Source organism: Nicotiana tabacum, chromosome 4 (assembly GCF_000715075.1).
Source record: "Nicotiana tabacum cultivar K326 chromosome 4, ASM71507v2, whole genome shotgun sequence".
Classification (NCBI taxonomy): domain Eukaryota; kingdom Viridiplantae; phylum Streptophyta; class Magnoliopsida; order Solanales; family Solanaceae; genus Nicotiana; species Nicotiana tabacum.
The window spans coordinates 8,054,107-8,126,195 of record NC_134083.1 but is presented as its reverse complement, the minus strand read 5'-3'; the positions used below and the strand labels follow the sequence as shown (position 1 = coordinate 8,126,195).

At 37.1% G+C, this 72,089-nt stretch overlaps 4 protein-coding genes and 1 long non-coding RNA gene across 5 annotated transcripts; all 5 read right to left on the bottom strand.

Moving 5' to 3' along the window:
* Nucleotides 1-26,293: 26,293 nt before the first annotated feature.
* Nucleotides 26,294-31,895, bottom strand: LOC107792808 (ruBisCO large subunit-binding protein subunit beta, chloroplastic). Its single transcript, XM_016615044.2, has 15 exons — nt 31,711-31,895; nt 30,154-30,400; nt 29,929-30,054; nt 29,511-29,648; nt 29,325-29,420; nt 28,955-29,197; nt 28,615-28,849; nt 28,361-28,530; nt 28,199-28,276; nt 28,028-28,099; nt 27,821-27,925; nt 27,614-27,706; nt 27,432-27,524; nt 26,814-26,937; nt 26,294-26,728 (listed from the first exon to the last, which is right to left on the bottom strand). The coding sequence occupies exons 2-15, from the start codon at nt 30,382-30,384 to the stop codon at nt 26,715-26,717; spliced, it is 1,818 nt and encodes a 605-aa protein (XP_016470530.1). The 5' UTR covers nt 30,385-30,400; nt 31,711-31,895; the 3' UTR covers nt 26,294-26,714.
* A 464-nt stretch (nt 31,896-32,359) lies between these two features.
* LOC107792804 (early nodulin-like protein 7) lies at nt 32,360-33,953 on the bottom strand. The gene is made up of 2 exons (XM_016615039.2): nt 33,624-33,953; nt 32,360-32,892 (listed from the first exon to the last, which is right to left on the bottom strand). Exons 1-2 carry the CDS (start codon nt 33,820-33,822, stop codon nt 32,552-32,554), a joined length of 540 nt encoding a protein of 179 aa, XP_016470525.1. The 5' UTR covers nt 33,823-33,953; the 3' UTR covers nt 32,360-32,551.
* A 1,035-nt stretch (nt 33,954-34,988) lies between these two features.
* On the bottom strand, nt 34,989-39,382 carry LOC107792807 (nuclear pore complex protein NUP35-like). Its single transcript, XM_016615043.2, has 4 exons — nt 39,087-39,382; nt 38,240-38,840; nt 36,778-36,889; nt 34,989-35,645 (listed from the first exon to the last, which is right to left on the bottom strand). The coding sequence occupies exons 2-4, from the start codon at nt 38,824-38,826 to the stop codon at nt 35,337-35,339; spliced, it is 1,008 nt and encodes a 335-aa protein (XP_016470529.1). The 5' UTR covers nt 38,827-38,840; nt 39,087-39,382; the 3' UTR covers nt 34,989-35,336.
* A 1,071-nt stretch (nt 39,383-40,453) lies between these two features.
* On the bottom strand, nt 40,454-41,813 carry LOC107792803 (uncharacterized). The gene is made up of 3 exons (XR_012708339.1): nt 41,581-41,813; nt 41,408-41,470; nt 40,454-40,953 (listed from the first exon to the last, which is right to left on the bottom strand). It is a non-coding gene; the product is annotated as an uncharacterized LOC107792803 (long non-coding RNA).
* A 23,796-nt stretch (nt 41,814-65,609) lies between these two features.
* On the bottom strand, nt 65,610-67,391 carry LOC107792806 (GATA transcription factor 9-like). Its single transcript, XM_016615041.2, has 2 exons — nt 66,924-67,391; nt 65,610-66,589 (listed from the first exon to the last, which is right to left on the bottom strand). The coding sequence occupies exons 1-2, from the start codon at nt 67,233-67,235 to the stop codon at nt 65,855-65,857; spliced, it is 1,047 nt and encodes a 348-aa protein (XP_016470527.1). The 5' UTR covers nt 67,236-67,391; the 3' UTR covers nt 65,610-65,854.
* Nucleotides 67,392-72,089: the final 4,698 nt, after the last annotated feature.

Here is a 72,089-nt window from a genome sequence, read left to right as displayed (position 1 = left end):
AAATATGGCAGATATAAATGCTACTAAGCGCATGTTGGCTAGCAAATTCGATATGAAAGACTTAGGAGTTGCTGATGTGATCTTAGGAATCAGAATTCACAAGACTCCATAAGGTCTAGCATTATCACAGTCTCACTACATTGAAAAGGTACTTGACAAGTTCAAGTATTTGGATTTCAAAAGTGCCAAGACTCCAATTGACGTGAGTTATGCACTTCAAAAGAATGAAGGTGAAAGTGACTCACAATTGGATTATGCAAGAGTATTGGAAAGTTTGATGTATATCATGAATTGTACACGACCAGATATAGCATGTGCTATTAGTAAATTGAGTCGGTTTACAAGTAATTCCAATCACATACATTGGATGGCAATGAAACGAGTTTTGGGGTATCTCAAAAATACCCAAAATTACGCTTTACATTATAACAAATATCCCTCCGTGATCGAGGGATATAGTGATGCAAATTGGATCACTGGATCATCTGAAGTTAAATTCACGAGTGGATATGTTTTCATAATTGGGGGTGGAGTAGTGTCTTGGAAATCATCCAAACAAACGTGAATCGCCCGTTCTACAATGGAATCTGAATTCATAGCTTTAGATAAGGCTGGTGAAGAAGCTGAATGGCTCCGGAATTTCTTGGAAGATATTCCATTTTGGCCCAAACCTTTGGCACCTATTTGTATACATTGTGATAGTCAAGCGGCAATAGGCAGGGCAGGGAGCGTTATGTATAACGGAAAATCTTGTCATATATGACGGAGACACAATACTATTAGATAACTACTCTCTAGTAGTGTTATCACAATTGACTACATAAAGTCAAGAGATAACGTGTCGGATCCACTTACAAAAGACCTATCAAGAGAGGCAGTTGAAAGATCATCAAAGGAAATGGGGTTAAGGTCTAGGACAAGTCATGATGACGGTAACTCTATCTAGCAGACTGGAGATCCCACGAGCTAGGTTCAAAGAGATCAAAAAAAGTTATGAATAACGGTTCAACATTGTCAAATAACTCAACCCATTCTCGTGATGAAGACAATGTTCAGAAATCGAGGTAAAGCATTAAGGCTTTTTGATGAGTCAACAAAGCTTAAAGGTTTTTTAATGATTTGCTAAGTCTGGCAGGATATGACCAGATAGTGTGTCTATAGGATTACATATTTAGAAATCACCTATGTGAGTGTGAAGTGTAAGCCGCTTCAAGGGGAATGAAAGTAAAGGCCCATTCTCTAAGCACTCATGAAACCAGGCGGTGTTCATGGCTGAAACGAACACAACCGTGAGAACCATAGATGGTTAAGGATTGATTGTGTGACTTATGTTGTCTAGGTATACAATAAAGCTCGATGGTTCAAAGATATCAAATCTACCGATTGACCGAGTATATCCGATATAAGTTCACTACGAAAAGTTCGAAGGGAAACCTACTTATCCAGATGCAATTAATTCTTGCATGTAAAATACACACGCGTCCGTGCATTCCTTTATTTTATAGCCATTCCCCATTCATGTGGGGGATTGTTAGAATTTTAAGCTTTTGTAGCTTAAAGAGCGTGAATGAGAAATGGAGGAAAAATAAAATATTTGAGTTTCCCTTGAGAAAGGGACATTGTCTCATATCGGAGGAAGAAAAGGCTTTTGATGGGTATATATATAATTGCTCTTCTTCTAGCTCTTAAAGAGTTGAGAAAAAGGCAAGTTTCGCGTCGTCGTCGTCGTCGTCGCTCGCTCGGCTCGGCTTCGGATTCGGATTCGGTCAAAGATCGATTGATTAATATTTTTGGACAAAATTCTCGGTCAGGCCCGTTTTCTTTCCCGGATTATTTTAAATGTATTTTTCCCGTAATATTTCAAACACCCCTTTTCCAACAGTCATGGCTGTTTCTGAAAGGTTGCAAACCTTTTCAGAAACAATGCCAGCAACTCTATAAATAGAGTTTGAATCCCAGAATCTTTCCTTACAAAATTTTCTGAGCTTCTTCTTCTTCTTCTTCTGCACAATATTTTCTAGTGTGTTTTACGACCATTGAGTGGTTCGCAGTTCATCAGAGTTTTTGGTACCAATACACTAGTGAGTTAAATCGTTCTATCCTGGGAAGATATATTCCAGCACCTTGGGTACTTGAGGGGAATAATTTCCTTAAGGACACACTGTGTATTCAGTGGGCTCGATTTATTCCTATACTGTTTTTTTTTCAGAATTTATTTCGTTAAACAAGTATTATTAACTTTCTATTTTGTTTTTCAGAAAATTTAATTGTTTATTATATCAATACAGAATTATAACAAATGTTCCATCTGAAATTTAGCTTTGGAATAAAATAGGCCATAACAAAGAAGATAGATAGTGAAAAAATAAAATAGAGAGCGTAATATTTTAGGTTTTTTTGAAATCAGTAGTTGTCAAATCTATTGACATATAAATTGACGAACCTTTCATGCAAGTTTTTCGATTTACCAATCTGTAACACACTCTTAAATTTTCATGCAAGTTTTTTGAGTTCCTTGTGTGGGATCTGCTTTCTTTGGGTTTTTGTGGGGATTCAACTACTTCTTAGGCTTAAAGTTTTGATTTATTGGGTTAGATTGGCAAATTAGAATTTAATGACTTGATATTTTATTGATTCAATATATAGAGAGAGGATGATACACGATAGTCTTGCTGACCTAATTACGAAGGCATGAACATTATAGAAGTTGTAAATCAATCAGAACAATAATCTTTTCTGGAATATTAAAAGACATATATAATATCAATCTACTTATATTTGGAGTAAATTTCATGGGTAGTTATTTAATTTTGTGTTCATTACCCAAAAGTCATTTTTCTTTCTTTTATTACGTAAAAGTCATTCAACTTTGTGTTCATTACCCAAAAGTCACTTATCTTTTTTTGTTACACAAATTTTTTTATTTTTTTTTTCAAAATAAAAATTTTATTCAACCAATTGTATATATGTACATCCGCTAGTTCTGTTTGGACTCTAGGACTAGCCACCTCTATTCCTACCTATCTAAGAGCATTCACTGTTTGTATTTACAAACATACCAACTACTCTTAGCTAGGATAATTGTTTAACCTTTCTAATATCTTCCTCCATTTCTTGTAATTCTGCCCTTTGATGTGTAGTTGGAGAACAATTTCTCTAAGTCTACAGTGACTTTCATGCCTTTCATTCTGGAATCTTCTAGCATTCCGTTCACTCCATATGTGATAAACACTTACAGCAAACAAAATAATTTGGTTCCTCTTGAAATTAATACTGACTCAGCTAAAATCATACAAATGCTAATAACAGGTAACCTCACGATCCTATAATTGGTGAATGCAGGTCCTTAATACGCAGGATGGGCAGGGTCGTGGTGAAGCATACTTACCGGGAGCAGAATAGGGTGGCAGATGCTTTGGCCAAGGAAGCAACAAAAGCAGTCTTTTTGAATAGATATAGCATATTAGCAGTTCCTCTGATATTTGCCAATGATGTATTTTGGGCAGACATCCTAGGAACTGATTTGGTTAGATTTTTTGTGGGTTGTAATATGGAAACAATTCTCCAAAACATTGTTGCAGTAGGGGTCCTACAGTACCCAAACAATGACTTAACTATGTAATTTTTGCTAGCTATATAAATATTCTTTCAACCAAAAAACAAAAAATTATTTTGACTAGATTTTATAAATCTTTCACCTGAAAAGTCTATTATACCCTCGACATTATAAATTCTCTCATTTATGTAATATCTTCTATATTATATGCTATATAATATACTTTTACCCAGCTATTTTACTTATAATTAAAATAACTTAATATTATTTTATTTATTATTTTTATAATATATTCGTACATTTAATTTTTACTTAATATTAATTTTCAAGATATATAAGTAACATTATTAAATTTATTAGTAACATTAACGTAAACAGATCTCAAGTCTACGTTCTTAATCATGCTTAAAGAAATATGTTTAATGAAAATTAAATAACCAAATCTCATTGATTTATCAGCCAAGTCATACACATTAATTTAATAAATAAATACTCACATTTATTAAAATGACACATCAGATTAATATTTTCAAATAAATAATATTAACAAATAAAACTTTAAAAAACTTAATATTAAATACAAATATCTTTAAAACTTTTTTAAAAAATTTTATTGACTATAAAAACCTATATTTTTTAAACAAATATTTTTTTTATTTTAAATCAATATTAAAAAATAAATATTTTTTTATCATTTTTATATTTAAAATATGTTCATGTTTGAATATGATTAAACAAATTGAGTGCCATAAAAGAACTAAATGTATGAATATATTATAAAAATAATAAATAAAATAATTTAAATTATTTTAATTATAAGTAAAATACCTAGGTAAGAATATATTATACTCTATATAATGTAGAAGGTATTGTATAAATGAGAGGATTTATAATGTCAAGGACATAATAGACTTTTCAAGTAAAAGTATTATAAAATCTTGTCAAGGTGACTTTTGTGATAAATAGAGCAAAATAAAATAATTTTTGTATGACAAAAGAAAGAAAAGTAATTTTTGGATAATGAACACAAAGTTAAATGATTTTTACGTAACAAAAAGAAGAAAAATGACTTTTGCGTAATGAACACAAAATTGAATGACCACCCATGAAATTTACTCCTTATATTTGATAGAGACGAAATATTCTTCAAATAGATGTGACCCGATCGGCTTCTGCAGATTTGCTTCATTTGTTAATGCACATATTTTTGTCAGAAATAAAGAGCTCTTCCAGAATGAGTTAATTCTTTAGATTCTGGCATATTCGATATGCATATTTCCTTTGTCATAGAAATTTCTTTTATATACATTCATTTTTGGCATACTAATAAATAATTTCCTAAATTCACTAATATGCTAACAAATTTGGTTATACTAATATTTAAGTGTGTTAGATTCTCTATTTGTTCTTTTTTTTTCATTTTTTATCCATTCTTTTCCTCATCCTTTTTTAGTTTAGTATTATAATAATTGATTAAATAAAATGGTCAGAATTAAACAACCAACCATTTTTGTTTCATTAGTAAAACCACAGAAACAGTCGTTTTCATTTTGCAATTTATTTGAAAGTTTAAAAGTCTATTATATTAAAGAACTGGTAAATTTGTCCGCGCTCCGCGCAGTTATAAAAGGAAAAAAGTTGCAATATGATTCTTTTTGTAAATTTAATTAGGTAGGGTAGAATAGATTATTTTTCTCATATGTATATGCAAGCATTTATAAATATCATATCCAATTAGCTCTAAAACTCTCCATATCATCAATTTCAAGGCTAATTTTGTTTAAATCCTAAAAAATGATTATTGTCTGTAGTTGATTAAAAACTTCACTAATTCCTAAAACCAACTATACATTCAGACTTGGAATATGGCAGTTAATAGAAACCATCCACCACCAAGAATATCTTCTTCTTTAGACTATAAAAAAAAAAACAGTCAAGATTAATTTCATTAAACCCTCAAATAAAAAAATGACATTCATCATGTCAATGAAGATTGACATTATAGTTTTGACCCAATTAACTCCTACAACATGATGAACTTATGCTCGTATAGGCTTTGGTAAGTAGTTTTTCACCCCTTACCAAATCTAATTGTGTGATCATCCAAAATATCATCTTTAAATTTAATGATTAATTATGTGATCTAAGCACTATTTACCATTACTCGACTTGAGTGTGCAGTCCGTAAAAAAAAATCGGAAAAGTTTTCAGGTGAAAAATGGATTAAAATGTGAATTAGAGCTTTAAAACTCAACTGAGTTGACTTTGGTCAACATTTTGAGCAAACAGACTCGGATCAGTATTTTAAAAATTTTGATAGGTCTATATCGTGATTTGGGACTTAGGTGTATGCCCGGAATCAAATTCCGAGGTCCCTAGCCCGAGATATGGAATTTTGATGAAAAATTAAAAGTTTAAGTTCAAATAGTGACCGGATGTCAAATTATGTGCAAATGATCCCGGAATAGAATTTTGAAGATTACAACAGTTCCGTATGGTGATTTTGGACTTAGGAGCGTGATCGGAATTTTATTTGGAAGTCCGTAGTAGAATTAGGCTTGAAATGCCGAAAGTTGAATTTTTGGGGTTGACTTTGTGATATCGGGGTCGAAATCCGATTCTGAAAATTTTCATAGCTCAGTTATGTCATTTATGACTTGTGTGCAAAATTTGAAGTCATTCCGAATTGATTTTATGTGTTTCGACACAAGATATAGAATTTGAAAGTTCAAAGTTCATTGATTTTGATTTGAGGTGTGATTCGTCGTTTTGATATTGTTTGATGTAGTTTGAAGCCTCGACTAAGTTCGTATGGTATTTTGGGATATATTGGAATAATTGGTTAAGGTCCCGAGGGTCTCGGGTGGATTTCGGAAGGTAAACGGAATGGATTTCGGACAAAGTGCTGGAAATTTCTGTTTGCAACAGAAATTTCTGTTGCAGAAATTCCGTGCGTGGAGCCAAGTTTGGAAGCTTATATCTCACAATGCATAAAGAATCAGAAAATGTGCAAAACATGAAAGTTGTAGTTGTTGGATTATAGGTTCCAGAAAGTTAAACTATGCATTATTTGGATATTTGTACAGAAAGTTATGATGGATTGAATGAAGGCTGGTAGAGCAGTTTCACCAGAAATTTCGCCAGAAATTCTGATGCATGCAGCCGACTTTAGGAGCCTATATCTCGCAATACATAAGGAATCAGAATAATTGCAAAACATAAAAATTGTAGTCGGTGGATTCTAGTTTCCAGAAAGGTAAACCATTTATCATTTGGACATTTATACATAAAGTTATGATCAATTGAAGTAAGACTGGTAGAGCTATTTCTGGTGGACTTTTAGTGACGAAAAATGGACTTTTAGTGACGGATTGGCAGAAACTTAAGGACCAAAAATTGTTATTTCATTCATTTCTTTTTGGATTTTTGGAGCACGGTTCTTGGGCGATTTTTAGGCGATTTTCACGGGGAAAACATTGGGGTAAGTATTCCTTATCCTATATTAATTATATTTCATGATTCCATACTCATTTACATCATGAATCCGTGAATTTATAGATGAAAAATCAAGATTTTTGCAAAATCTTCCAAAAACGAAAATTTAAGATTTGGAGGTCGAGTTGTTATCGGATTTTGGTAAAATTGGTATGGGTGGACTCGTAATTGAATGGGTTGTCGGATTTTATAAGTTTCACCGGATTCCGAGATGTGGGCCCCACGGGCAAATTTTGAGCTAATTTCGAATTTTAATGAAAATATAATATTTTCTTATGAAAGTGATTACTATAATTTTTGTTGACTGTATCGAATTAATTATGACTAGATACGAGTCGATCGGAGTCGGAAATTCGAGGAAAAAGCATAATACTTGGTTAAATTGGAGCAAGTCGAGGTAAGTGACTCGTCTAACCTTGCGTGGGAAAAAGTTTTCCTAGGATTGGTATTGATGTGATTATTGAAATGTGTTGAAAGTCGTGTGCACGAGGTGGCGAGTGTGTACACGGGTTAAATTGCGAAAGATTATATTTTTAAATTGTGTAGATCACTGTTGCGCATTTATTAAATTATTTTATCTTATTATATTCTTCATCATTGATGTGAGATATATACTTTAAATTTGTTTGATCTTTTCTTACTAATTGTTTTACCTGTTTAGTTGAAACTTGGTTTCTTTTATTCTGTGCATTATTTGAAGGTTGATTTTCTTTAAATTAAATATTATTAATATGAAGTATTTGACATTTTTAAACTTGATATTGAAGCAACGTAGTAAAGATTTTGAAATATTATTTTCCTAAATTATTTACTCCTGAATATTTTTATACTCATTGTGAGGGAGCCGTGAGCTCTTTATTGTGGAAGAATATTATTGATGAATTATTTTGACATGAGCTGTGAGCTCTTTATTGTGGAAAACTATTATTAATGATTTATTTTAGCATGAGCCGTGAGCTCTTTATTGTGGACAACTATCATTGATGATTTATTTTGGCATGAGCCGTGAGCTCTTTATTGTGGCAAACTATTATTGATGATTTATTTTGGCATGAGCCGTGAGCTCTTTATTGTGGAAAAATATTGTTGTTGAATTATTTTGGCAAGTTAAATTATTTGAGCACTTGAGGTGCAAATTGTGATATATTATGATATTGATACGCATGCGGTGGTATAAGGTCTGGGTGTTGAAACGCATGCGGTGAGATAAGGGTGGCTTGATACGCGTGGCTAGTAGAGAAACTACTAGAAGTCATGCGGTGTGATAAGGGTGGCTAAAACGCGGGATGCTATTTCGAAAAAAATATTTTCTTTAAATAAATTGTGAAGGCTCCCGCGGTGATATAAGGAAATGAGATATTGTGAATTTATTTATGATTTGGGACTACGAGGCGGTACCTCGGGAGTGCCCTTGTTGATATTGATTTATGGCTGTAGTTGCCTTTGATTATTATTGTGATTTTCATAAAGTTGAAGGAAATTCTGTTTTGATTTCCACGAGATATTATTTGCAATTATTTGGTGTCATTAAATATGACATACTATTTGATTCATTTTCAATGTCATTTTATTTTATTACATTGATAAACATTTTACCATGTCATTATTATATTCCAGTAGGGCCTCACCTGACCTCGTCACTACTCTACCGAGGTTAGGCTTGGCACTTACTGGGTACCGCTGTGGTGTACTCATACTATGCTTCTGCACATCTTTTTGTGCAGATCCAGGTACATTTTACCAGCCTAGACGTCATTGAGTTACCTGCGCACGGAGACTTCGAGGTATATCTGCCAGCGTCCACAGACTCCGGAGTCCCCTTCTATTATTTTATGTTGCTTCCTTATATTTTATCTAGACCTTGACATATAGAGATATTGAGAATAAATTCTTAGAAGCTTGTGACTTATTTCTACCGGATTTTGGGAGTTGAAATTGTTTGATTTGTAGTTTAATTATTTCAGATATTTATTATTATTCCGCATTGATAGGCTTACCTAGTCTTAGAGACTAGGTGCCATCACGACATCCTACGGAGGGAATTTGGGGTCGTGACAAGTTGGTATCAGAGCACTAGGTTCATAGGTGTTATGAGTCACAAGCAGGTTTAGTAGAGTCTTGCGGATCGGTACGGAGACGTCTGTACTTATCTTCGGGAGGCTATGGAACTGTTAGGAAAATATTCACTTCCTTGATTCCTTATCGTGCGGCATTGATTTAGCGTGAAACATATATCTCATATTCCTTTGTATCCACTCGTATATGACATTGCGCACTCAATATCAGTTGTGCGTCGACGGTTCGTGATGCCACAGATGGACTACGAGGGAGCCAGAGATGCTCAAACATTGCCTTAACGTGTGGTTCCGACTGAAGATGTGGGCGTATTGAGAGATCACCTAGTGAATCATGTGCGGGGTGCAACGGACATTGGCGTCTGGTTGATTTATACGAGTTGTGAAGGTTATTATTGTGGATCATCGGACGTTGTGGCCTATGACTTCACGCCGTCCACTACCAATGGGTGGATTGCGGGGTCATGTATTATATCAGTTTTGGCCTAAAATGTATATATGTGGTACTGAAAGGTTCCCTAAAATTTACATATGTTTAAAACCTGAGATTTTGTAGAGGATAAAGTTGGGACTTGCGGTATGTCCGCCTTCTTAATAATCCTATACTTCAATACCATTATAGAAAGAACTCTAAATTTATAGAAGGTCTACTCAGCGTGGACGTCACTGTTGCGGATTTTGGGGTGCTTCGGAGTAAGTACACTTGTTGACTAGAGTCTGGACTATGTGGTTCGTGACAAGATTTGTCTGTATGGAGCTCTACTTTTGTGATCGTTGTGTATAAATAGGGGTAAGGATTACCCCAAAGAAGAGTCGAAGAGTATGTTAAGCAATTGGTCAGCTCAACAGTGTTGAGTCAGCATAACAAAAGAAGAAATTTACCTTGGGAGATATAATTCTCCACCGGTGTTCGTGGTAAGCCTATGAAGAGGGCAGACCAGCCAATGCAACACCGCCCACTTGGATTAGTTCTCAGAAATGCTTTTGAAAGAGTTTGTTTCCCGGACTCTCCGTAATGCGTGGCGTATAGGGTTTGAACGGTTGTGTCATGTCACCATTGACGATGTTAGAATATGCCATCAAATTTAATAAGTTAGCCCGTCATACTCTTACTTCGCTTCCTACAGCCAGAGGGCGAGTCAACAGACTCATTAAAGAACTCAATTATGATCGTAAAATTTTGTACGACTCGGGAGCTACAAGTTAATACTTCATTTCTGCTAGTTGTACAAATTGCCAAGATATTAGAACGTGTTCGGGGTAAGGAAAAAGGAAACTGAGGAGACCAAGACGTCTCGAGGTTCTAGGGATTCAGTAGATTTTACTCTACAAGTATAAATCATTATGGCGGGGGCTCAGGCAGTCATCCAGCCCAGTCTGCACATCGGATTACTCGGGGTGCTCCAGTAAGTTCTTTTAATGTACCACCGACATGAGTTCCTACAATGGTTATTCTAGTTATCTGCACAGACTCAATATGAGCAGCCTAACCCGCAAAAGGGTTGTTATGAATACGGTGATACTAGGCTCATCATGAGAAAAATTGTCAAAAACTTGGGAGAGACTTATTTCATCAAAGCACTCAGGCTACTTGTTCCATTGCAGTTACTACACCACCCACACGACCAGTTAGGGGTGGAGGACAGACGGGTAAAAAGCGTCCTAGAGGTGTAGATCCAGCCGTTGATATATTTATTTTACGGTATGGCAGAGGTCGCTACATCAGATGGTGTCGTTACAGGTACGACCTCGATTTAATATAAAGGAATAATTTCCTTAAGTTGATTCAGTTCTCAATATCGAAACGAGTCTTCCTATTATGCTCCACTTATGAGTGAGCTTCATAATTCTATAATTTACTTATGTGTTTACCCCTGTTGGGAGATTTTATGAAGATAACTATGCCTATCATTTCGTGTTGGTCACTAATAAGAGCTGCGAGGCTAAATGTGGCTTTCTATTACTCATTTCGGTAAATTTTGATGTAAATTCCGAAAAATTAATTACAAATTATGAATTATATGCCCTACCGGTGTGGGGTTCATTATGTGTTGTGATTTGGTGTAACCGAAATTATTTAAAAGGGGGAAATGGAAATTTTCAATTGGCACGATGTGCATATTACTTGTGATTCAGAACTGAGGACGAGATCCTCACATTTTTATGTAAATTGATATGTTTAAACCGAGCTACGAGCTGCGGTGGAAGTTATATAAGGACGAGATCCTTGTGAGGAAAATTCTTGTGTTTAAGTTCTCCCTTGTGAAATTAAATTTTTACTTTAGTACTAATAGGGAGGCATGCCTGTTAGGCTTATTTGAAAATTCTTATATGAAATTCTCTGTGCATAGTTGCCAATTTTGTGTTGTAATTATTGAGTTTTAACCTACGAGGTAGGTTCCCGCCTAGGTGACGTTAAATGTGACTCGTTAATTCGAGTAAATAATTATGAAGTCTTCATGCCTCGCATCTAGTTATCAGTATTGTGAAGGTTTGCAACGAGATTTTTGTTAACATGAGGTTAAATGAAGATTCTGTAATTGATTATGAACAACTATTAAGACCAAATTGATCCAAGAGGGTGACTTATTTACAGGGTCAGACGAGTGTGAGTTAAGCTTTCAGAAGCTCAAGATCACTTTGACTCCGACACACGCGTTGGTATTAGTTACATATTCAAGGTCTTATACTGTGTATTGTGATGCGTCGCATATTGGTCTCGGCGCGATGTTGATGCAAGACGGTAGGGTGATTGCCTACGCGTCCAGACAGTTAAAAGTGCATGAGAAGAATTATCATGTACATGGCGTGGAGTTAGCAACTATTGTTCATGCCTTAAAAATTTGGCGGCATTATTTGTACGGTGTCCATTGTGAGGTCTACACCGATCACCGAAGTCTATAACATTTATTTAAACATAATGATCTTAATTTGCGGCAGCAGAGGTGGTTGGAGTTGCTTAAGGATTATGATATCACCATTCTCTATCATCCTGGGAAGGCCAATGTGGTGGTCGATGCCTTGAGTCGTAAGGCGAAGAGTTTAGGCAGCTTAGCATATTTACCGGTAGCAGAGAGGCCTTTGGCCTTGGATGTTCAGGCCTTGGCCAACCAGTTTGTCAGTTTGGATGTTTTCAAGCCGAGTCGAGTTTTGGCTTGTGTGGTTTCTCAGTCTTCTCTTTATGATCGTATCAGGGAACGTCAGTATGATGACCCCCATCTGCTTGTTCTTAAGGATACAGTTCAGCACGGTGATGCCAAGGAAGTCACTATTGGAGAAGACAATGTACTACAGATGCAGGGCAGGCTATGTGTGCCTAATGTGGACGGCTTGCGTGAGTTGATTCTCCAGGAGGCTCACAGTTCGTGGTACTCCATTCATACAGGTGCTGCGAAGATGTATCAAGACTTGAGACAACACTATTGGTGGAGGCGGATGAAGAAGGAGATAGTGGGGTATGTATCTCGGTGTTTAAATTGTCAACAGGTAAAATATGAGCATCAACGGCCGGGTGGATTACTTCAGAAGTTAGAGATTCCAGAATGGAAATGGGAGTGGATCACTATGGATTTCATTGTTGGGCTCCCACGGACTCAGCGGAAGTTGGATGCAGTTTGGGTGATTGTGGATAGGCTGACCAAATCAGCTCATTTCATTCCTGTGATTACTACTTACTCTTCAGAGCAGCTGGCTCAGGTATATATTCGCGAGATTGTCAGACTTCACGGTGTACCAATATCTATCATCTCTGACCGGGGTACACAGTTTACCTCACGGTTTTGGAGGGCAGTACAGCGTGAGTTGGGTACTCGGGTAGAGTTGAGTACAATATTTCACCCTCAGACGGACGGGCAGTCCGAACGCACTATTCAGATACTGGAGGATATGCTTCGTGCGTGTGTGATAGATTTTGGGGGTGCTTGGGATCAGTTCTTACCACTTGCGGAGTTTGCTTACAACAACAGTTACCAGTCAAGCATCCAGATGGCTCCGTATGAGGCCTTGTATGGTAGGCGGTGCCGGTCTCCAGTGGGTTGGTTCGAACCAGGCGAGGCTAGACTTTTGGGTACAGACTTGGTTCAGGATGCCTTGGAAAAGGTTAAGTTGATTCAGGATCGACTTCGTACAGCCCAATCTAGACAGAAGAGTTATGCGGATCGGAAGGTTCGTGATGTTGCATTCATGGTTGGTGAGCGGGTATTGCTACGGGTTTCGCCTATGAAGGGTGTGATGAGGTTCGGGAAGAAGGGCAAGTTGAGCCCTAGGTATATTGGGCCTTTTGAGATTCTTGAGAGAGTTGGAGAGGTGGCTTACAAACTTGCACTGCCACCTAGTCTCCTTGCCGGTCATCCGGTATTCCATGTTTCCATGCTTCGAAAATATTACGGCGATCCGTCTCATGTGCTAGACTTCAGTTCGGTTCAGTTGGACAAGAATATATCTTATGTTAAGGAACCAATGGCTATTTTGTATAGGCATGTTCGAAGCTGAGGTCAAAGAATATTGTTTTCGGGAAGGTTCAATGGAGGGGTCATCCGGTCGAGGAGGCGACTTGGGAGACCCAGCATGATATGCGCATCTGTTATCCACACTTATTCACCAGCTTAGGTACTTTTTCTAACTCCGTTCGAGGACGAACGTTTGTTTTAGAGGTGGAGAATGTGATGACCCAAAATGTCATCTTTAAATTTAATGATTAATTATGTGATCTAAGCACTATTTACCATTACTCGACTTGAGTGTGCAGTCTGTAAAAAAAATCGGAAAAGTTTTCAGGTGAAAAATGGATTAAAATGTGAATTAGAGCTTTAAAACTCAACTGAGTTGACTTTGGTCAACATTTTGAGCAAACAGACTCGGATCAGTATTTTGAAAACTTTAGTAGGTCTGTATTGTGATTTGGGACTTAGGTGTATGCCCGAAATCAAATTCCGAGGTCCCTAGCCCGAGATATGGAATTTTGATGAAAAATTAAAAGTTTAAGTTCAAATAGTGACCGGATGTCAAATTATGTGCAAACGACCCCGGAATAGAATTTTGAAGATTACAACAGCTCCGTATGGTGATTTTGGACTTAGGAGCGTGATCGGAATTTTATTTGGAAGTCCGTAGTAGAATTAGGCTTGAAATGTCGAAAGTTGAATTTTTGGGGCTGACTTTTTGATATCGGGGTCGAAATCTGATTCTGAAAATTTTCATAGCTTAGTTATATCATTTATGACTTGTGTGCAAAATTTGAAGTCATTCCGAATTGATTTGATGTGTTTCGACACAAGATATAAAATTTGAAAGTTCAAAGTTCATTGATTTTGATTTGAGGTGTGATTCGTCGTTTTGATATTGTTTGATGTAGTTTGAAACCTCGACTAAGTTCGTATGGTATTTTGGGACATGTTGGAATAATTGGTTAAGGTCCCGAGGGTCTCGGGTGGATTTCGGAAGCTAAACGGAAAATTTCTGTTTGGAGCAGAAATTTCTGTTGCAGAAATTCTGTGCGTGGAGCCAAGTTTGGAAGCTTATACCTCGCAATGCGTAAGGAATCAGAAAATGTGCAAAACATAAAAGTTGTAGTCGTTGGATTATAGGTTCCAGAAAGTTAAACTATGCATTATTTGGACATATGTACAGAAAGTTATGATGGATTGAATGAAGGCTGGTAGAGCAGTTTTGCCAGAAATTTCGCCAGAAATTCTGATGCATGCAGCCGACTTTGGGAGCCTATATCTCGCAATGCATAAGGAATCAGAATAATTGCAAAACATGAAAGTTGTAGTCAGTGGATTCTAGTTTCCAGAAAGGTAAACCATTTATCATTTGGACATTTGTACATAAAGTTATGGTCAATTGAAATAAGACTGATAGAGCTATTTCTGGTGGACTTTTAGTGACGAAAAATGGACTTTTAGTGACGGATTGGCAGAAACTTAAGGACCAAAAATGGTTATTTCATTCATTTCGTTTTGAATTTTTGGAGCACGGTTCTTGGGCGATTTTTGGGCGATTTTCACTGAAAAACATTGGGGTAAGTGTTCCTTATCCTATATTGATTATATTTCATGATTTCATACTCATTTACATCATGAATCCGTGAATTTATGGATGAAAAATCAAGATTTTTGTAAAATCTTCCAAAAACGAAAATTTAAGATTTGGAGGTCGAGTTGTTATCGGATTTTGGTAAAATTGGTATGGGTGGACTCGTAATTGAATGGGTTGTCGGATTTTATAAGTTTCGCCGGATTCCGAGATGTGGGCCCCACGGGCAAATTTTGAGCTAATTTCGGATTTTAATGAAAATATAATATTTTCTTATGAAAGTGATTACTATAATTTTTGTTGACTGTATCGAATTAATTATGACTAGATACGAGTCGATCGGAGTCGGAAATTCGAGGAAAAAGCATAATACTTGGTTAAATTGGAGCAAGTCGAGGTAAGTGACTCGTTTAACCTTGTGTGGGGAAAATTTTCCCTAGGATTGGTATTGATGTGATTATTGAAATGTGTTGAAAGTCGTGTGCACGAGGTGGCGAGTGTGTACACAGGTTAAATTGCGAAAGATTATATTTTTAAATTGTATAGATCACTGTTGCGCATTTATTAAATTATTTTATCTTGTTATATTCTTCATCATTGATGTGAGATATATACTTCAAATTTGTTTGATCTTTTCTTACTAATTGTTTTACCTATTTAGTTGAAACTTGGTTTCTTTTATTCTGTGCATTATTTGAAGGTTGATTTTCTTTAAATTAAATATTATTAATATGAAGTATTTGACATTTTTAAACTTGATATTGAAGCAACGTAGTAAAGATTTTGAAATATTATTTTCCTAAATTATTTACTCCTGAATATTTTTATACTCATTGTGAGGGAGCCGTGAGCTCTTTATTGTGGAAGAATATTATTGATGAATTATTTTGACATGAGCTGTGAGCTCTTTATTGTGGAAAACTATTATTGATGATTTATTTTGGCATGAGCCGTGAGCTCTTTATTGTGGACAACTATTATTGATGATTTATTTTGGCATGAGCCGTGAGCTCTTTATTGTGGCAAACTATTATTGATGATTTATTTTGGCATGAGCCGTGAGCTCTTTATTGTGAAAAAATATTGTTGTTGAATTATTTTGGCAAGTTAAATTATTTGAGCACTTGAAGTGCAAATTGTGATATATTATGATATTGATACGCATGCGGTGGTATAAGGTCTGGGTGTTGAAATGCATGCGGTGAGATAAGGGTGGCTTGATACGCGTGGCTAGTAGGGGAACTACTAGAAGTCATGCGGTGTGATAAGGGTGGCTAAAACGCGGGATGCTATTTCGGAAAAAATGTTTTCTTTAAATAAATTGTGAAGGCTCCCGCGGTGATATAAGAAAATGAGATATTGTGAATTTATTTATGATTTGGGACTACGAGGCGGTACCTCGGGAGTGCCCTTGTTGATATTGATTTATGGTTGTAGTTGTCTTTGATTATTATTGTGATTTTCATAAAGTTGAAGGAAATTCTGTTTTGATTTCCACGAGATATTATTTGCAATTATTTGGTGTCATTAAATGTGACATACTATTTGATTCATTTTCAATGTTATTTTATTTTACTACATTGATAAACATTTTACCATGCCATTATTATATTCCAGTAGGGCCTCACCTGACCTCGTCACTACTCTACCGAGGTTAGGCTTGGCACTTACTGGGTACCGCTGTGGTGTACTCATACTATGCTTCTGCACATCTTTTTGTGCAGATCCAGGTACATTTTACCAGCCTAGACGTCATTGAGTTACCTGCGCACGGAGACTTCGAGGTATATCTGCCAGCGTCCGCAGACTCCGGAGTCCCCTTCTATCATTTTATGTTGCTTCCTTATATTTTATCTAGACCTTGACATATAGAGACATTGAGAATAAATTCTTAGAAACTTGTGACTTATTTCTACCGGGTTTTGGGAGTTGAAATTGTTTGAATTGTAGTTTAATTATTTCAGATATTTATTATTATTCCGCATTAATAGGCTTACCTAGTCTTAGAGACTAGGTGTCATCACGATATCCTACGAAGGGAATTTGGGGTCGTGACAAATTGTTGCTTTCAAAATTCATTTGTCTTGTGTAACATCATACACAATTTTGTATGTATAACTCAACCGAACTTTAGTATTACAAAAGGTAGCACAACTTTTAGTTTTTATGTACCTTTATAATTTTTTTGTATTTGTATTTTCTAATCCTTTTCGCACTTCCTTATATTAGATAACTAATCCCGATCCAATAAAATATGTCATGACATCTTTACTAATTCGTTATTATGCACTACGAGTAAACAAAATATATTAGAATCAATAGTCAATGCCAAGAATATAACTTTTTCTTTTTTTGGTGAGTAGAAACTTTTATTAATTACCAAGTAAAATTTTAACAAAAGCAACGTGAAAATAACTTAAGTAAGCATAATAAGGTTCTTTCGTGTTTAATGCTAAAAATTAATTTATCTAAGCATAGACAATTACCTTTTGTATATGAGTTCCAGACAAGCTTGGTGTTTCATAAACATTCTTATATAAATGTTTTTTTTTTCTTTGTTTCTTTTTAATTCATTAACTCACCCATGATGGATGAGCTTAAACTAAATGTTCATTCGGAAAGCCTTTGAAAGCGAATAATATTATTTATCCATTTTTTTACGAAAATAAATTGTTTGACCAAATATATCATTTTCATCACTTATCGTGAATCAGATTTTTGAGATATTTTCATATTTAAAATAGTTGCAGTAGTAGGTAGCTAAGAATAACACGTTCAATTTGAATCCTGAAAAAAATAGTAATTAAGATTCTCAATCCATAAAACTATATCAATGGTGGAATTCAGACATGTCACTTTCTTGAAACATGAAAAAATATATATACTATCATATATGCATGATTGAAATATGTGTAAAAAACAGGGGAAAAAAAGTTTAATTCAATAGCAATAAAAATACTAGGTAACATCGCATAAATACTCATTGATAAAAGTTTCGAGAAGGTCACGCATGGAGCAGAAAATGCAAAATCTAGCAAATAAGAACAAAAAGGAAGTCAGTGTGCAGCCAAAAAAATTCATAAGAGGGTCTTCATGAGTTTACCGGTTGACTCAACAGTTATTCTTTGATTTTACAGCTTTGCTGACAAAATAATAACATGGAAGATGCTGCTACTATGATAATCTCATGGATTTGTTGTTTGGCTTTTAGGCTGGTGAATTGTGATACATATAAGCATAGATAGAGGAATACATATAATCATGCCATTAACTTGCACATTAAATTTTTGGAGGTTATGAATGTAAAAGGCATAAAAGCGTAAGAATATTAAATGTCTTTTCCTATTAAATGAAGCCACTTCATTAATACAAATAATGAATTGGAAAACTGATTGACTTCATTTTCTTAAATGTCTTTTCCTATTAATTGAGCAATCAATCTAGACAATGAAGTGGCTTCATTTTGCATCAAATATTTGAGGGGAATATAAGAGAAAAATGCCAAAAATTTGACGAAAAAGATAAATACCAATACTGGCCAAAGAGAGGTGCCACCTCACTTTTCTATTTCCCTCTTTATTTCTATTATATAGAAAAGACTTGTTGGTCGACCAAGGACATAAATGCCAATTTACTTTTTCATTTAATTTTTTATGTATAAACCCGATGGCTTTGCCCCAAATTGAATTGCCACGTACCCCTCCTCTATTTTGCTTTCTTTGTGACTCAAAAATCTTCTGCAGCTTTTCTGTTCATCGTATCTGGGTTTGTTATTTATCATTTAATTTCAATTTGATAGTGTTTTAGACATTTAATCTATTAACTAATGTAATTTTACTTCCGTTTCTCTATTCTGGGCGACACATGTTCATCTTAGTGGGACAACTGGCTTCATACAACTCTTTTCTTTTTCTTTCTCCGTCTGTGTTCTTCTATTCCCTCTTTTGCGCCCTCTCACTCTATTCCTATATTTGTATGTTTCTTTCTTGAATCTCAAATTCTAGCTTCTTCGTTCTTCCTATGGTGTTCATCTTTCAAATTGTAAGCTCTTTATTTTGATGGTTTTTTTCTGCAATTCATTTTTTGCTAACCGGATGTTTACATTGTATTTGACTAGATGTTTACATTGGATTTTCTACATACATGCAGATATTTCTTTCGTCGATTTTATATTATATTTTCACTCTCAGATTGATTTTTCCCCTTTTGAGTAATACTCACAAATGTATTAATAGGTATTTGGATGCTTTTTCTTTTTTTTACTGCGTAGGTTCGTGTTGAAATATATACAATTCAATTATGTGGTCTTTTTGGTTCTATTTATGTTGTCTTTTGAGGTTTATTGTTCTCTTTGTATTTGACTAAACAAAGTAAGTATATTTTCTGCTTTAGCGTTATAAAAAAAATTGGAACTACTTTTCCTTAATGATGTGGTCTTCAAAATATATATTTTTAAACTCCTTCAAATTGCTATTCATATAAGGGGAGAGATGCATTAGGTAATGCGTGTATGCTTTTGGGTTTTATTCTCTTTTAAATTAGATTTAGTTATAAGCGTTTGTTTTTTTAAACATCCAAATTCACTATAGGATCATGCATTATACATCGAAAATGGTAGAATGTATTTTCAATACCATCTCATGCTTTTGATGTCAGATAGTTGGCAACAAGATATATATTATCTTGGCATCTTTAGACTGTGTCTCCTAATACAGAGTATTTATTTGTAGTGTCTGCTGATTTCTGTTCTGTGTTTCATTTTATGTGAGAATGAGAATGTAACATTGCCTCGCAGTCAAATTAACGATTGATTAATCTGTTTTTCTGCTCAAACACTGCACGTATGGATAGTCCTCCACATACCTACGAGGTAGCAATATAATGCTCTATTACATGCAGCATTTGCTACCAGATTTCTCTTAGTAGTTGTTTCAATTTCCTCTCTCCCTATCTGCATTCTTCCTGTGTTTCTCCATATCCTTGCCCCTTATTTTGCACTATCCTTTATGTACTTTCTGTTTAATAAGAACACTCGAGAGGACATTGAACGTTGTAGAGTTGTTTTTATCCATAGAATAAAGTAGAGGTTTGGTGAATATTGACAGAGAATGTGAATTGCAAGAAAGTTGGATGAAAGTCAGACTCTAGAAGAAGCTTATTGGACTTTTTGAAGAAGTTGGGGACCCTCCGTTCTCTGCGATACAAAGGTTGCCGCTGTAATATTCTTTATTAGGTATGTGGTCTCTTTTTGTCCAGTACAAGGTACTTTTTTCCGTGTTCCTGTAGTCATTTTTTCTCATCTTATTTCTCATTCTTGAGGAAGCATATTTTTAAGATACGAAGTTGAAGCATGGAGACATTCTAAAAGATGACATGATAACTTAATCTAAAGATAGCTAATAAGGTGGAAACCCAAAAAATAAAATATTGAACATTCCATATAGATGTTGCTTCCCAATGCTTACTTTGCTTATTTGAATTTTCATTGTTGCACTTTTGTGTATTTTCTAATGTGTAGCCATTTTAGCATTTTCTGCACGAACTTGTGGAATTATTTAAACATTTTAACATTATTGAACTACCTTACCAGCTGTGAAATAATGACCTTAACTTTAGGAAAGACCAAATAAGATTTGTTATTTGAGGAAAAAGACTAAGTAGTAGAATTGGCAGCACTGACCAATGAATCAAAACGAGGGATATGTTAGAGATATAACATAGCCTCCCGCATAAATGACATTCATGTATTTATCAAGATACTAAGCACACAATAATATTAAGTTCTATTTATTATGCTTAAGGCGGGTATTGCTATTCTAACTACCTCGATACAAAGCTGATAAACAATTTAGGATCCTCCCTCCCCCTCCCCCTCCCCCAAAGGTAAAATCAACCAATGTGAGGTGCTCAAATGTGGTTGATAGTGTCTTATAGCTCTTGGTGGTTTACCTTTAGGACAAAAAAACATAAAATCTTAAAATAGATTCAGTGTGTAGGAAGTTGAGCGGTGAATTGATCGTTGATTAGGTAGAATTTTAGATGTTTGGAGTATTATATGAGGAGTAGAAAATGGTTGCATGTTGTGGATTTGTTTATGTTGTTTCTTGAATATACTAATAAAAGAAAAGAAACAAATGCTCTGCTATAATTAGTATCATGATGAATTATTTCTTTGTTTCTTTTGAATTGGAAATGAAAAAGAGAAGTGGGTGAAGTAGTTTGGTTGGTATTAGTGTATCAGGTAATTGAATATATAAAATGATTGCTTTTTCTTAATTGAAATGTCATTTGAGCAATTTTGAACAAATCAAGTGGGTAATCATTATTAGACCTCTGGTTGTTCTTGTTAGAAGTGGGGTTCATGCTAAGCTAACAATTCAAGGTATGTATTGTAGTATTAAGTTTCATGGTTATTAGCTTCAGGAAAGATGCAAAAGATTAATTAACAAGAATTCCAAGTGCACTACTTAAGGAACTTCTTATCAATTTTTCCCTACTTATGCCTCTGTAGTTTGTGAACTGAAATTTTCTTATATTAATTGTATGGTTTTATTTCTTACTTGCTATTGCAGCAGAGCTATGGTGTGGAATGTGGTCTTTCTATCACATGTCATTACTTAGCAATATTTAATATGAACATCTTTTTACTAAGAAATCAAATTTGGAATCTGCTAACCCGGGTCTCTTTGTTAGGGACACAACAATGATGTTGAGATTGTAGCGGTAGCAGAAGGTTTTGGTTGTGTGATGACCCAAAAGGTCATCTTATGATTTAGAACTCGAATCTGTACTCTTAAACCTTAAAAATTTCATTTTTACCCTCCTCGATTTGAGTGCACAGTCCGGGTAGATTTCCGAAAAGCTTTTATGTTGAAAACTAATGAAAATAAAAAATTTTGCCTTAAAAGTTGATTTTAGTTGAATTCGGTCAAAAGTTTTGGTAAACAGGCCCAGATCCATATTTTAACGGTCCCGGTAGGTCCGTATCGAATTATGGGACCTGGGCGTATGCCCGGAATCGAATTCGGAGGTCCCTAGCTTGAGTTATGAATTTTTGATGAAAATTAAAATTATGAAAATTAATTGTTTTTAAGAATTGATTGATATTTGGTATTGTTAGTGCCGGGTTCGTATTCTGGTTCCGAAGCCCGGTACAGGTTCATTATGATATTTAGGACTTGTCTGTGCAATTTGGTGAGAAACGGAGTTGGTTTGACATGATTCGGACGTCCAGTTGAGAAAATAGAAATTTTAAAGTGTTCTTGAGAATTTCATTCGATTTGGTGCTAAATTCGGTGTTTTAGGTGTTATTTTGGCGATTTGATCGCACGAGCAAGTTTGTATGATATTTAGACTTGTGTGCATGTTTGGTTTGGAGCCCCGAGGGGTCGGGTGAGTTTCGGATAGGCCACGGGATGTTTTGGACTTTGAAAATCTGGTTTTTCTGCAGAGTCTGTGTTCTGGCATGTCCTTCTTCGCGTTCGCGAAGGTACTCTTGCGAACGCGAAAAGTAAACTGGGCAGCTGAGGATTTCTTCTTCGCGAACGCAAAGCGATGGGGGCGTTACCCTTCGCGAACACGACAATCCCATCGCGAACGCATAGCGTTAGGCACTGGGGAGGGGTAGACAACTTTTTCTTCATCGCGAACGCGAACAATGACTCGCGAACGCGAAGACCAGGGAAGGGTAGCCTATGCGAACGCAATCACTGTCTCGCGAACGCGAAGGCTTGGCAGCCCATACACTTCGCGAATACGACAGTGCTCTCGCGAACGCGATGAACACTGCCGCCCAGTATTTAACAGAACCCAAAAACGGGATTTTAGCCAAAAACTCATTTTTCTCAAAAACCAAACGATGAGAGGCGATTTTTCAAGAGACATTTCTTTCCCAAATTGTAGGTAAGTGATTCTAAATCATTTTCTTTCAATTACCCATTGCATTTCTAGAATTTTCAACCTAAAATCTAGTGTTTTCATAGTAGAATTAGGGGTTAGGGTAGAAACTAGGGATTTCGGGAATTTGGGGATTTAGACCTCAATTTGAGGTCGGATTCCAAAACTAATTACATATTCAAGCTCGGGGGTGAATGGATAAAAGAATTTTGGTGCGAACCTCGGGTTTTGACCAAGCTGGCCCAGGGTCAATTTTTCGACTTTTTGGAGAAAAATTTGAAAAATTTAATTTATGCAATATAATTGATTCCTTTAGCAATATTTGATATTATTGAGTCATTTTTGAATAGATATGAGTAGTTTGGAGGTGAATTCCAAAGAAAAAGTTGTGATTGAGAATTAAGTGGCCTTCAGTGCAGTGTAAGTGTCGTGTCTAACCCTGATTTGAGGGAATTAGGAACCTTAGATTACTTGCTAAGTGAAATCCATGTGAGCGGCGTATATGTGAGGTGACGAGTACTTATGTGCCGCCAAATTTATCTGTTTTTTCATGTTTCTCTGTTTTTCTTACATTGTCTTTTCGTATGTCAAATTGCTATGTGTTATGCTAGTATTGTTCAATTTATCGTTCTTATCATATTTACGGATTTTCTAGTGATAATTGAGTTTTTATTTCAAAGTTGAGATTGATATTATGGAATCAAATATTAAAGTAAGGTTTGTACTTGTTATTCTATCTCCCTGTTATTATTTATGCATTGCATTATGGTAAGGGAGAGTGTTAATGCACGAAGGGTGATGCTGTGCCATATTGTGAGTGTTAATGCACGAAGGGTGATGTCGTGCCATATTGTGAGTGTTAATGCACGAAGGGTGATGCCGTGCCATATTGTGAGTGTTAATGCACGAAGGGTGATGTCGTGCCATATTGTGAGTGTTAATGCACGAAGGGTGATGCCGTGCCATATTGTGAGTGTTAATGCACGAAGGGTGATGTCGTGCCATATTGTGAGTGTTAATGCACGAAGGGTGATGCCGTGCCATATTGTGAGTGTTAATGCACGAAGGGTGATGTCGTGCCATATTGTGAGTGTTAATGCACGAAGGGTGATGCCGTGCCATATTGTGAGTGTTAATGCACGAAGGGTGATGTCGTGCCATATTGTGAGTGTTAATGCACGAAGGGTGATGCCGTGCCATGATATGAGAGTAAAAGCACGAAGGGTGATGCCGTGCCGTTTCTATTAATTTTATGGTGAGATTGAGAGTAAAAGCACGAAGGGTGATGCCGTACATTTTTCCTTATTGTATTCACTATTCCTGTTGATTCATGGTATATTGACTGCTCCGGTGATCATTCTGTTGTAGTTATTTATCTTGTATTCCCCTCAGTATGTTTCTCCTCCCGACATTTCCTGTTTAGTTCTTCATTTCTGTGTTAAATTGTACATGTTGATTTGTAGGTGCCTTGCCTTAGCCTCGTCACTACTTCGTCGAGGTTAGACTCAACACTTACCAGTTCATGGGTCGGTTGTACTGATGCTGCACTCTGCACTTTCTGTGCAGATTTTGATACTGGCTCAGGTTGATCGAGATTTGCTACTGGTCCGCTGTCCGGAGATTCAAGGTAGATCTGTCGGCGTTCACAGACCTTGAAGTCCCCGTCTATCTTTTATGTCCTATTGTTTTCTTTCATTCGGACAGTTGTAATTCTTTCAGACTATTACTTATAGTAAATTCTAGAATGCTCGTGAATTGTGACACCAGATGCGGATGGTAGTAATTAATATAGTTTTACGATATTCCGCACTTATTATATTTCATCTTAGTTAGTTATTGTTATTTACTGAATGGAAATAAGGAATTGGTTGAACGATTTTCTAACGTTGGCTTGCCTAGCAAGTGAAATGTTAGGCGTCATCACGGTCCTGTCGGTGGGAAATTTCGGATCGTGACAGATTCTCTGGGATACAACAATGATGTTGAGATTGTAGCGGTAGCAGAAGGTTTTTGTCTTGAGGATGAAGTATTCACATTTGAGATGAGAAATTATCACCGGCTATATTATTATTTCTGTTGGTAGTTCATTTTGCGGGACAAAATAGTTATGAGTGAATTGTGTTAGATGCGGAGAATTTACATGAAAAGCTTGTAACATAGAACATGCTTGCCAATTATAGTTTTAACATATGATTTCTTCGGGTGCCAATAGTTTTATAGCAGACTACCAAAAAAGAATTACAGTAAAGGGAACACATCTTATCTTGCCATTATGTAGATTGTATATATGTAGAAGATTACTCTCATGTCTTTTTGCGAGCACACAACACCCACTGAAAAGATGTTTTGTCAAAATTTTGTACAACTTGGATAACTTTTTTCCTAAATGTATGTGCTATAGTATCAAGCAATTAGTGTGCAATGTTATTTATATTTGAATTGTTACTATGTATATCTTTCAGTCTCTTCTTTTGTCGTTCTGCAAATTCGTATGTCCGGTATCAATACAAAAGTTATCAAGATTAATTAATTCTTTTATTTAAACAATCAAAATAAGTATTAGTATTCCAGCTATTATAATATTGGGCCCGCATCGTGGGCCATAATCCACCTAGTATATATATAGATAGATAGATATTTGCCTTGTATTAAAGCACCCAAAAAATACAACCCAAGAAGGTTCTACTAAGCAAATAAATTTTCAAGTTTACAATTTTTCTCTCTGATCCAATATTTTGACACAATGTAAAAGACTGGAACTGGAGTATAAAGCATCTCAATTACGCAGTCTTACTATATGACACGTAACATATTCCTCATAAATAGTTCTATTGTTCTGATGTTTATGGATGTCCGAAGGATATGAAACAAAGCTTGTTGGAGAGTTTGCATTTGATTTTGCAGAAGAAGCCGACTACAAATTTTTAGTGTAATATTTTGATGATAGGGTGAGATCAATAGATTATGATGAAGCTGAAGAGAAATAGGAGAAAAGGGATTAGAGGATACATTTTTTTTTTCCTTATTCAAATTTATATACACTGATTTAAAGAGTTGTCTCATTTAAACTGAGATGCCGCACATATTGTTCCTAAAAAAATTGTGTTGGATATTATAACATTAATATTTTTTATATTAAATCTTTTTTATGACTGCGCAAAGGGCGGGCAAGTAAACTAGTCAAAATATAAGCGTGAAAACTCTGTTGTTCTTCAGGAGACGAGAACTCCAAAAATCAATAACAAGAAATTTTTTATTCTTATTTATCAGTTTTTGCCTTGCCCATCAAATACTTGAACATTCCCAATTATAGATCAAGTCTCCTTTCCACCAGAGGGCCAATACAACATTAAAATCAAAATTTCACTTGGATTTTGCCATTTCTAGAACTGAAAAAACAATAACCTACACCTTATGGACTCACTTTTGTCAAAGCCTATCCTGATAAAAATCCAAGTATGAAGAACAAGAAAACCTTACGTAGTGGAAAGGAGGAACATGAGACCCCATTTAGCTGGAAAAAAGAGCTCATCAATTAATCACCTCTACGTGCTATTCCTACTCAAGAGAGTCAAGACATACTATTCAGAGTGTAGTCGCACAGTGCTGGACTTTGGCATACCCGTTCTCAGCATGTCCTAGCCTCCTTCAAATGCTTAGTATCCATAACCTATTTAATATCAAAATAAAAGAATTGATTAGTTCAAAAAGCTCATTCAGGTGCATTTTAGATGCATCTCACTGATTATAAGCACCTGAATTGTCCATTGGGTTTCCAGCAACCACAGGTTCAGGCTCCTTGTTCTCAGTAACTACAGCATCTGATGTCAAAAAGGTCCTTGCTACAGAAGCTGCATGCTCCAAGCAACATCTTACCACCTAATTCCAAAAAATGAGGAAATAAGTAGATATTTGAATTCCGAGAAAATCAAAAAGCAGATATATACTGAGGAGGAAACGTGGCCGTGACTGCCCCTCTATCAACACTCATTACTCCTTTGTAAGTCCAAAATGTAAGGAATTAAAAAACGAAACTTTCTCTCATTCAGACAGGTTTTTACAGAAACACATTGTTAATACGAGAAAGATTCCATAAGTATTTGCGAACAGAAAAAAATAAAAGAGAGGAGAAAATCAGATATGTATAGTTTGAACGTGACAGATATTGCTTTTGACTACAAGGAGGGCCATCATTTAAGTTCATCAAGTAGACACCATAAGAAGTAACATTGGATAAGTAATTCATGGGGGTTAAATTTCTGCACTCCTTGTACATATAGTTGAAATTATCTACATGTCTCTCAGTATGTTGTTTCTCTTTAGGATAGGTTTCACGATATTGTGCTAGAATAAAAAGAGTTTGAGATAGTTACTTTTGTAGGATCAATTATACCAGCAGCCATTAAATCTTCATATTTTCCAGTGGCCGCATTATAACCATACTTCGGATTGTCATCGGACAACACCTGAAGAAAGATCATAAAACCAGTCAACGAATCATTGATACTCTCCTACAATGTGACACAAACAGTCAACCTATTTCAACCTTATTTACCTTCTCAATCACAACACTTCCATTGACACCAGCATTCTTGGCTATTAACTTCATGGGGTACCTCAAAGCTCTCTTGACAATATCAGCTCCAATCTGGAGTGTTTATGAAAACTGAATTAGTGTCATCTGCCTACAGAAGCCTTAACATGAACAGACAAAGCTTATGGTACACGGGATCTTCCTCAACGAATTAAGAAGTTGCATTACCTTTTGTTCATCATCATCAAGAGTTCCTTTAATGTCTTCAACTTTGGTAGCAAGCCGCAACAAGGTGCATCCACCGCCGACAACAATGCCTTCCTCAACGGCTGCCTTTAGTTACCAAAGAGAAATATCATTACCCCAGTAAGATTATACTTGTTGAGAGTCTCAAATTAATAGAGATGCCATAACTGCATCGCCACTAAAACAAACCTTTGTCGCATTGAGAGCATCCTCTACTCTCAATTTCTTTTCTTTGAGTTCCGTTTCAGTTTGTGCACCAACCTGGAATTAAGAACCCCAGAGCAGAGCAAGAACAATTATACTAGGCATATGACACCCAAAAAGACAAAATCAACCTAAATAACTGAATCATCAAGTAACCTGAATTACGGCAACGCCCCCTGATAGTTTTGCAATTCTCTCATTCAGTTTTTCCTTCTCGTAATCCTGTTCAGTTGCCTGCATGACAATCCAATATGGTAGAATTGTGAGTAGTGCAACCTATTGATCCACATCCGAAATATCTATAAAACAAAGTTGCACCTCAACAATTCTTTTAATTTGTGCAATTCTTTTGTTTACTGCTTCCTGGGTACTACCATCACCAACAATTGTTGTTGAATCCTTTGACAACACCACCTTTCCAGCATGCCCTAAGACCTCGCTTCCAGCCCTGTCCAGGGATAAACCAACCTCCTCTCTGATGACAGTACCTGAGTGCACATTGCAAAAAAAACATACTTGACAAGTAAACACAACTTTCATTGAACACTACAATCACTTAATTGTCGACAGACCTCCAGTAAGGATAGCAATGTCGTCAAGATATTGGCTTTTTCGCTCCCCAAAACCAGGGGCTTTGAGTGCAGCAATTTTCAGTGCTCCTCTAAGTTTGTTCACAACCAGAGTGGCTAGAGCTTCCTGCTCAATGTCTTCAGCGATTATCAATATTGGGTATCCACCCCTGATTGCTTCTTCCAAAACATTAACCAAGTCCCTTGCATTTGTTATCTTCTTGTCTACCAGAAGCAGCTGAAAATTTTAAAAAAATTATTTATCCGTAACCCATTCTTTAGCATATCCAGGAAATAGTATTCGAAGATAACATGCAAAAAGAAATGTCATGGTTAATCATACCTTGCAGTTTTCATATTCAGCTACCATCTTCTCATTGTCTGTAACAAAGTATGGGGAGATATAGCCACGGTCAAATTGCATGCCTTCCACAACATACAAGCTGTTCTCAGAACCTCTCCCTTCCTCAAGAGTCACTACACCTTTCCTACCCACTTTACCCATTGCTTCTGCTATCATATTTCCAACTTCATAGTTGTTTCCTGCACTAACTGCAGCTACATCCGCTAGTTCACTGTCCTCAACCTAAACAATTATCAAGAAGGAATAAGAGCACAACTTTAGAAAGAATAGTTGTTTCAAAACCAAGTTTAGTGAAGCAGTTGTACTCAAGTCATCAATGAACTTTAACATAGATTTGCATAATTTTCACCTCTTTAGACATCTTTTTCAGCTCAGCGACCAAGGCTTTAGTGGTCCTCTCAATTCCCCTGGTAATCTGAATAGGGTTTGCACCAGCTGCGACCACCTGAATAACCAGCATTAAGGAAGCTACATCAATCATAACACCATCATATCCTCGAAATAGCTTGCAAAATGAAAGCAACTTCTTACAAACCTTAACACCTTCAGCTATGAGCCCCTGTGCCAAAACAACAGATGTAGTTGTGCCATCCCCAGCCAAGTCATTTGTCTTTGAAGCAGCTTGTCTCACCAAACTTGCACCAATATTCTCAACAGGGTCTTCCAGTTCAACCTGTAGAGCAATCCAGAATATACATAACAACACATTTATTCCCACATAGTTAAACCACAGTAACTGGGCTGCATACTGCACCTCAAGTGTAATGAAATAAAATAACGGAGTACAAAATCTTTTTAAAATGGTTTTATGAGTAATATGCAGAAAAAGCACAAAGCAAGAGCAATTTCAGCATTTATCGCGGTAAATACATCATAAGGTCACAACACATGCACATCTTTTGACAGTTGAATACCAGAAGAACACAATCAGATAGGGTGTTTGGGAGGTTTACCTCTCTAGCTACAGTAACACCATCATTTACAATTTTGGGAGAGCCATACTTGCTCTCAAGAACTACATTTCTTCCTTTTGGACCAAGAGTAACACCTACTAAATTTGCAAGCTTGTCAACACCTGCCTGAATTGGAAGGCCACGGAATAACAAGAATTAATGGGGTAGACAAGAGGATGGGTGTCCATCCAAGATAAATGAGTTAAAATTTCCTATCAAGCTTACTTGCAGCTTCCTAATGGCATCACCGTCCTGATTGAAGTGTAACTTCTTGGTCGCAGCCTGAATCTTGAAATCATATCTTTTCTTTAAAACTGTATTCTTTTTCCTGCCCCCTAATGAACTCGAAGAAATCGCAGTGAATGAGGATAAAGTTTCAGAAGAATTTATGAGTTTCTTATCCACTGCTTGGCTGGTAGAGGCAATCGAACAAACTGAAGTGAAGGTCGCAGCCATACTCAAGAGAAAAGGTCTGCAGCATAGGACACCATTGCCAAACAAAAGGTATTAAAAACAGTCCATTATGTAGAAAAGAATACACACGCACAGTGAGTAAAATTAAAGATATGAATGCTGAAACGCAAGCACAGAATTAGGATGCAAGTACTATCGATGTTGTGACTTCATATACCGGTGGGTCATATTTCGCATGCTTAACAACTGGGAATTGGTTGAAAGAAGTTCATAGAATATGGAAGCATAAAGAGATCTAATCATACATGCAAACTCAAAAATCTAAAGAAAGTAAACACTTCAATCTATACTCTTTTGGAGAACTTTTTGTAGCAGGGGCGGAGCAAGCTCTTCCATTATGGGTTTGGCCGAACTCGGTAGCTTTGGTCCAAACGTTGTATTTGTCTTAAGAAATTTATTGAATCTGTACAAATTCTTAATTTAGAATCCAATAACTTAAAATAACTAGAATCCCCAACCGAAGAGATAGCTCCATCCCTTTTTGGTAGAAAGAGAAGTTCAAGAAAAACTTGTGCAGCAAAACTTTAAAGGACTATAGCATAAGCCCATAATCTTTAAGAAAATTACCAAAAGACAAATTCAACAAATGATGTGCTTATGCCTCATCCATCTGGATGGTCAATCCAAGAGCAATATTTTCTAGGTAACACATAAAATAATCATTACATGTTCTATCAAGTGTTCTACTTCAAGGAGACAGCAAATATATATAAGGAGAGCTAACGAACAAAAGTCACAGACATTTTAAATCCTCCCTGTTATCAGACAGTCTTTCTGTTCCTCGCACCTATTATTAAAAGGATTACACACTAGAAAAAGAATTGCCAATCTGTACTTTTCCAGTATTAGTTTATGAAGTGCTTTGTGATTGCGTCATTGCGAGTTGGAACCATGCTAAAACAATTGCCTTATCTTAAAGGATATATTATTGAGTATTAAACTGAAACAAGCCCAATAAAGGGGAATGGATACTAGTTGGTATTGAGGCGTGTTGTTGTTTAAACTCCATGGAATTACTAGTAAAAAGAGCCGAATTAATTTGGAAACTGCAATGCAACTAGCTTCAAAGTTTAAACAAACGAATTGTGTCTAAATATCAGAAAGCGTGAACTTTAGTTTTATGATATTAGCAACAGTAAAGCCACAGAGATTAAGTTCCAAAATAAGAAAACTTTAGCCAATAGAGGATAAAGCTATTCAGTTGCAGACTCACAGTTTCAAACAGACAGGAATGCATTATTCAAAGTCAGATAAAATCACAGATTAGGATTACAAAAAGGTAACAGAATGAAGACTGAGGAAGAGTACCTGAGCTAGCTCGTAAAATTGGTGAATGTGGAAATGAAAGACTAGGGTTTTCTAGAGCAGTGAAATGGAGAAGATAAGGCTTCGTCCACTGGAAGCTCCACGTGAGAAGGAATTTTCTAGAAGCCCAATAATTTTGGCAGAAGCAGGGGTTGGTGATATACGGCGAATTTTAAGTTTAAAAAGAAACTTCCTGAAAGTTGCATCTAAGAACCTTGTAGTTATCGAGCTTTGCACATTGCCCCTTGTATTTCTTTAAATCTTTCCCACCCGTTTACAATCTAACTCAACTCGAGAATATTTAGCCGAATGGACCCCGTAAGTTCTGAATTAAGGAAATGACACTCATTTTCTTTTTTCTTTATGTTTTCTCGTAAGTTTGAAATTAAAAAAAATGACCTCATCGACTAAGAAGTAGGTTGATTAGCAATTTCTTGATCGATTATCAATCACGGGTTAATAAATTTTTTTATGAAAGTTGATTAGCCACCCTGAGTTAACGGACGACTAAAGAAAGTGATTGATTATCTAATGATAGGGTGATTAATGACCAAAATCAATACCTAAAATTAGATAATCTTGATCCTCTCGTGAATCTTGATTATTTCGCCCTAGGTAGCTCAATAAAATATAAATCATGTAAGTGCAATTTAGAACCGAAAGAAAAATTACTAAATAAATAAAAATTTCCATCAAGTACGAGGGATGTACACAATAAATTAAAATGAGCCATAAATCTAGAATGAAAAGTGGAACAACAGAATCTAGAACCTAAAGCACCAGAATGCTTGAAATAATTAGCTAAACAACCTAAATATTCTTAGTAGAATGTTAGAGTAAATCACTAAACAAAGACAATAACAGCAACCATAAGCGGCACTGAGATGAATATCAGCGGAACTGAAGAAACAAGTGCTGAGCTTGAAAGTGGCGATGGCGATGGCGCCAGTGAAATTGGTTGTGGTGGAGATTGGGAGATGGGGTATAGTGGGAGAACTTCAATGGCTAAACGCTGGCCATTTTTGCAATGCTCAGGATCACCGCTCACGAAGTAAAAGGGACCAGCCCTGTCGAGATTTACTGTGGTGTTGCCGTCCTTAGCGCCCGAAGTTGGATGAGTCCTATTGCAATGATAAAATTCCCATTTGTCGACTACGACAACCGAGTCATTCTTGTACTCAAAACCTGCATATAAATAAAACTACGTTACGCATTTAACCTTCATTTATCCAAAGGGAAATATACGATCGTAGGTACTAAAGGTACGTACTTGTGCGGAATCTTCAAAATATACTACTAAGTATAATTAGAAATTATTCGCAGTAAATAATATTTATGTATACATACAGATTAGTTTTTAGCACTAACAAATTGTACTTTTGAAATTTTAAGTTCAGAAATTTATAACCGTTGAAATTTCAATATTTTTTCGCACATATATGAATGTCCCAAGTCAAAAATACTAGATTCAATTAAACACATTAAATGCCCCGTTTGTTCATTAAAACAAAATTCCTTTTTAAAAAAAGAAATCTTCAAAATTGTATTTTTTTCATGAAATTTTGTAAGTTTTTGGAAATTTTTCGACAGAAAAAACTTTTTTCCTCGCTCACACGGCTGCAATAGTTTTTTAAGTGAAATGCATGTCCAAACATAATTTCAAATTACTAAATATGATTGCATTACTTTGCTTCGCCTCAGCGTACATGTAGGCAAAAGCCTTCATCTAACTTAAGTTAAACATGACTCATGATCGCATTGCTACATATTTTAAAGTTGTAGCAGTATAGAACATAAGTAAAATGGAATTAACCATGAATGAGAAATCAAAGAATTACTAGGCATGCATTTTACGCATAGGTAAGTATACACTGACGGAATAACAACTAGTAATTAATATAAGTTGATTGACTTACGGAGTGAATCGCCGACGTGAAATTTCTTCTTTGAAGCCCAGTGATGATAGAGATCTGTTTCATTAACACTTGGCTGACGCCAACCCACAGCATCACCAACTTTGAATTCCTCGCCGGAGGCAGCAACAACGGAAGATATTGTAAGGCTGATGAAAAGAGCAGTGACGAAACAGATAGTAGTAGACTTGATCGAAGCCATGTTTGTCCTCCTAATTGTTAACGAATTATGATGTTGCTAATGCTTTTTACTCTATAAGTAACTCAGTGAAGAGATGTGGAAATTCGTAAGGTTAGGAAATCACTCACTTTGTAATGTGGTTAAGGATGTTATACTACGAAGCTATTAAATAAGAGGGAATTGAAAGCTGCAAAATGCAAACGTGGTGAGAAACGTGGAAGTTATAGTCTTAGAGGAGAAGGGTCGTGGGAGGTCCAATAAGATTTTCTCTTAATTGACTCGGTCTTGCTTGTAACGGCTAATTAAAAGACGAAGAGAACTCTCTTTTCTTGGCATTATTAGTTTTTATCTGTTCAAACCATTTATCTAAAACAAGTGATGAGCACTATTTAGACCTTTCATATTTTCGTTTGGTTGTATTGAAAGGAAACAAAATTAACTAATGTAGTATTTTATTTTATTTTTGGTGGGTTAAGATCCCCTCCCGTATTTCTGTGGGAAAGCGGTTAAACATTCTATTCAGTTATCACGCGCAAATTTCTAACCGCACAGAAGTTTCCTCTTCTAGCAAACAAATAGTCGGACACAAACAATATCATGTTAGTATTATTTAGAGCTAATTTTTTTCTGTATTCAATATGCAATTATTATGACAATACAATCTCAACTAGAAGCGAAGAACGAGATAGGCAATACGCATAGATATTTCCAACAATATTTTTGTTGTAAAACGTTGCGCTGCGGTGAGAATCTAGTTAGAGCTAGTTGAACCATATTTGATCAAGAAACCAATGGCAACGGAAACGACCACAAATCCACCCTTAGGTTCACAGCATAATCCGTTGCATTCAAATTAAGGGAAGCAAAGTAGCAAACAAGTCTAGCGCTTAGAAACCCATAGTACATGAAGTCGCAACAGTCACAATATTGGATATTAAGTTTCTTAAAATCTGCCAGAAGTCGCTGTTGTAAACATCAACTGGAAAGCTAGTAATATGCTTATGATAAGAAAAAGGGACCGTTAATTTAACTTAGTTCCAAAAATTAGCTCGTGAGGATCTCATGAGTTTATGCAATCCGTCAAACTATGTGAAACACTGTAACACACCCAAACGCCTAGGCCACAATCGGAGCGTGGATAACATAAAATGGGACCTCAATATTGGGAAACACAATAAAAGAGATGTGTCATGCTCCGAAGATCATACGTCACGAGAAACGATCACAAAATGCCAACTATTCACACTCAATAAAATACATTGATAGAGCGAGAGAGATTTAAACTTCTATATCTCCATTATAACAAAGCCCCATGACCCTACGGGGCTCAAGCTGATACAAATACACCATGAACAAGCGTTTGGAGGAGAAACGGAGAAGAGAATAGAGGGAAAGGGGAGGAAGGGAGCGAGAATCACATAGAACTCAACTGTATTTTGGAGTCAATTTTGTATTCAAGAAAAGCAGCTTTGAATTTTGCCACTATAGAGTAGAAATAACACAGAAGCACGTAAGAACAACAGAAACATGGAAGATTAGACGCCAAACATTAAGTCCACAATTTTGGACACCACAGATTTGGCTGGGGTAGCAACAGATCCAGATGATTGTTTTGCACTGTTGCTGCCATTTTGTAGATAGTGAGGATGAGAGGAGGTTTGAAATGGAATCGGATCATTGCTTTTACTGGAGGGAGTATGGGGTAAAGGTATAAATCCCTGTTTGTTGAGCCTACAATTCAGTGCCTGACGTTGTATTGGATCCACTGGTTTAACTCCGATCATAAGAACTCCATTTATCTGCATACCATTTTTGCTAAGAGCTTTTTGAGCATCAGCACGATTCTGCACCACAAAAATAGAGAAAATAAGCCACAGCTTTATGGTACTGAAAAGCTTTACTTTCCAGAAGACTAGTGTTATTGGTATCAACTGGAGAGAAAAGATCCCACAGAGAAAAACTAATACAGTGAGGAGCTCCCAAAAAAAGAAAGTGCATACTGCAGAGAATACACAACATGGGCATTGCAAGTGACATGGTTTAGCCAAATGCAAATGGCCACAACTTATTGGCTTCATGGCACAGGTAGAAATCAATCCAAAGACCATGAGCAGCGACCGGCAAGGTCGCACCCAGCATAGCTACGGAGACAAACACAAAGATAGGCGACTTTTTAAAAGAAGTTAAAACCAAAGTTCATAGCACTCTTACTTTAACAAATATAGTTGGCATAACAGCAAATCTGCAGTTGCAGAAGCAAAGAGTCAACCAAAAGAAGCCCTTCAATCTTCATTGAAATTCACAGAACTTGACACTAACATGACAAACGGAATTTGTAAATTTTTTTGGTTACTTATGAAACACAAAGTTCCTCAGTCAAACACTGTGTCAGTTAAGCATATACATAAAGTAAGCATAATTACGTCTGGAAAGGGAAAAAATACATAGGGGTTTCTAGGTACAGGGTCAGAATCACGCAAGATCGTAAAGTCATAACACCTCTAGATTACAGTAAAGAGGTACTTAGATGAAGGATTTATGTCACTCTTTTCATTCACAATTCAGAACATTTTACAAACAGACGGACAGCAATTAGCTATAAATTGTACTTATATCAGAACGAAAACTGATGCGCAAATACACATAGAATCAAACAAAAAATTAAAGCAACAAGCACTGTAACAATCATCAGTTGAAGGGGAAGAAAGGAGACGTGAGCTGGAGAGAAAGGTAAGCGGAGAATAGGAAAAGGGATAAAACTACAGATTAAATTTTACAAGGAAAGGGGTGAGATTAGCAATATAATGAAAAAGACATAGGGAACATGCCCTAATCCCAGAGCAACAGAAATATTGCTACCAGCACCACTAATCCCAGATCAATACAATACCAAACAGGCCCTTAAGACATCATGAATAAACATGCAAGAACAACAAAATCTTAACATGATAACTTGTTTATAGGTATAAGAAATACCTGATATAGAATGTGCATCCAGTTAGCATCTCTGGGGCCTATAATGTGTTTCAAAATGACGCCACATTTCTCAAATTCCCGCAAAACCACATTGGTGTCAATTGGAGAAAACCTGCATGTAATAATTTACAAAAGGTCAAATAAATAATAAATGGAAGACCGTGGTAAATATAAACAAAGGAAATATGACTAGAAAAATATCAAGTGATCAAAGAATTGAAGTGGCAAATTGACTTCAATCAAGTACTAAGTTTATAGAAATCAAGGGAGAAAAGCCCAAATATCTCAACTAGTCACGAATAGTATATTAATGAGAATACAACCGACACGAGAAACACCCAGCAAATGTGACAAGTGCAGAAATTTAGTGTCCCAATAGAGCATCTCAAAGAGAGTAAACGGAACACATAGATAAGATAAGTTTATTGTATCCGTATAGGTATTTTGCAAGCAATTAATCCAGCTAACACAACTAAAATAGATCTGTCTCCTTTTCTTGAAAAATCTTTGATGCAAAATAAACAGGAAGGCAAGATAGAGGAGCAGAACTGTTTCTCCCTCCAAAATGATATATACATTGCTCTTATTTACAGGGTGGACATGAGAAGGGAATTCATTACAAGAAGGAAGTAAAGAATAAATTGCAGCTACATCCATGGAGCCTTTAAACACTCAATCTTCTCAATATCGCCAGGAAAAAGTTTTCCAATGAGGGCATTTGTTCCGTTCTGGAATAACCTCAGTACACCAAGGGAGACAGAGAACAGAAGTCAGAACGGATCAATGTTCCTCTTCTTTTTCAAGCACGGATGCAATGCGAAAGGATGAGAGAAAGTTAATTTGACAATAACATTTCATTTCCTTCTCCCTGTTCAATTGGATCAATGTCTATTTGTCTTTTATGGAGAATTTGTTGAAAGGATATGATCGTATGTATTTCAAATTAACAGCTTAAATCCTTTTCACCTGTTCGATATACTAAAGAAAATGAGTCAAAAACATTGGAGAACATGTGTATTGAAACCGTCGAATTTTAAAAAATTTAAGTTCAGATCCCCTAAAATTTAAATATCTCCGTCCAGCAGAACCTTACATAATATTAGAATGACTAGGCTACCTCAAAAGATATCCTCAAGAATTCTTGCCATGTAAATTGACACGGGTACATCTAATCCTAGTAGAAAGTAATGACAACTCTAGTGAAGGAGGAAAACAAAAAAGTCAAGGAAAAGAAACAGAAAACATAATAATGGATAAAGTTCCCGAGCATACTTTAAAATGCAACAACGAGGTGCAGAAGTAACTTAAAGGAGCTAGCAGGCAAAATGAATATTATGTGGCATCAAGGAGTTTAAGACACACTAAAGAATTTTCATCAAGATTCTACTACATGCTAGCCTAAGCCTAACTATGAACATAAGTGAAAGAACAGCCAATAAAGTATGAAATACAGAAGCCATACCCATAAACTGTGACCCATTCTTCCTCATCGAGGTTTCCCACAGGGAATGAGTTCTTCCTGATCTCTGGCCTTGCAACTTCCCTTGGTTGAGGTAAAGTTATCAAAGCACCAGGATGTACGACGCCTTCGACTGGTGAACCTTTTCCTTTGTCATCCTGCTCAGCACTACCACTACCCTTCGAGGGGGACCACCAGCTCAAACTCGGCAAGGGGCTTTGCTGACTCTGTTGCTGCTGCTTACCCATCAATGCATACGAAGTGCTCGCCTCAGACCTCGTCTTAGGAGTTGCAAATTCCCTTCCTGAAGTTTGTACTGGGGTTCTAGGGTCCGACTTGATTTCTGGTGAAGTAACATAATCAGGAATCCCAGATTCCGGAGAGACTTCTGAGCGATCTTCAAGGGTAAATACAGGTGGTGGTGGGAGATCTGAGCTGGAAAAGTTCTCACGCCATAAGGCAGAAACAGCTGCTGCCTGACCTGGGGTACTAAATTTTGACCCTGATTTTCGAGAGGATATAGGCGTTGCTAAATCCTGAAAGAACAATGATTGCCTTCCAGATTTTGGGGTTCGCACTGCTGTACTCATTTCTCTTCTCAGCCCTTAAAGATATAATCAAACACTCAGAGTTCGAGAATTAACTAACAAAGCTACAGGATATGCCGGTAAGTATATAACCTAGAAATGCCCTGGCTAAGAGAAAACGAAATACATTAAATTTGTGCCATGGGATTGATACAGTTTCGCAAACTTGCATTCAATAATTTGGTTTTATTGAAGTCCGATTATAGAAAGAATGTAACTCAAAATTTCCAAGAGCTTGACTACGCAGAGAGAAAAGAGAGTACCTGAATAGCGCGGAGAGACTGCCGGTGGTGGCCTGAGATTTGAAAATTGGAGGGTTTTAGGTTGCAGAGCGCGAGAATGAATAAACCCTAGAATTTTGATTATTGTGTGAATTCAATTCAAATAAAGGCGTTAGCTCAACGCCAGCGGTGGCTTTCAACCAAATGACTCTCACTGTCCTTCTGATTGAACTCTAAACCAAATTGTGTCCGGGGTATTTTGGTCTTTCATCATTTTTCCTAAACTAAGTTTCAAAAATATATTATCTCTCAAGTGAGTGTCTCAATTGTCAAACTTCAATCGCTAATAAAGAAGAAAACTCTTTTCAATTCATTTTTAGCCACGCAGAAAAGAGAGAGCGTTTTTGTTTGGATAATGATAATTTTAGCGGATTCAAGGAGCGTGGCGAGAGAATAAACTTATCTATCTTTGATCAAATTTCTCTATTCAAGCGTTAGAAATTGATGAAAAACTTTTAATAGGGAGTATTTATCCGATAAACACATACTCGCAAGTCGCACTTAATATTTATATCAAATTAAATTATGTAACTTTAGCAATTAAAAATTAATATGTATTATAATTCTAGTAATATTTTTGCTTATAACAATCATATTTGATAACGGTTTTAAAACCAAGTTCGACTTGGGCTGCTTAGTGGATGGTAGCAATGTTGGTGGAGAAAGAGGAGGAGGAAGTGAATACCGGTGGAAGATGGGGGAAGAGTGGCCACCAGAAAATATGACAGGCATATCTTGCATTTATTAATTTAACGTAAATATCGAGTACAAATAAATTTTAATTGTATTATGCTTCTTTTATGATCTAGATCAATCGAATCACTGAATTTCAAATGCTTAATGGATAAAGCAAAATATAAAAATATTCTTGAGATGATAAATAATTGCACATTATCGGAAGTCATAAGTATTCAAAATTGTATGCAATAAATTTGTCGCCTTTATATGTGAACTTGGCAAGACCAGAACACAGCTGATACCTTTACCGCCAAAAATTATATGGAGCCAGACCATTCATTAATCTCCATGCATAGATATACTATTAGTTGGATGAAGTAATTTCGTCAAATTTATTAATTTCCCAAAGAAAACGAGAATATTAAGATCACTTGGTAAATGGTTGAATCAATCAACCGACAGGGAAATTATTTTGGCCTTTTCACTCAAATTTTGTTTAATAACAAAATTATGGGTTATTGAAAATTATCAACTACAAGGTTCCTTAATCCACCAACAATAACAGAAATCTGTAAGTCGAGAAGATTAAAAGAATGATCTACTGTGAAAATGTCTACTAAAGCTTTTTCTGAAATTGAAAAGTTGGTAAATGAACAACTACGTACTGGCTACTGCAATTGAGGCAATGGAATATAAATTGTATAATCATCTTATACATTGTCAGTAAACAAAGCTAATTAACTCCTAAATATTTTTAAATGAAAAGAAGAATTCATGATTTCCACAATACCGAAATACTAGGAACACTTGAATGCCAACGGATCATAAAACGTTACATGGTAAAAGCAAATAGAAGCTGATATATGTAGCAAATTGAAATGTTGCATCTTTATTTCGAGATAGTACTAGTCGAACCCTAATTTGTTTGGGGTTGAGGCGTAGTCGTTGTTGTAGTGAAGTTTCAAAAGGGAGCAGAGAGTGGTTCCTTAAGCTTAGATTGATCAGGCGAGTCTATTATTGCTGAAGGACACGAGCATTGGCAAGATGCCTCTATTACCACGTTTGTCTTCATTACTTGGACTGCGCAATCTTCTTCTTTGCAGTTTTCGACTGAATGTGCTTCCTCAATTAGCATTAGCGCCTCCTTTATTTCAATAACTGCCTTTCTTCCCTATGGTGCGTACATTTGCGTTTTGAAATCCCAGAGGCAGAAAACAAGAAAGAACTCTCGTTAGAAAAGGCGATGTAAGCGAACACAAATTTAAAATTTTAAGTCAGTAACGTGAAATATTACTACAGCCACTACTCGTATGATAACACTTTTTAACTATATATACATATAGCTTGAGTCAACTGATGCAGGTGCATTATCCCCCTAGCTATAAGGCAGAAGAAATTTAAGATCTAGAGTCAATGAGTTCAGAATGAATGTAATCTTATTTATGTCACACATATATTTTACTTTTGTTCGAGTTAAAAGTAATAATTTTAGTTAAACCTGTAAAACCCGTCCTAAATATGCTATGATATAAGGTAAAGGTCCATCCGCTAGTATATGTCTAAGCACAACTATAAGATTGTACAAATTAGCAATAGCAAAGCATATATATGTGATGGCTGCAGACCTCTACAAATATATTTGATGCTTCGTCCGATTCTGTATTCTGCACTATGTCAACAGCAACTTCCTGCATTATTATCATAAATTAAACAAATCATAATAAATTTTTTTTTAAAATGGTGAAAGAATATAGTGATAGTGAAATCAACAAATTAAACTAGAGAGTGGAGGCATTACTCGGGCGAGGTTAAGTTGACCTTGATTCAGTGTCTTAGGCTCCATTTCAATGGAGCAGCAAAAATTTGCCATGAATAAATGGATAAAAATTCAACAACAGAAATGAAAGAAAATAATAGGCCACTGCCCATCACAAAACTTAAGATGAAATTAAAATGCCAACTCGCAACTGCTAAATAGTACTCCAAAATATAGCTAAGGAAAAGCTGGTGAAGTATCCAATGGGAGTTCACGGAGTCTTGTTTGATGAAATTGAGGTGGGGATTTAAGGGAAATGGAGAAAACCAAGTAAAAGTCTTCTATTTTAGCATAATGCATTTACATCTCGTGAATATGCACTGGATTGAAAATGAGATCAGTGACTTATTGAAGCAGAAGAAATGAAGAACAAGATCTTCACAAATCACGAGCCCAATGCCTTCTCTCTTTAATTAGTTGGTTGAGGACCTATCAAAAGGCGATCTTCTTTTGTTGGATTACAAAATTGACTAGTTAAGTTTGCATTGGAGATGGCACAATCAATCTCTTTTAGTAATATGCCCAACTCGTCCAAGTTTAAATGGGATGGATATGACTAGTTTATTGACTTGAGATATGAGTGAGAGCCCGAAATGACTCATCAAATTATTGGGTCAAAACGGATTAAAATCGTGCACCCGACAGGTCAAATGCAGCTTAACTCCAAAAATACAACAACAAATTAGGAGATTGAAGATTATGTAAATTTAGAAGAGTGGACGCTCAATACAAAGACTAATAATATAAGGGGCTAATTTCACTGATGGTCATTGAACTATCTTTCAATTTCACTAAAGTCATATAACTATTTTTTGTCACTTAAAAGTAACTAAATTTTATCATTGTCACTTAAAAGTCATTTTGCCTCAAACCTCTACCATAAATATGACATGCATTAAATTTTATGATAAAAATCCAAAAATAAATGTCACATAAGCTAATATGGGTCATACCCATTTTAGATTCATTTATCCTTTAATGTGATTTGATCCATAATCCAAATGAGTTTCGATAAAAATAAATATTAATTTCACATTAGTTTAAAATGACTATCCTATACTACAAGTTTGGCCTTTTCTGTCACAGCACATTCATATTTATTCTATACTAAAATAATCTATGCTAGAAAATTCTTATTTTGTTTGTACGCCCCATCTGAGTCATTCATAATTATTCTATACTAAAATAATCTATGCTAGAAAATTCTTATTTTGTTTGTATGCCTCATCCGAGTCATTTTAAAATACTATTGTATACAATAGTATTTTAGCTTCAGTAGAGTTATAAAATGACTCGGATGGGGCGTACAAACAAGATAAGAATTTTCTAGCATAGATTATTTTAGTATAGAATAAATATGAATGTGCTGTGACAGAAAAGACAAAACTTTGTAGTATAGGATAATCATTTTAAACTAATGTGGAATTATTATTTTTTTTATCGAAACTCATTTGGACTATGGATCAAATCACATTAAAGGATAAATGGATATAAAATGGGTATGACCCATATTAGCTTATGTGGCATTTATTTTTGGATTTTTAACATAAAATTTAATGACATCTCAGGGGTTTGAGACAAAATGACTTTTAAGTGATAATGATAAAGTTTAGTTACTTTTAAGTGACAAAAAATAGTTATATGACTTTAATGAAATTAAAAGATAGTTCAATGACCATCAATGAAATTAAAGTTGGGGTGAAAATGACACCACATAGCCACTTCTAAGCATGTTGTTTAAAATATATCCATAATCTACAATGTATTTAAAAATTAGTCAATTCGTTCAAACTCCAGGCCAAGGTGTCCTGAAGTTCGAAAATTAGCATGTTATAAATTAAATTAGCACATCAAAAATTTAGGACACTAAGTCCTAAATTCCAAATTAGCCGCTCTATTCATGATACCAAAATTCAGGATACTTAGTCCTGAAATTTGGGTAAATTAGATAATCTTTAAGTACATTGTAAATTATGAATAAATTTTAAATATCATGCTTAAAAGTGAATGTTAATGCACTTCGCCCAAAGTTGGGTCATGTTGGATAGTGGAATTATGATATTAGACTCATCTTGATCCAATCTATTTTGATTCATACAAATTTTGGCGAGTTGGATCATAATCTATTTATTCATTTATTTCGTTTATAACGACCCAAATTTAATCCAACTTGCCCATTTGCAATCTATATTTGAGCATCATGATTGATTCATGGGTTCTCCTGGGTCAAGTTTAATGGGCTACAAAGAATATTGGGCGGCTTTCATATCAATCCTAAGTCCGACGTAATCAAAACTAAAACTCAACATTCCTCGAAGGGAAATTGACACCGGTAACAACATATAAGAGGAATTGACAAAATTTGGCCTTAATTTATGTTGGTAAAGGCAACCACAAAAATATTAGCATTGTATAGCCAAATCCCAAAAAACATACTTCCTATTTATTCTCTCTCTCTAACCCCCCCCCCCTCTCTACCTATCTTTTCCGTTTCCCTCTCCCTCTCTCCTCATATTTCTTCCTCTTCTCTCTTTTTTCTCTCTCTCATAGATTAGGAAAAAATTATTACAAATTATGCACAAAAATCAGTGGGATGAAAAGGTAAGGTTGATCTCACATTAGAGAAAATAGAAAAAAAAAATAGAGTTCAATTCTCTCTCTCTCTCTCTCTCTCTCTCTCTCTCTCTCTCTCTCTCTCTCTATTTTGGTTGTTGTTGGATTGAACAAGTGGGTGTTGGAATTGTTTGAAAACACCTAGACGATGCTATATACAAAATTTGAGCAAGATTAGAAGTGATTTAAACTTGTTTCAGATAAAAAATCAAACCTAATAAATCCAACTACGACATGTATATATCATGTTGTGTTCGTGTACATCAATGTATATCACACACAGGTTTTTACGGATGTCTTTGTATATCATATTGTATATAACACAAATTTTCATGGATATACATATGATATACATGAGATACCACTACGTGAGAATATACACAGAATACAATGGAGGGATATACAGGTGGAGTCGTCTTGAAACTCAAGTTTTCAATCTGAAATGGGTTATACAAAGAAGAAAAATAAAATTTTGATATGCGCGTTGTTGTTATGTTATACATTGTGATATACAAACAACATAGTTATTATTGTATTATATATATTTGGATATACAGATAAAAAACTAGAAATATGATTTAGAGAAATTTGGGAGATTTTTTGGATACTATTGAAGAAAATGTAACCTAATTTCTAGGATGATGGATGGTATGAGAGAAGAGAGAGAGGGTTTTAATTTTTTTTTTTTGCTATTTTTAAGGAAAATAATTTTGATGGAGCTTATTTTTTAGGATAATTGTTGAACCATTAGAAGAAAGAAAATAACTTTAGGCTATTATATGCCAGATGTTAAATGTAGGCTTTTTAATGCCAATTGTTGGACCCAGTTGTCATGTCATGCCACCCTTCCTCAAATAGGCGTCACCCCGTACTATTCTAATAGGCCCTTATATCTTTTAGAAGAATTAACCCAAATAGTCGTCCACTTAATCTTTTAAACTAAAAATAGTCGGAATATATATATATCTTTTATGTTTTTCAGGTCAGACAAGCTTATTCCCGAACTCCCAATATAGAAAATGCACTGTTACTGAAATTACAAATCAATTTCTGCAATGAATCAACTCCAATGGGTAGTTAGTATGAGTTTTTCATAGGAATGCAAACGGTAGTCCATGAAAATATAACTCTGCTCAACTCGCACAGGTTTGGACGGTTGGGCTGGGCACATATTCATTGGCGGGTCAATTTGGACCAAATTGGGCAGCCTATGTTATCCATATTGACTTTGCACCAATAACTACTCCTTATCTCGTCAGGGTTTCAACTAAACTCGCATGTTATCATCTAAAAGAGAAAGCTGGAGTTTAGCCATTAACTAAACAGATTTACATATATGCTGACCATCACAATATTTTAGTTTTACATTAAGGGGAACATATTTTAGATGATTAACTTCTATTAGGGGTGGCAAACGAGGGTCGGGTCCGATATGGCACGGGTCGAAAACGGGTAATGAAAAAACGGACAAAGTGTCCGACGCGACTCATATTTAATACGGATAAAAAATGGATCAATCGGCGGAAAATATGGGTATGGCTTAATGAATATGATCACTTTTGAGAGAATTCTTCCAAACTTGAGGAACCCCCAATTTGAGGTTTTACAAATGTTAAAGTTTAATCCATTAATTATCCATTGGTTATCCATTTTCTAAATGGATAATATGGTTCTTATCCATATTTGACCTGTATTTAAAAAGTTCATTATCCAACCCATTTTTTAGTGGATAATATGAATGATTAACTATTTTCATTTAACCATTTTGTCACCCCTAACTTCTATCAACCCTCTGCTTTCTGTTGTCTTTTCTGCACATGCGAGCTGTGTCCAAAAGCATGTGCCATATCTTTTAATTTTGAGCTGTAAATTTGGATTTGAACCTAACTTCTTTGGCCTGTTCCCATTGTTAAGCCTGAAATTCAACTAATCTTTAACTTAGAGAACCTACTCATTGTGAGCTTATTGCGAATTTGACATGTCCATATACGTGATGTGAGTGTGACAAAGTGGAGGTCATAACATGAGAGTGAGTCTCTTCAGTCTATAATCCTAGTTTAAGTAAGTAATTTATTATCTAATTAACTTCAAATGTCCGAAATCTGAAAGTTAGCCAAAATATTATACCAAGCTTGCAAAAAGAATTGGATCACTTGATAAAATTGCCTTTAAACGAATTGGCATTCAATATTCGCCCATGCATACAGCTTCAAAACTTTAGGAAAACATACAACCCAAAATGACAATCATTCTCAGCTACTTTAATTTATAGCCACAAACAAAATTTAAAAACGATAAACTTTTACTGACATTCGATATTTATATCAAATCAATAAGAACAAAATTATATATATTTTTTATGCACATATTTATCACTTAACTGATATATATTTCAACTTTAATTTGTAGTGACTAAACTTTAATTTCTTAAAAATATTAAGTTTTGAAACCATAATTATAAAAGTTGAGCATCTATTCGGTTTTCAATAGCTATGAGTGCAGAAATTTTGTTAGTTAAGTTTGTTTACTACTTTTATGCAGGAATATAATCAAGGATATGTGACAGGTAGACTAAACAATTAAGGAAAGATCATTTTCTAAAGTTCCTTCAGCGCGCGTCTTGTCCAATTAAGATTTCTAATTAGAATATTATCAAAGTTGATTCTGTAATTTTATAAACATAGGCCAGCCTACGGACTTGGCGTAATAATAATGTGAAATTAAAGAAGTCATGTGACTCCCACCTTTGTGCTGGTGCCTATCTTTTTTATATAACCACTTCTTTTATATCGGTGGTATTCGTTATCAACTATCCCTCATAAGCATATATATATCGAATAATTATATTCAACAAAATTTAAACAAATGAAAAGAAATAATCTAATGTTTCTTTCTCCACTTTTCTCTATTCATTTAGTGGGATACTTTTTTCTTGATAAATTTTTCATATAGACATATTTGAATTTTGATCATTACGGTTCATTCACTGCTCCTTTGCAATTCGTTAGACTGGTTGGAGCAGTATCATTATATCACTCATTACGTGAAAGAAGATTTCCCACCAAACTTTTCCAATTAGCAAATTAAAGCAATTTAGCACTGGCTATCAGCTTTTATTTGGCATTATATATCAACAACTGATGATCAATTCACTTGCCTAATGATGTGGTCTATTAAGTTTCCACCAAATCCATAATTTGATTTGACGCCCTTGCACACTCATCCTTTCCCACTATATTTAAAAAAGAAAACTACCAAACCAAAGGAAATAAAGTTTCATATTTACGAAAATTACACTGTTGTAGGTAATTTGATATATTTATAAGATTATAAAATCCTACTAGTTCTTATGAGAATTACCTATAAATATCTTTTGTGCCACTTAATATATGTTGTAACAAATCCCATTGTCATATAAGTTAAACTCTATATCAAAATTACCAAAAATGTGCAAGTCCTATGGAAAAAATAGGGAAATATATATTCATGTCATGTGTAATATTGTAAAGAGTCACAGTCACAAAAGGGGGGTATAGGTGGGGAAGGAGGAGACAAGAATAATTGCAACGTATTACCAAATAACATGGAAAGATCCCTAGAGACATGAACTCTGATCAATACCCACCATTTGGCCTTTGGATATATTATCCACAGCAACTCTGCACACACAGTAGTCATGCATTTCATTTCACTGCATGTGCCACTTCTTTCTTCTTCCACATGCATGTCTACCACCACCCCACAAAAACAAAAACAAAAAAACAACAACATATGTGTACTGACTATCAACGTATTTTAACTTCTTGTTGTAATAAGTAGTGTATTTTATTTTTTCAATTTATTGTATATGGCCTATCTGTTGTAGCTTATTTCAACTTGTTGTAGTTATTTTTTAAGTGACATGATATTATAAGAATTTTACATATAGAAGTTAAACTTGTAGCGAAAAGCAGAAAACGAAAGAGGATCCAATAATAAGTGCAGAAACATATATGGTCAGTTACATTCAGATGACTCTATCCCTAAGCAATACTGCATACAGTGTGTTGCTGGAAGTTTCTATGCGTACATACATTGTACCTTCAAGTACTATTTATTTTTGTGGGTTCGTATTGATTAGCTACCCATGCAGGAATAGTTGGCTCCCATACTTGTCTCTTTCACTTCATTTTTCTTGTTTCTTCACGTACTATCCGATATACATTAGAGATAGATCAGTTGTAGAGTAATAGTAAAGTTGTCTTCGTATGACCTATAAGTCACGAGTTCGAACTGCGAAAATAATTACATTAATGCTTGCATTAGGGTGAGTTGTCTATATCACACCTTTAGAGCACAAGTCTTTCCTCGGACCCTCCGTAAATGCGAAATACTTTATATACCAAATTGACCTTTAGAGTTGTGGGAGTGAGAATGTTAGAATTTTATTTAAATTGAAAAAAGAAGAAGAATTAACTTCAATAGCCATACACCCAGCCGTTTAAAATAAAAGTAGCCGGCGAATATATAATACATGTATAATTCATATATAATCATGTATAATCAGTGTATAATATATGTATACTGGCTTGAAAAAGTAAAGGGTGAATCCAGCCGGTTATTTGTGTAAGAATCCCAAAAACTGGGATTGTTACATAAATTGCCGGTCAGATTCACTGTTTATTTTTTCTAGCCGGTATACATTACCGATTATACATAGTTATACATATATGATACATGAATTTTACATATATTATACATTCGCAAGCTATTTTTAATTTTTTGTACTATTTGAGTTGACCCGTATATCCTTGTTCAGTAGTTTATGCTTTTCCAAATAGTTGTAATCTTTATGCGATTTCACCTAAAAGGAGTCAAACAGTGCAAAGAAGAATTGTGCTGCCTAATACATCCTCCAACCTACATTTTTGCACCATGTATATTAAAGTCGTAGTCCCTCCGCTTTATTTTGCGTGTATGTTTACCCGAAAAATGGATAGCAATTGAATTTATACGTAGTTCTAAGGATATACGGTATAACTTGGTACAAATTGAGAAAAATAAGTAAATGAATATCGAAATTAGCTGTAAAAGAAAAATGAATGCAAACTGAATGAATTAGTTAGCCTAAGCCTTCAAGTTTTGTCATCTTCAAATTAAATGGAGAGTGATTGATAGAGGAACAATATGACTAAATATCAAAGCCCAGAAAAGGATAGTATTTGCTTTATGTTCTGTAAATCGCAATGAATCTGACCCCCTCTACAAATGATAACAACCCTTAATATATTGGAGGAAATTCTATTTTGGATATAATTAAAAATACATAGTGGGGATTTTATGATAGATTAATTAATTAGTCTCTCCTTGATTTGAGTCGTGATTTCCGCCGAGATTCTCCCCCTAATTGCGGCTATAATGGCTTTTTTGTTTCTTGGCTCGATCTCGATCTTGGCTGATCTCGATCCTCATAGTTTTAGTTTCCTAGAGGCGCTTATCAAAGCGAGCGCCAATTTTTCTAGGTGGGGATATCTAGTTTCGGCCTCTCCTTAAGTCCGGCTGACATAATAAATGGAAAACTACGTATCTCGTTCTTCCCGGACTAGGACTCCACTTACTGCTACCTCTGATACTGCCAAATATAAGTAAAGTTGTTCGTCCGCCTTTGGTGTGTGAAGCAGCAGATAGCTCAATAAGTACCGTTTAAGCTCTTCCAAGACCTGCTGGTATTCCGAGGTCCATGTGAAATTATTTTTCTTTTTTAGCAACGAGAAAAATCGGTGGCCTTTATCGGAGGACCTTGAGATGAATCGCCCCTGGGCGGCCATGCGCCTGGTTAACCTCTGTACGGACTTTACATTGTCTACCACTGTGATGTCATCGATAACTTTGATTTTATCGGGATTGATTTCGATTCCTCGGTTTGATACTACGAATCTGAGAAATTTGCCTGACCTGACCCCGAATACATATTTTTTCGAGTTTAGCTTCATGTTGTACTTCTTCAATACACTAAGAGTTTCCTGCAAGTGCTTTAAATGGTCCTGTGCTCGCAGGGACTTAACTAATATGTCATCAATGTAAACTTCCATAGATTTTCCTATTTGATCTTCGAACATCCGATTTACTAGGCGTTGATAAGTGGCACAAGTATTTTTTAATCCAAATGGCATTACATTATAGCAGTACGTACCATACTTAGTGATGAACGAGGTCTTTTCTTGATCATCTGAGCTCATTTGTATCTGATTTTACCCGGAATAGGCATCAAGAAAACTAAGGATCTCATGGTCGGTCGTGGCATCGATCATGCGATCGATATTAGGCAAAGAAAAAGAATCCTTGGGGCATGCTTTATTCAGATCTTTGTAATCTACACACATTCTAAGCTCGTTTCCTTTTTTAGGGACTACTACTACGTTTGCTAACCATTCGGGGTATTTTACCTCACAGATTGACCCTATTTTTAGAAGCTTGTTTACCTCGTCTTTGATGAAAGCATGTTTGACCTCGGACTGGGGTCTTCTTTTTTGCTTTACCGGATAGAACTTCGGATCCAAGCTTAGTCTATGGGTGGTGATTTCCGATAGGATCCCTGTCATGTCAAGATGGGACAAAGCGAAGCAATCCATATTAGCTATAAGAAATTGAATAAGCTTTTTCCTGAGCTTGGGATTTAACCCCGTGCCCAGGTATACCTTTCGTTCGGGCATATGTTTGATTAAGACATTGTATACGGTCTAAATCGAGTTTGCCCTTCGTATGACTAATCGAGATTGGAACATGATGGTCCGAGATTCATCATTGTAATATCGAGCCATGATACGAAGTTAGGTTGTCGAGCTCGAGCCCCAGAGACCGATCAAGATCGAGATCGGCCAAGATCGAGATCGAGCCAAGAAACAAAAATAAAATGTTATAGCTGCAATTAGGGGGAGAATCTCGGCGGAAATCACGGCGCAAATCAAGGAGAGACTAATTAATTAATCTATCATGGGATCCCACTATTTATTTTTAATTATATCCAAAATAGGATTTTCCCCACTATATTAAGGGTTGTTATCATTTGTAGAGGGGGTCAGATTCATTGCGATTTACAGAACATAAAGCAAATACTATCCTTTTCTCGGCTTTGATATTTAGTCATATTGTTCCTCTATCAATCACTCTCCATTCAATTTGAAGGTGATAAAACTTGAAGGCTTAGGCTAACTAATTCATTCGGTTTGCATTCATTTTTTTTTACAGCTAATTTCGATATTCATTTACTTATTTTTCTCAATTTGTACCAAGTTATACCACGTATCCTTAGAACTACGTATAAATTTAATTACTATCTGTTTTTCGGGTAAACAGTTCGGCGCTCACCGTGGGGCTAAGAATAATAGTGGTTATTTGATACGAATCTCTGTAAAACACATTATTTTACACTTGCTCTTGGAAGTATCTTTGATTTCAGGCTAAAAATGACGAACCTCAATTAATGGCCCTACCTATCGACAACGAATCTGGCCATCAAGATGAGAATAACAACGTGACGCCCGAGGAGGAAAGGCCACCCGTTGACCCCGTTGGGACTCGGGTCGTGGATCCAATTGATGTTAATTCGCATGTGGCCATTGAAGCGAACCAACATTCCAGCCCCGAAAACAACATTCATGGTGGAACTCGATCTGCAATTCGAAATACCCAGAATATTTTTATTTTATGTGTCTTAATTAACGAAATGTATAATATATTAAAATATTTTTAAATCTTGTAATTTTAAATATATCGTATCTACAAAATCGAAATGCCATGCATATATATAGTAGTATCACTTAAAATAGTTGGAACGTTACGAGCAAATAATGAGGAGATTGGGGTGAGATAACGTAGTGGACCCCGTAGAAGTGCAAATGTCTAGGATCGGGTAGACAGTTAAATAGGGGCCAAACATTATTGTATTAGAATTATTTTAAATAATTATATCTCGTCCTTTGACCGAGGGTATCCCAAAATTTAATTTACGTAGTACTACCACTACATATCATAAAATTAACAATTTATTTTTCCTTTAAAAATTTCTACTGGTTCAAAACTATTCCTCGTTCTTTTCCCACATTGATTCTCACCGCAATTCCATGTAGCTACTTCGTACACTGCACGATAGTTCTTCATTTTTTTCTCCCCAACACAATTTTGTAGGTCTATGCTCACTGAAATCTATGCTATGTACTCCTTTGTTTATTCAATTTATATTTATTAGAGAAACTATGGGTCAATATCATTGATCTATGGATGTAGTTGTACCTCTGCTTAAAACTATTAATCAAATTAATGCCATGTTATTTTGGATCAATTTAGTAATATACTTATTGATTTAAAATATATGTAGTTATCAATAGTTGTGTTTAATTTGGGGGTGTCAATGAATATTTAAAAACCGACTAAACTGACCGAATCGTACCGTATCGAACCGATTTTTAGGTATTTTTAAATAAAACTGTAAGTTTTTATATAAATATATAACACTACCGATAATTAGGGTAGGTTTTTTATTTTATGAAAATAAACCGAAAAAATACCGAACCGTACCGAATAAATTTATAATATGAAAAATATATTTATATATTAAGTTTAAAAATAATAAAGCATTATATTTTTTCTTGGGCCTTGAAATTATGAAGCCGTTATGAGCCAACAAGTAATTAAACTCAAAATTCAAATTCCCAAACCTATTATGCTACTCTTATTGAAGCTAAATTATTTCCAGGATATTCAATAGCAAGACAAAAGGTGTTGTAGCGATTATGAGTAACAAATTACAATGTATTGAATATGTATTCCTTTCGTATGATTTTGATTTATCTTTTTAAATATTTAATCTTCTATAAACTTTATTCTTGAGTCCCAGTTTGGTTAATATCTTTCGTATTTGCTTAGTTTCTTTTATGTTATTGTAGAATAGTTGATGAATCTATACTTTAGTCATCTTTCATGTTTTCTTAATTCATTACCTATTTAACTATAAAAATATCTAGAGAGTTTTGCCAAGTCTTATAAAAGTACGTATGTTATTGCATTCTATTTTTACTAGTGACTTATACATGATATTTAAAAAATATTACCGAAAATTAACCGAATCGTACTAATACCGAAGAGAAACCGACATAATTGAGACGGTTTCGAAAAGTCTAGTTTTAGTTATATATATAATATAATAACCGAAAAATTAATATGATACAAATTTTATAAAATAATCGACCGAACCGAACCATTGACACCCCTAATTTAATTAGAGCATTGTACGACTCAAGTATGCATATCTCAAGGAGTAACAATAAATATAAAATTTTAGTCAAAGATAAATTTTGGTGGAATAGATAAATGGCTAAAATGATGAAAAATGGAATAATTGAGATTGGATTTTCGGCCTTTTCTTTTTCCTTCTACTGTTAATCCATTTAAGACCTCTGGTCCTTTGTATAGAGTAAAATTCTTCTTTTCCCTTAATATCGGATAACAATTGAATTTATAAAATGGTTTTAAAGATACGTGATTTAATTTGATACTAAACAACAAATCAAATTGCAATTGAAACTAGTAGTAGAAAAGTGAATGCAAACCGCTTAAGTTGAACAGTCTTAGACTTTGAAGGTTAGCCACCCTCGAGCCAAAAATACTTTTATTGATAACATAACAACAAGAGAATAATAAGAACTTGAAGTGAATAGTAATATACTGCTTTGGGATGCGTGTTACAATGTGTTTTACAAGTAATCAGACCCCCTTTATATAATAAGGGAGTCCTATTTTAGGTACAATTCTATAAAACGTAAAATTCTCCTGGTTTGCTGATTTGCCGGTTCTTTATTAATACGTGCCGAGATTCCCGCCGAAATATCCGACCGGTTATGGATATTTCGGCCTTTCGTTATTTTGGTTTTCTATTGGTTATACCGGCAATGCTTCCTCGAGCTTATTTGGGGTCAAGGTCGATTCCGGGATAATGGGATCAATGTTCTCGAGGACAGACATTTTGACCTTGTGTTCCGGTTCGATGAAACTCGGGGTCGATCTTCAACCACTCGCGTTCCGAGTTCGATCTGTCATGCAATAGTCGAGCTCAATTTCGACCGTATACAGATAGTCCCCTCGTTTTTCGGAGAATAAACGACGAGAAACGATATGAGCTTTCGATTCTCACCTCGGTACTTCGCGTCAGAAACGACAAAATAAACGAAACGTCTCGTCAATCACGTCTTAATGGCATTAAATGCTCGTCAGTTGCTGGTCGGCCACTCTTGGCTTTGAACTGTCATTTAGAAATTATAAATACCCCCTTCTTCATTCATTCAAACTTTACATCCAAATCTTCTCTACTCCTGTTTCTTAGAAATTTCAACACTTCTCAACATTAAATTTCTCGCTATTCTGAAACCCTTTTTCAAGAACTTCAGCTCTGTTTTTATCCCCAACCATCAAGCTTAACCTTTAAACTCCCTCTTTTTTCTTCATATATCAAAGAAATGGTGAAGACATCAAAATTCGTTCCCCCAAAAAAGAAACTCTCTCTACCTCGCAACCGGCTGTAGAGGAAAATGTTTCGTCTGCTGCTACGAAGGAACCGGCACCGGAACCTCCTCTGAAAATGTTCATCCTCGGGGGGTGCCTGACCGGTGCTGATTTTAAGAACGAGAAGCCCTCCTAGGTACCGGGTCGGTGTGAGCCGGTCTCGAAATATATTTGCTCGATCACCGAGGACGTCCTTTCCGAGGTCAAGAAAGATTGCAACTGGGTTAATAAGCACATTGTGGTCCCCAAGCCCAAGAAAGCCATTACTACCCACGTGGAGGGATTTTTAAGTGTCTACACTTATCCCTTCACGCTGGGGCCCTTGGACCTTGTCATTATCGCCTTTTGTAAGAGGTACAAGGTGATCCTTAGTCAAATTCACCATTTTTTTGGGAGTATAGTAATTCTTCTCTATTTTTTTGTAAGCAAGATCGAGGGGTATCCCTTTATCCTCGACTATCTCACACGCCTATATAGTTCCCGACATTATCGAGGGGGACTAATCAACTTGCTTGTCGGTCCAGGAAAGCCCCGTTCTTGAGCATCGATGAAGATCAGGATAGAGGCTGGTTAGGCCGCTTTGTCCGAGTGAAGACCTCAGATTTGATCCCAACCGAGCACATGCCATTCATGAGAAGTGGAACATGACGTGTATAATCTTGTTTTCAAGATTTTGTTCATCGCTTTCCCTTTTCCTCCCTTCTCATCGATGTTTTGTGGTGGTGCAGCTGTTGCTCGGATGCCGAATGCAGTTTCTCGACTCAAGGAGTGGGTCGAGGGCATTGTGTCGCAGAAATCGTATTCTGAGTGCGCATGGCGCGAGCTTTCGAAGGGCCGGTGGGAGGCCCGTTCTCATGGTGAGATTCTTTTCTTGAGTGGATAACACTTAGGTTTCCTCTGTGCTGCTGAGCCCTTACTCATTTCTTTTCTCTTTGCAGGTCTTTCCAAGGATGTCGTAATGAGGCCTCTATCTAGTGACGAGGATTGCCCCGCCGAGTCTCCTTCTCCAAGACAGGGTGAGGAGGAGAAGAGAAAAAGGGCTCCGAGTACTCCAAACACGGAACCAAAAATATCGAGGAGGAGGCTGGTGCGCAAATCCAAAGAAAGCACCAATGCCCGAGAGCTCCCATCGGACTCACTCCATCGACTGAGGGATGAGTCCGAAGAAGAAGAAGAAGCTTTTGAATTGGTGGCCCGCCCGCGAGGCGGTATCGAACTGCCTCAAATTGGGGGGGGATGAAAAGGCAGTGGTCGAGGCCTCCAAACCAGGGAGGGGCAAGGCTGTTTTGCCCCAAGTTAGGGAGGCCTATAAAGAGATCACGGCCGGTGCTTCTCAGGGAGAAGATAACGCCTGGAAGGACGTACTTGGAGTGATAGATCTCTCTATGTCACCTTTTTTTACTGATTCCATGATTAACGAGGCCCAGAGGGCATCCCAACAAGGGCCCCCAAGGGGTGGCAGACCCCTTCCACAACTCTTTTGATGGTTTAGACTCTACCGCCTCGGAGGACATCACCGGGTTGGGTGATTTATCGGTGCTAAGGAAGAGTCCGCCTTTGGGAACCGGCGAGCCTTCTTCAAGTCCGAAACTAGTCGACCTGTTCCCAACTCCAAGTGTGAATCCTGACCGGAAGCGGTCGACCATCATGTCTATTTCGAAGGATGCCCGGGTCCTTTCTGCCCCCGTAGGGATCGCCAGTTATCTTCGGTGTCTGGTGACCGAAGAGGATCAAGCCAAGATGAATGAGGTGAAAGCGCCCTGCCTGTTCAACGAAGCACAACATGCGTTAAATCAGATAACTTTGGATGCCTCTTGACGACCTCTATTATGTACTAAGATTAAGTCGTAAATAATTGTAACTTTTTCATTGTGCTTGCAGGGCTCGGTGCTTCATCACAAAAAATGTTTCTCCGATATCGGGAAGAGTTAAACCAATATGAGGACGAGACTCGAGGGCTTACTGAGAAGAGGGGTGCTTACAAACTTCTCAGTGAGAAACTCCAGGCTGAGCTCAAGGCGGCTCGAAAGGAGCATGTCGACCTGGTCGAGCACGTAAGAAGAGTATTTGAGGTTGGTGACGATGAGTCATATACGGTGGCTAACGGTCCGAAACTGCAGGTCCAAAAGAAACTTGATCAGATCGAGCAACCCCAAGTGGAAGTGGATGCGGTGAAGGCCGAGGCCGAAGAATAAAAAAGAAATATGTATCGCTTAGCCTCGAAAAAGGAGACTGCCCGGGCACAGTTGGCTTCGGCTAAGGTCCATCTTCGAGCTGCGAAGGAATAGGCCTTGGTGCAGGCCAAAACGATCGAGGAGCTTCAATTTTAGCTAAATTCTATTGTTTTCGATCGAGAAAACCTGGCCAAGGAGCTCGAGATGGCCAAGGCAGTTATAGCTGATGCCAACGAGATAGTGGCCATTTATAAGGAAGATATCGAGGCGGCTCAGGTTTGAGCAAAAGATTTCATCGAGCACGCGAAGTGGCAATCTCGAAGGGAAGCCCTCGAGGAAATTCACGCTCGGGGTTTCGACTTATCGGCTGAGATTGAGAGTGCCAAAGAGCTCAAAGCCAAGGCCAAAAAATTAGCCTATCAAGAGGATGATGAGGAGTCTGAAGATTTGGGCGAGTCCGAGGATGGCGGAGACCTCGAAGGTGATGATGCGGCCCTCAACGAAGATTAGGCTACTTAGGCCCTTTTTAGAGTTTTTTTTTTTTGGTTTTTGTATTATCCTTTTGTTAAGGCCGTTCGGCCTTTGTAAAAATTTGCATCGGGGCAGTTTGGACCTTGTAAAAAGAATTTTTGATATGTATAAAAGGCTTTTTTCCTTCAATAGCTTTTGATTTTTCCCTTTGCTTTATTACTTATATTTGCAAAGATCGAAATGCCTTAGTATGAAATAGTTAGGTTGCGTTCGGAGGTTCGAACAAACCTTGCCTTCACCATTAAGGTATCGTGGGTGTTCGGTATTACCGAAAATGTTTTCCCAAAGTAGCTTAGATTATAGTTTGCCGAGGGTAGCCTTTAGAACCGATTATGAAATTTTGAAGGCCTTATTTATTTGTTAGGGGTCTCAGACGTCTCCGAGCCATTTTAGTATGGCCGTAGCCTTTTTAGTTCGGGTGTTGCCCAGTGGGCTTTACTCCGAGTTATCCAGGCTTTGCCTAAGATAACAGTCCCCGAATGGGGGTTGCCGCAGCCTTTAAGGTTCGGGCGTTGCCTAATAGGTCTTGTGCCCCTGAGATCCGATAGCCCGAGCCGTCCGAGTTTGATTTTAGGCGGCAGTCCCCGATTGGGGTAGTCGTTTGAATCTGGGTAAGGACGACCCTTGGGCTCTGTACCTTTTGGGGATCGGATATACGAAACTTCTTTTAAAAAAAGAGAAATTCTTAAAGGATAAGATATTTATCTGCAAGGTAGAAATTTCTTTTATTCTTGAGCGTGATAGTTACACATGTGTATAAGTTTTATGCCAAGGCTCGAGTAGTCTATGTGGGCACGGTTCATGTGACTGTTTGGCCCTTACAACAAATCCTACCGATCGAGCCGATATCATTGAATCGTAAAGTTTCCTTCCTTGCTAAAGTTGTTATCCGGGGGTGATGCCCCCTAGTGTTCGAGGTCGAGCATAGATAGGCCTCGAATACTGTTGTTGTAACCTTCATTACCGTTTCGTAACTGGCCTTCAATTCTAAGTTAGCACGATTAACCGTTACCTCGTTAAAAACCTTGCCGAAAAATCCATTTGGGACAAAACCGGTTCAAGAGAAAAAGAGTCCAACGCGCGCTTTCAGACCTAAAAATCATATTGCTTCTCGATGATTCCCTGCAAGTGTTAGTTCGGATTGTAAATAAATAAAAGGAAATGAATGGGATCGTACCTTAGCAATAGTACCGCTTCAAGTGAGCTATGTTGCAGTTGTTTGATAGTTGCTCATCGTTCATTGTTCCGAGTTTGTACGATCCTTTACATGTGATCTCGATAATTTGGTAAGGGCCTTCCCAGTTCGGCCCCAACTTTCCTTCGTTTGGGTTTCGAGTGTTTAGTGTAACCTTCCTTAGTACCAAGTCTCCGATGCTGAAGTGTCGAAGTTTGGTCCTTTGATTGTAATATCTCTCGATCCACTGCTTTTGGGAGGCTAACCGGACAAGGGCTGATTCGCGTCTTTCATCCAATAAATCGAGGCTCGTGTTCATAGCTTCGCCGTTTGACTCCTCAATTGCATATCGGAACCTGAGACTCTGCTCTCCGACTTCGACCGGTATTAGTGCTTCGGCGCTGTAGACTAGTGAGAACGGGGTGGCCCCGGTACTGGACTTCGAAGTAGTTCGGTATGCCCATAAGACTTCGGGTAGGATTTCCTTCCACCTTCCATTGGCGTCGTTTAACCTCTTTATGAGGTTTTGGAGTATGGTTTTATTGGTCGACTCTGCTTGTCCGTCCCCACTAGGGTGGTAGGGTATTGATAAGACCTTTTTAATCTTATGATCTTCGAGAAACTAGCTTACTTTGCTGCCGATGAATTGCTTCCCATTGTCACACATGATCTCGGTCGGCATTCCGAATCGGCATATGATATGATCCCAAATGAAGTCGATGACTTCTTTCTCCCTCACTTTTTATTATGCCTCGGATTCTACCCACTTAGAAAAATAGTCAGTCATAAACAATATGAATTGAGCCTTACCGGGTGCCCATGGAAGTGGCCCAACAATATCCATTCCCTATTTCATGAACGACCATGGTAACAAGACCGAATGCAGTAGTTCCCCGGGTTGATGAATCATCAGAGTGTGTCTTTGGCATTCATCGCATTTTTGTACGAACTCTTTTGCGTCCTTTTCCATATTGATCCAGTAATAGTCGGCTCTGATAACTTTTAGAACCAGTGATTCGGTGCCTGAATGATTTCCACAGGTGCCTTCGTGGATTTCCCTCAAAACATATCCGGTGTCCCCTAGTCCTAGACATATCGCAAGCGGGCCATCGAACGCCCTTCTGAACAGGGTTCCCCTAGGGCCCTTGATTCCTTTGGATCCGACGATAGTTTTCTGGCCTTCAGGTATTCTATATATTTGTTTTTCTAGTCCCAAGTTAGGCTTGTTGAGTTAATCTCGGCATGGCCTTCCTCCACTACCGATCTCATAGTTATACGACTGACCCTAAGTTGAATTCGTCGTTCTCGAGCGAGGACGCTATGCGAGGGCATCGACCTCGCTGTTTTGATCCCGAGGTATGTATTGCAAAGTCTATTCTTTGAATCAATTAATGTTACATGTAATATATCCAGGTACCTTTGCATTCGTTCTTTTCTAACGTCGAACATCCCATTAACTTGGTTTACCACAAAGAGGGAGTCATACTTAACTTCAATTATCTCTGCCCCCAAGCTTTTGGCTAGTTCGAGACCTGCAATCATAACCTCATATTTGGCCTCATTGTTAGTCAATTTCACAGTCCTAATAGATTCCCTAACTATATTGCATGTTGGTGGCTTCAATACGATGCCAAGTCCGGACCCTTTTTGCGTTCGAGGCGGCGTCTGTAAAGAGGGTCCAGATTCCCGAGGAGGTCCCTAAGTTGATTAGTAACTCTCTTTCGACCTCAGGTATTAGGGCCGGTGTAAAGTCGGCTACAAAGTCCGCCAAATTTGAGACTTAATGGCGGTCCGGGGTCGATATTCAATATCTTACCCACTGATTTCCACGGCCCATTTGGCCAAACCGGCCCGGGATATCGGGCTTATGCATAACGTTTCTCAACGGGTAAGTAGTTACGACACATATGGGGTGACACTGGAAGTATGGTTTTTGTTTCCTAGAGGCGCTTAGCAAAACGAGCGCTAGTTTTTCTAGGTGAGTATACCTATTTTCGGCCTCACCTAGGGTCCTTCTAACATAGTAAATTGAAAATTGTGTACCCTGCTCTTTCCGAACCAGGACTCCACTTACCGTTATCTCCGAAACTGCCAAGTACAAGTATAGTTGTTCATCTGCCTTCGGTGTGTGAAGTAGTGGTGGGCTCGATAAGTACCGTTTGAGTTCCTCCAAAGCTCGTTGACATTCCGGGGTCCATGAGAAGTTATTCTTCTTCATCAATAGTGCGAAGAATCGGTGGCTCTTATCGGATGACCTCGAAATGAATCTCTCCAGGACGGTTATGCGCCTGGTTAATCTTTGCACGGCATTCATGTTGTCCACAACCGTGATGTCTTCGATGGATTTGATTTTATCGGGGTTGATCTCGATTCCTCTGTTGGATACAATGAACCCGAGGAATTTACCTGATCCAACTCCAAATGCGCATTTCTCCGGGTTCAGCTTCATATTGTATTTCTTTAATATGCTCAAGGTTTCATGCAAATTTTTTAAATAATTCTCTGCTCGCAGGGACTTAACCAACATGTCGTTAATGTAAATCTCCATTGATTTTTCTATTTGTTCCTCGAACATCCTATTTACTAGGCGTTGGTAAGTGGCACCGGCGTTCTTTAAACTAAATGTCATCATGTTGTAGCAGTATGTGCCGTATTTAGTGATGAAGTAGGTTTTTTCCTGATCACCCGGGTCCATCCGTATTTGGTTGTACCCGGAGTAGGCATTGAGAAAACTAAGGATCTCGTGGCTGTCCATGGCATCGATTATTCAATCGATGTTGGGAAAAGGGAAAGAATCCTTGGGACATGCCTTATTCAAATCCTTATAGTCTACATATATTCTTAATTTGTTCTCTTTTTAGGGACTACTACTACATTTGCTAACTAATTCTGGTATTGAACCTCCCGAATGGACCCTATTTTAAGGAGTTTAGATACCTCGTCCTTGATGAAATCATGTTTGACCTCGGACTCGGGTCTCCTCTTTTGCTTGACCGGATAGAACTTCGGGTCCAGGCTCAGCTTGTGAGTGGTTATCTCCGGTGGGATCCCTGTCATATCAAGGTGGGACCAAGCGAAACAATCTATGTTAGCCATAAGAAGATGAATGAGTTTTTTCCTGAGCTTGGGATTTAGCCCCGTGCCTAGGTATACCTGTCGATCGGGTAGATGCTCGTCCAATATGATCTGTTCCAGCTCCTCAACAGTCGATTTGGTGGCGTCGGAATCATCGGGGCCTATAAAAGACCTTAGTATCTCGTAATCATCGTCTTCATCAGTCCCCTATTTTTCCGGTTGTGTCGGAGCTAGTGTCGGTAATTGCTATTTGGTTTCTAGCATTGTAATCGAACTCGACCCATTTGTCATTGTAAGTGCGGATACCGAAATCGCCTCTTCGACCGCAAACATATCCTTTGCTGCTGGCTGTTATCCGTAGACCGTTTTAATTCCATCTGGTGTTAGGAATTTTAACACTTGGTGTAAAGTTGAGGGCACTGCCCTCATGTTGTGGATCAATGGCCTTCCGAATAAAGCATTGTACCTCATGTCCCCTTCGATTACATAAAACTTAGCTTCTTGTATGATCCCGACGGTGTTTACCGGTAATATTATCTCACCCTTAGTGGTTTCACATGCCATATTGAATCCGTTTAGAACTCGGACCGTATGCACGATTTGGTCTTGTAGACCGAGCTGCTCCACGACCCTCGATCGAATAATGTTGGTCGGGCTACCTGGATCAATTAACACACGTTTAACTTGAATTTTATTTACGAGTACAGATATTACCAGCGCATCATTTTAGGGTTGTACAATCCTTTCTGCGTCCTCGTCGTTGAAAGATAAATTTCCTTCTGGTATGTAGTCTTGAATTCGTTTCTCCTTAGTGATGGATACTTTGGTGCGTTTCAATATCTGTCCCTGAAGGATATCGACCCCACCGATGATCATGTTAATGACATGTTGAGGTTCTTCTTGTTCTGCCTATTTGTTAGAATCCCTGTTCCTGAAATGATTCTTGGCTCGGCCGTTTAAGAATTCTCGAAGATGCCTGTTATTGAATAGTCGGGCCACTTCCTCTCTCAGCTGTCAACAATCTTCCGTTCTGTGGCTGTGAGTGCCATGATATTTGCACATATGGTTAGGATCCCTTCTGGTTGGATCGGATTGTAGAGGTCGAGGCCATTTGGTATCTTTGATGCGCCCGATAGCTGATACAATAGCGCCAACATCTGCATTAAAGTTATATTCTGATAGCCTCGGTGCTTCTTTAGGCCCGATGGACCTATCAAATCTGGTTTTGGTCAGGAGTCCTCGGTTGCTCTGACTTCAGTCATTTCTCTATTTGTTTCTCATGGAGTTCCTCCTGGATCCACTGCTTCTTCAGTTTCATTATATGGATGATAACGATCTCTGTTTGGCCTCGATTCATGATCGATGTCTCTCTTGACTCTATCGAAGGTTCTAACGGGATAAACAGACCCCGAGGGGGCTTCGAGTTGATCATCTTCCACTTTGATCTTCGATTGATGCCGGTTATGCACGTCGGGCCAAGTAACGGCCGGATATTCTATCAGGTTTTGTTTCAACTGCTGCGAAGCCACCGAGCTTCTAACATTGCCCTTCAGTGAAAGCCTGAACAGCCCAATCATCAGCGACCGATGGCAGATCCATTCATTCCATTTGAAAACGGGACACGAACTCTCTAAGCATCTCGTTATCTTTTTGTTTTAATTTGAAGAGGTCTGATTTTCTGGTCTCGACCTTGATGGCTCTGGCGTGTTCTTTCACGAAAGAATCAGCAAGCATAGCAAATGAATTAATAGAATTAAGAGGTAAGTTACGATACCATATCATAGCCCCTTTTGATAGGGTTTCTTCGAACTTCTTCAATAGGAAAGACTCGATCTCATCATCCTCCAAGTCATTCCCTTTGATGGAACATATGTGAGAGGTTACATGCTCATTTGGGTCGGTCGTTCCGTTATAGTTAGCAATATCGGGCATGCGGAATTTCTTAGGGATTGGCTTCGGATCCGCACTCGGGGGAAAAGATTTTTGCACTAACTTATTGGAATCCAAGCTTTTTAATATTGGTGGAGCTCCTGGGATTTGGTCTACTTTGGAATTGCAGATTTTCACCTTTTTGTCATTAGCTTCAATTTTCTTCTCCCCTGATTCTATTCGTTTTGTCACCTCCTCGAGCATCTTTATCATCTCGAGGTTGGCCCCCGATTCATGTTCATTTGACCTTTCTATGACCGGTTCATCCCTGCGGGCGACTTCCTGGGGTGGATCGGGCACGAACCTGCTCGGTGCATGGCTTTTGTTCTGTAACTGAGCGATCGCCACCTGTTGAGCGTGCAACATTTCGAAGATCACCCGAAGACTGACCCCATCTACTTCAATATTTTGTGTGTTTCGAGTTGCCGATCGGGCTCCACCACAGACGCTATTTTCGGGGTCGGTAGGCAAGTTTGCGTCGATAGTCACATGTGAATTAGCGTCAATCAGATCTGGGATCATAATTCCCATGGGATCAACGGGCGATACTCCTTCACTGGGCGCTATGTTATTATTTTCACCGTGATGACCGAACTCGTTGTTAATGTGTAGGGGTGCTGATTGAGAGTTTGACATTTTGTGTTTTAACCTTAAATGAGACACTTCAAAGAGCAAGTGTAAAGTAGTGTGTGTTATAGAGATTTGTACCAAATAACCACTATTATCCTTAGCCCCACGGTGGGCGCCAAATGATTTTTCCTCAAAATCGGATAACAATTTAATTTATAAGTGGTTTTAAGGATACATGATTTAATTTGATACTAAACGACAAATCATATTGCAATTGAAAGAAGTAATGGAAAAGTGAATGCAAACCGCTTAAGTTGAACAGTCTTAGCGTTTGAAGGTTAGCCATCATCGAGCCAAAAATGCTTTTATTGATAACAGAACAACAAGATAATAATAAGAACTTGAAGAGAATAATAATATACTGCTTTGGAATGCGTGTTACAATGTGTTTTACAAGTAATCAAACCCCTTATATAGTAGGGGAGTCATATTTTAGGTACAATTCTATAAAAGGTAAAAATCTCTTGGTTTGCTGATTTGCCGGTTCTTTATTGATACGTGCCGAGATTCCCGTCGAAATATCTGACCGATTATGGATATTTCGGCCTTCCGTTATTTCGGTTTTCTGTTGGTTATACCGGCAATGCTTCCTCGAGCTTATTAGGAGTCAAGGTCGATTCCGGGATCATGAGCTCAATGTTCTCGAGGACGGATATTCTGACCTCGTGTTCCGGTTCGATGAGACTCAGGGTCGATCTTCAACCCCTCACATTCCGAGTTCGATCTCAATAGTCGAGCCCGATTTCGGGCCGTATTCAATTCTATTCTTTGTATCAAGTGAAATAATGATTTTTACTCGCACAAAAATAAATCGTACTATTTTTCAACTTCAAATACTTTTGTTTTCCAATTTCTAACCCGAACACCTACGTAGAATTACTTATATTGCACTAACCTTGAAAAGATACACTACCAAATTCAAGTTTTTATTTTACTTTTCCAAAACTGAGAAAACAAGTTGCTACCTTTTGAAATAGTAATGAAGGTAGAGACAGGAAAGGACCCAGGTTATAGTTGAGTCCGTGAGCCCTCCATGTGCAAATTCCTCACCTTTCAAGTTTTCAAGTTATGGCACCACCCATCACCCTTGGCCCATAGCATTGACAAAGGCAATATGCACCATTGCTCCTATTATTTGCAATTTTGCATCATTCCCCTACCCGCTTTCCAGCTTATTACAGATATTTTTCATCTCTTTGCTTTGACAACAAGCGAATAACATCAAATTCCTTCACTTTTCTCCAAATAGAAGGAATTAACCTATATACATATTTTTAGTATGGAATTAATAAGTGACCACATATAAAGCTAACAAGATAATGACATTAAAAAATTCAACAATACTAGTCTTCAAAAAATCTATGAATTAATACCAAAATTAGGAGAAACGTTACAGAGGACTAATGTCTAATTTGCGTTTAATCTATTCTTTTTTTGGGGGCTCCTCTGGGATTGCTAGGACCCTCCATTTTTCTTAATCCTGATATTCAAATTTCTAAGAATAGATAATTAGGAAAATGGTTGTTAATTAACTCAAACTTTAAACGTGGAAGGCGCAAAGTAGTTAATTATCCCCTACACTAGCTGAACCGTACTAGATGAGGTGCCTGAAATTAGGACCACAGTTTTGATGATGATGAAGCAAGAAATCATCACCACCATTTGATACACCGAAAATTGAGGTTTGACTAATTAACTGATGTTGATGATGATGTGCTGGGTGTCTCTGAAATTCCTTTTGCCTCCGAAGTTCCAGAACCTTCCGATGAGAATTGGAATGCTTCGCCGACACAAACGTCGGGCTCGCCGCCGGCCGATACTCCGGCACCAACCTACCGGACTTGTACCTGACTCCACATGCATTGCACAGTGTCTTTGGACCCATAGGTCCTGTGCGCCACTGCGGTGTTTTTTCAGATGCGCAGTGCAGGCATTTGCGTCCTGGCGTTTCGATGCTCTCTCGCTTCTTCGACGGTGCTTTGGTGGCTTTGGCCGTCGCTGAAGTGCTGTTATTGGCAGCGGCGTCGTTGCTCTCCGATGATGACGTGACCGGGGATAGGAGCAGCTGGAGGCGCGAGGACCAGTCGCAGGGGGCGGCGCGTGAGCGCTTGCTGCGAGCTTTGCCAGGAACAGAAGTGTCGACTGGAAAAGCCGGTGGTGAGTTAGTTCCGGCGGAAATTGTGGTGGCGGAGGAGGAACTGTCGGTGGTGTTGTTTGCGGCGGAATTAATGTTTGTTACAGGGATGAGCTGAAGGTTTTGAACATCGTCACTTGAGAATGATTCCTCCACGAAATTGGACAGCCATTCAAGCTCAGCCAAGTCATCATACTGTTAAAAGCCCAAAAAAAAAAATCTCAGTTTATTGTACTAAATTTTCATAATTATCAACCAGAAAGCAAACGAGGAACAGACTATTGCTTTGAGTGAAAACAAATTGTATGCATTTGGCCTCTGTTATGTAAATGGTGCATGAATTCTTTGAATTTGACACGTGGTTAATTTGTTAACAAATATTCAGACATTATTATGGTATATCCAAACGGAGAACCGAATTAATTACTACCACGTAATAATTTGAGTGCGAAATTGGCGGAAAAAAATGAGACAAATTTAGAAACAATTTTTTTTTTCACCAAGGAAGTGTAAAAAGGAGAGTAATTACCGGAACGCAGAGTTCGCTGCTAGGGAACGGAGCGTCGGTGAAGCTGCGGCAGCTTATGTTACCATTGAAATGGCCATTTTCACCGGAAACAGAGGAATTACAGCTGTCGACCACGGTAACAGTGGAGGAGTCAGCAGAATTACCGGTAAAACTGTCAAAAAAAGCGTCGGTCATGACTTCATCTTCCTTAGAGAAATCCAACAGGTCATCAACGGTGAAATTATTATTATTGTTATTGTTGTTGTTATTCGAATTTTGTTCGTCCCCGGCATTTGAGAAATAGCCGCTGACGAAGAAATCCGATGCTTCCATTGGAGGAAAAAAGTATGAGGGGAGTCTCAGAATAGAGAGAGTAAGACGCTTAAGAGAAGCAAAGTAACGGTTCCTTTGAGAGTAGTTAAATAGGAAGCTGATAAAAAGGAAGAGAGAATGAAGGAATTGAGTGTGAAGAGGACAGACAAGTGCTGAAGAGCTGAAAGTAAGGGGTCCGGGTCAGGGGGGTTTTCATACTGTAATGAGGGTATTATCTGTAATTTCACAATTATCATTTTTTTAAAATTTTTTTTAGCCTCTTTACCTCTTACTCCTTATACAATTCTGTTTATTTTTAAATAAATAAAAAATATGCAGTACCTTGCTACTTCTGTAAAGTTGTCCCATTTTACCTTAACACGCTTGTATTTTACTTTTCTTTACTTCTTTTGGGAACAGTAATTGAATTAATAGTGTATAATTCACATCTTATATTAATTTCTGAATTTGAGCAAATATGAATGTTTACCACAATGATAATGAGGTTTTGATGTGGTAATGATGTCGAAAATTACTTTTTCTTAGTGGTAAGTAAAGGATTACTTTTGAGTTTGAAACCTTGTTTAAAGGTTAAAAATTGAATACTAAAGGTGCCAAAAATGGATGTCACGGCTGTCATGTGCTGTGCGAATAATTAAATGCAGAATCTGTATGGATTTATCCAAGGTTCTTTTTTTTGTACAAGTAAAGATAATTAGTGTACGTACCGTAATTATTAACTAAATAAAGCAAAAGAGGGAAATTAATGAAGTTAAAAACAGGTGGATTAAGAAAGATAATTAAATGATACAACCCCTTTTCCCTTAAGAATCGATCTAGCAGGTTTTGTCGCCGTGACTCCACCATTAGTGTCCAATTTTACAGCCGGATTCTCCTGCTCTTTTTTTCTATTCTTTTTTCTCTTTGTACGTTTTTATTACTCCACTTTTTTTTATTCCTCGGGAATTGCGCTTTGCCCCCTGCATTTTTTGAAATATTATTTTAAGTTAGCTGTTTCCTGGGTACTGCTATTTTCACAAATTTTTAACTCCATTATTAGTACTTTCTTACCTCCCTAACCACATGTTAATATATTCCTTAACCCACGTTTAAGCACGAACATTACAGCTCAACCCTGTTCAAAATGCTCGGTCATGATTATATCCACATAGGAAGTTTCATTTTTTATCTTCATTCACATTTTGGATAAAGACTCCCATTCTCACCACTAAATTCGGCATTTTGCACAAAATTTAAGGTCCTTTTTTATATCTTCGATTATTGGATATTTTCTACAAGCACGAACTCTGCATTTTATATGATTGAAAATTCACATATACTAGAAGAAAAAAAAACAAATCTCGTACCAGAAAATTTATTTTTACTCGAAAAATAATCTACTCGCGTCTAATATTTATACAAATTTACATTAGTTTATCATGGTTAATTATAAAAGTAAAACTGTGTACTATTGATCTATGATAAAGTTTTTATTAAAAATTTATAAAGACATATATTGTATTTGTTCAACTCGTTCAAGTACGCATTGACCCGTTCATTAGAAAATTTAATCAGAAGTAGTTCAAATATATAAAGTCAATTCGTACCAAAAAACAATTACTGCATAGTACTTTTTACAACAATTGTTGTAAAGTATTCTGTTAAAATACATTAAAATTTTCAATTAATATACATAAAAACGAGTCGAAAGTAGTAAAATCCTCAAAAGATGCATCACTCACTTAGTGCAATTCCTGTAGCATAATCTTTTTGCTTTTCTTCTTTCTTTCGTTTCCCTTTTTTTTTTTTTAAAACAAATAGGAAATGGGGATTTCTAATAAGAATTGTTATTGGGCGGGATAATATTACAAATCCCAAGGTGAATAGCAGTTAAAAATGGATAAAGTTAGTTTACATTAAGAACCAATCATTCGCCCACCTTTTTCTCCCAGCTTTCATTTTTTACTTTTTCTGTTTATTTTCTTTTGTTTTTTCTACAAACTATGTAGTAGTACTAGTTGGCTTTGAAGCAGTATAAGTTGGATCAATCGATGTGTGGGGCCTTTCAGAGGGCTCGTGTGGGGTCCGACTAAGCACGTGAGAAAGATAGGGATATTGTCAGCTATCATGTGAGTGACTTTTAAACTAAAGATGCTACATGTTCAATTGTTCATTCAAAGGGCCAAAGCGCTAAATTTTTTTAATTTTTTTTTTAATCTAGTATTAAAAATTTACTGGTCCAATTAATTTTAATTTTTATAACATGAGTCGCATATATTGAAAAGCACATTCTATCAGGAATTTTTCTATTGTCAAGGTCTAACTTGAAAACTCTAATTAAGTGTGAATAAATTTCATAACCAAATATCTTCTCCTGATATATATGGTTGGAATTTTTATTGAAAAACAATTTTGGTTTTATGTTGATTTTGAGTGTTGAATGGAGATTTAGAGTTTCCTAAAATATATTATCAAATTATCATTTTAACCAAACCAACTGGTCCAAGTAAATGTTGCTTTATGAAACAGAAGAAATTAATTTTGTATTTAAAGTTATCCCTACTCCAATAAATGATATATACAATTTCTAAAATGTCATACCAATCTTATCAAACTTGAGAAAAATGGTTGTGCTGAGATAGAAGGTAAATTAGTCGAATAACTTTAATAATTAATATTATTAAATATTTTTATCTTAACAACCTTTTTACCTTCAAAATCGGATAACAATTGAATTTGTAAGTTATTTTAAGGTACGTGGATTAACTTGATACAAAACGATAAATTAGATTGCAATTGAAATAAATAATAATAAAGTTAATGCAAACCACACGAATTGGATAATTTCAGCCTTGGAAGATCGGCCACCCTCGAGTTGAATGTACTTCGATTGATATCAAGACACAAAAGGATAAGAGCTTGAAGAGAATAATAGTGTATTGCTTTGGAATGCGTGTTACCATGTCCTTTACAAGTAATCAGACCCCCTTTATATAGTAGGAGAGTCCTACATTAGGTATAACTCTATAAAAGATAAAAATCCTCTAATTAACTGATTGTCGATATCTTATCGATATGTGTCGAGATCTCCGCCGTGATATTCGGTCGGTCATGGATATCACGACCTTCTGTTGGCCGAACTTGACTACCTGACAACGTTCTTCGAAGTTAATCGAGGCTAGGGACCGATCCCGAATTACGACCCCGACATCCTCGAGGGCGGGCGTTATGGTGCGAACTCCAAATTGATGAGATCTCTACCTCGATCTAAGCTCCCCTATTACCATACCTCGAGCTTGGCTTATCATGTCGGAGACCGGGATGTACTATGAGACCGGTTCTACCCGTATACAGATAGTCCCCTCGTTTCTCGGAAAATGAGTTGACAAGATACGATATGAGATTCCCGGTTCTTTCTTCGGGACGTCGTATTAGAAACGACAAAAACGTGAAACGTCTCGTCAGTCATGTCAATATGGCATTAATTGCCTGTCAGCCGTCGGTCGACTACCCCTGACCGCGAAGCGTCGCCATGTTCCTATAAATACCATCTCTTTTGTTCATTTTTTACTTTACATCAATCCTTCTACCCTCGAGCTTTCAAGATTTCTACACTCCTCTATTGTTTTTTCCTCCGTCACTCACGGTCTTTTGCAAAAAAAATCACCCATCTTCTTCTCAGGCTAACAAGCCTAATTCTTCAATCTTCCTTTCTTTCTTCATCTTTTCTAGATTTTCCTCCATTTTTGCTTTCTAGAAGAAAATGGCAAAGACTATCAAAACTGTCCCCCAGAAAGAGAACCCTTCTACTTCGCAGCCGGTCACTGGGGCCATAGCGACCGCTCCGAGCGTAACAAATGATGAACCGGTAGCCGAACCTCCATTGAAAATGTTCGTCCCCGGAGGTTGCGCGGTAAATAATGATTTCAAAGTTGAAAAAACTTCCTCCGTACCGGGTCAGTGCGAAGACTTCTCGAGATATATCTGTTCGATTACCAAGGAGATCCTCCCTACGATTCGGATAGATTGCAGCTGGGCCAACAAAACTATAGTGGTCCCTGACCCCGAGGAGGCCATCACCACCCATGTCGAGGGATACCTGAGTGTTTACACTTATCCTTTCACATTGGGATAGATGGACCGGTCATCATAGATTTCTCCAAGAGGTACGAGGTTTGCCTCGGCCAGATCCATCCTTCAATGTGGAGGATTGTAATCCTCCTCTGATTCTTCGTGAGCAAAATTGATAGCTGCCTGTTCAGCGTAGATCACCTACTTCGGTTGTACAGTCCCCGACTATTTCGAGGGGGGCTGATAAAACTTATGCGTCGGGCCAGCAAAGCCCCGTTCTCTAGCATCGATGAAGACTGGGACCAAGGATGGCAAGGTTGTTTCGTCCGAGTGAGGACTTCAGACCTGATTCCGGCGGAATGCATACCATTCCCTGAGAAGTGGAATACAAACCGTAAGTGGAGCTTTCCTTTTAATGTTGATTTTACGTTTACTTTTCTTTTTCTTATTGATGTTTGTGGTGGTGCAACCATTACCCGGGTTCCAAGTGCTGTCCCCCAACTCAAGGAGTGGGTCGAGGGTATCGTTTCCCAGATGCCCTACTCTGAGCGTTCGTGGTGCGAACTCTCGAAGGGCCGTTGGGAGGCCCGTTCCCAAGGTAAGATCAATTTTTCAACCAGGTTGTGTTAGACCTCTCTTTTTACTATCAAGTTCTCACTCCCTTTGTTTTCTTTCTCATGTTTGCCTAAGGATGTCGAGCTTAAGCCTTCAGTTGGTGAAGAAGACTTTCCCGTCGAGTCTCCTGCTCCGGGTCAGGCTGGAGAGAAGAAGAGGAGGAGGGCTCCGAGCTCAGAGAAAAAGAAA

Coding starts and splice junctions, on each gene's coding strand:
- LOC107792806 (XM_016615041.2), bottom strand. CDS start 67,235: ATGGAAGCATCGGATTTCTTCGTCAGCGGCTATTTCTCAAATGCCGGG. Junction 66,590..66,923: donor GCAGCGAACTCTGCGTTCCG/GTAATTACTCTC, acceptor GGCTTTTAACAG/TATGATGACTTGGCTGAGCT.
- LOC107792804 (XM_016615039.2), bottom strand. CDS start 33,822: ATGGCTTCGATCAAGTCTACTACTATCTGTTTCGTCACTGCTCTTTTC. Junction 32,893..33,623: donor TCACGTCGGCGATTCACTCC/GTAAGTCAATCA, acceptor ATTTATATGCAG/GTTTTGAGTACAAGAATGAC.
- LOC107792807 (XM_016615043.2), bottom strand. CDS start 38,826: ATGAGTACAGCAGTGCGAACCCCAAAATCTGGAAGGCAATCATTGTTC. Junction 36,890..38,239: donor GAATGGGTCACAGTTTATGG/GTATGGCTTCTG, acceptor TATTACATGCAG/GTTTTCTCCAATTGACACCA. Junction 35,646..36,777: donor GGATGCACATTCTATATCAG/GTATTTCTTATA, acceptor TTTGTGGTGCAG/AATCGTGCTGATGCTCAAAA.
- LOC107792808 (XM_016615044.2), bottom strand. CDS start 30,384: ATGGCTGCGACCTTCACTTCAGTTTGTTCGATTGCCTCTACCAGCCAA. Junction 29,649..29,928: donor GTGTTACTGTAGCTAGAGAG/GTAAACCTCCCA, acceptor ATTGCTCTACAG/GTTGAACTGGAAGACCCTGT. Junction 29,198..29,324: donor TGAAAAAGATGTCTAAAGAG/GTGAAAATTATG, acceptor ATAATTGTTTAG/GTTGAGGACAGTGAACTAGC.